At 45.2% G+C, this 71,211-nt stretch overlaps 2 protein-coding genes across 5 annotated transcripts in view; one reads left to right on the forward strand and one right to left on the reverse strand.

Moving 5' to 3' along the window:
• Positions 1-2,730: 2,730 nt before the first annotated feature.
• On the forward strand, positions 2,731-46,555 carry ATP2A2 (ATPase sarcoplasmic/endoplasmic reticulum Ca2+ transporting 2; the record flags this gene model as incomplete). Of its 2 annotated transcripts, XM_084253461.1 has the most annotated exons (20): positions 2,731-2,848; positions 3,365-3,382; positions 3,481-3,563; positions 11,028-11,132; positions 15,026-15,164; positions 27,055-27,135; positions 28,888-28,973; positions 30,552-31,016; positions 35,221-35,309; positions 35,823-35,925; positions 36,737-36,868; positions 40,454-40,576; positions 40,670-40,888; positions 41,578-41,913; positions 43,167-43,387; positions 43,681-43,883; positions 45,046-45,131; positions 45,385-45,518; positions 46,068-46,185; positions 46,286-46,555. In XM_084253461.1, 20 exons carry the CDS (start codon positions 2,731-2,733, stop codon positions 46,553-46,555), a joined length of 3,129 nt encoding a protein of 1,042 aa, XP_084109587.1. The 2 variants fall into 2 exon arrangements, with proteins under 2 accessions (XP_084109587.1, XP_084109588.1); XM_084253462.1 differs by lacking the exon at positions 11,028-11,132.
• A 16,049-nt stretch (positions 46,556-62,604) lies between these two features.
• Positions 62,605-71,211, reverse strand: part of ANAPC7 (anaphase promoting complex subunit 7) — a gene marked incomplete at both ends in the record, with an annotated part of 20,075 nt that continues 11,468 nt past the window's right edge. For 2 of the 3 annotated variants that reach the window (XM_084253596.1, XM_084253595.1), the window contains 6 exons: positions 62,605-62,794; positions 64,400-64,550; positions 65,191-65,415; positions 67,772-67,968; positions 68,514-68,631; positions 70,702-70,844. In XM_084253596.1, the coding sequence (XP_084109722.1) occupies positions 62,605-62,794; positions 64,400-64,550; positions 65,191-65,415; positions 67,772-67,968; positions 68,514-68,631; positions 70,702-70,844 (1,024 nt within the window). The remainder of the gene's footprint in view (positions 62,795-64,399; positions 64,551-65,190; positions 65,416-67,771; positions 67,969-68,513; positions 68,632-70,701; positions 70,845-71,211) is intronic. The other variant, XM_084253594.1, reaches the window with a different exon arrangement.

Raw genomic sequence — 71,211 nt, forward strand, 5'->3', positions numbered from 1 at the left:
TGTTGGGACTCTTTCATTCATTGTATCAGTAGGTGTTCAATAAATGAGTATATCCCGGGGATTGTTCTGCATCCTGAGGATGGACCAGCGAGGCAAACACCTGATCTCAGGGAGTTTGTAACCTAGTAGAGGGGGACAAAGGGCAAAGAGTTATGCAAAAAAGCAATATCTGAGATAAGTGCTGTGAGGAAAATAATCATGTGACAGAAAGGGGACTGGGTAGAACACAAAGTGGTCGGTGAAATCGTCTCCAGGAGGTGGCATGTAAGTTGGGATCTGAATGATAAGGTGGAACTAGGCACGTGGAATTGGGGAAGAGCATTTAGTACAAAAACCAGAAGCTCATCATTTTGCCAGAGGTACTTACAACCCCAAGCAGAGACTGAGCCATTGAACAAAGAGCCAAAGTCAAATGCCCAAGATAATTTCTAAGCTGAGAAAAGTTACAATCCTCCCGCCTACAGTGCTGCTATCTTTGCTGAAAGAGATGTGGTGAGGCAGAAGAAATGGTAAGACCTGGTGCAGGCCTGGTCTCAGAGGGAAAGAGCCTTTTCCTCCTTGGCCACACCCTCACCATGCATCACATGTCCCTCCTGGAAGAGGACAATCCTGTGACCTAACCAGTTTGCACCTTGCCTCCCAGTGCATTGCCATACATTAGAATTTTTTTGTTTGCTTGTTTGGTGTAGGACTTTGTTGGTCCTTTTCCAAGTATCAATCAAAACTTCACGCCAGACTCCACTCCTTGGAAATAATTAAATGAAATGACGTGCCTGATTTTTTCAGCTAGGTAATGCTTTGCATTTGGTGAAGGAATTTATCTTAAGTCCTGAGGCTGAACCATCGAGGACAACTGAGGTGATTTTTGCTTTGCTTTTTTGCTCATGTGGACAGTACACTATTGCCCATCACAAAGGTGGCCTAATAGGTTCAACTTTTTTTTTTAAAGATTTATTTATTTATAGAAGATTGATTGATTGATTTATACAAGCACTGGGTACAATCAGAAGCGCGGGAGGGTGAGAGAATTCACCAGAGCCAGAGCGGGGAGCAGAGCAGGCAGAAGGACCGAAGTACACTGCTGAGGGGAGCAGCGGGCGGCAGGAGAGGTCTGCGCCGCCTTGTGGGACCCTCACCCCCGGCAGGGGATCGAACCGGTGCTGCTGAGGCTGCGGGCAGCTTCGCAGTCCAGCGCTCAACCGCTGCGCCACCGGGGAGGCCCAGGTTCACCTTTTGTTTGTGAATTCAAGGCCAAGGTCCTTTTCCCTGTCAAGTTGTCTAACCAGCTTTATTCTCAGCAACATTCGCTTCATCTTGCAGTTTCCTGGGTTCTGGGCAGGCCTCACGTGTAAATTGTGGTTTAAAAGATTCGGTTAGGGATTGAAGACCGCTTTCTCCTATTGAGGACACGAGAGTCTAGAAAATAACCAGCACCTTCTAGCGCAATGCCCGCTGCCCTGTAGCAGTTACAGGCGCTCGGCCCGCGACCCTGCGCGGACGCGCTATCGGCAGCTTCGGCCGGGACGACGCGGGCCCCCAGCCGCCTCCCCCGGGGGATCTGCGTGCGGGGGAAGTCCTGGCCGCGGGTGCGGATGCGGCGTTCCCGAGGCGAGATGCGGGGCTCGGGTCCGCGGGGAGGTCGCGCGGGCTCCCCCGGAGCCCGAGGCGGGCGGGCGCAGGCGCGTCCGGGAGCCGAGCGCGGCCCTGGCGGCGCGGGCGACGGGTCGGGCCAAGGACACGCCGAGCGCGTGCTCGGGAAGGACACCGGCCCGGCTCGCCGGCCTCGCCCTCCAGCCCGCGCCCCGGCCCGGGCTGACCCCAAGCGCGCCTGGGGCGGCGAGCGGGAGCCCGCGGAGCCCCCAGCCCGCCAGAGCCTGCGGGCCGGGAGCCGGGCGGCCCGGGCTCGCCCCAACGCCCGCCCGCCCGCCCGCGGGCCGCAGCGCGCCCGGCGCGCGCCCGCCTCGATCCGGGCCCCTGGGGGCGGGGCCTGCGCGGCGCGTGGGCGCGGGGCGGGGGGGCGGGGCGGGGCCGCCCGCGCCGCGCTGGGCGCTCTCGGCCAATGAGCGGCGTCCACATGCCGCGGCGGCGGCGAGAGGGGAGGCAGCGGCCGATAAATGCTATTAGAGTCGCCGCCGCCGCGCCGTCCCCGACGCCGCCGCCGCCGCCGCCTGCTCCGCCGCAGCTTCCTCCGCCGCTGTCGGGGTGCGGAGCCCCGGCGCCCGGGTGAGCGCGCCGCCGCCGGCCCGCCGCTCGCCTCCGCGCTCCGCGCCGCCTCGGGGTCCGCCGGGCGCCGCTCGCTCCGGCCGGGGCCGCGAACCCCCCAGCGTGCGGGGCGGGGGCTCGGCGCCGCGGCCTGCGCCCCGGCGGGCGGTTGGGCCCGCGGAGGCCTGACGCGGCCGCCCCTGACGAGGCCGCCCCTGACGCGGCCGCTCCTGACGAGGCTGCCCCTGACGAGGCCGCCCCTGACGCGGCCGCCCCTGACGAGGCCGCGCTCCTGCCGAGGCTGCCCCTGACGAGGCCGCCCCTGACGAGGCCGCGCGGCCCAGCGCCGCGCCCGAGCCCGAGCCCAGCCCAGCCCGAGCCGGGCGGGCGCCCGCGAGGCCGGGGGCCGGAGGGCGGTTGCGGGGCCGGGGGCGCGGGGGCTCGGCGGCCGGAGGCGGGGAGAGCCCCGGGAGGCGCGAGCCCGCGGCCCGAGGGCGAGGCGGCGGCGCGGCGGCCGGGCCCGCAGCCATGGAGAACGCGCACACCAAGACGGTGGAGGAGGTGCTGGGCCACTTCGGCGTCAACGAGAGCACCGGGCTGAGCCTGGAGCAGGTCAAGAAGCTCAAGGAGCGCTGGGGCGCCAACGGTAGGTGCCGGCGGCGCGGCCGCGGGAAGATGGCTGCCCGGCTCCGCCTCGTGGGCTCCGCTCCGCGCGCCGGGGCCGGGTCGGGCCTGCCCGGCTGGAAGAGGGCCGCGCGCCGGCCGGGCCCCCTCGGCCCCGCGCCGCCCCGGCCCCGAGAGCCGCGTAGCTCCCCGCGCGGCTCTCGGCGGAGGGCGGGCCGGGCCTACCGCCCGGCTGAGCCCCGCGAGACGGGCCCGGCCCGGCGGCGCATGGTCGCGAGGGCGCCCCCGACGGCTCCCGGGACATCGCCGAGACGGCTCCGCTTCCCGGGGGTGGCCCAGGGGTGACAGGAAGTACTGCGGGATTTCTTGGGGTGCCATTTCAGCAGGGTTCCCAGTAAAAGAAAAGTGGCTGAATGTTCATGTAGTTAGGTGTGTGTCTTTCAACAGACTGATAATTTCGGTAATTTTTCCCAGAAAGCGTGCTAAATTAATTGTCTCTTCCCCTTCTCTTGACACGTTGCCTGGCGGATTTCTACAGAGTTACCGGCTGAAGAAGGTAAATCTTTGACGTATACTTTTTTACTCCTCTCCCCTCCCCCGTGTGTGTGTGGATGTTGAGATGACAGTGACAACAAATGTGTTTGTTTCTAATAGGAAAAACCTTACTGGAACTTGTGATTGAGCAGTTTGAAGACTTACTAGTTAGAATTTTATTACTGGCAGCGTGTATATCTTTTGTAAGTATAAAGAAATTTATTTTCTTTCTAAAAAGTTGACAATAGTCCATAGATGGAAAGCGAGAAAACAAAGATGTGAGACTATCCTATTTGGAGATTTATGCCATGTCTCCATGCTTGTTTTTTTTTTAAAATATGGGTATTTTAAAATTATAAACAACATATCTGAAGCTATTTGTGTACAGGAAATAAATGGATGCCTGTCCTACATGCAGTTAGAAATTGTTCATGTTTTAGTATCAGAAAATTCATTTAGGAGGACTTTTCTCTTTTGGGGCTTCCCATTACGTGATATACTATAAGATGATGTTAGGCTCTTTGGAGTCTGTAAATAGATCTTACAAAAGGAATATTCCAGTTGCTCTCCCTTGCCTCCCTAATGGCAAGGTGACAGTTGTTTCTGACAGTGACAAGACTGATGACGGCAGTGATGGCACGACTGTTGACCAAATTTGGTCAGTGACCTTTAGGGTGGTACATTTGTCTAAATTGGACCCCTGTCTTGAGTGACTCTTAGCTTGAGAGAACAAGGTTCAGTACAGTTGGTTCTAGATCTTAAAAGATGAAAAAAAAATCACGTTTTCTTATGTATGTGCTTGCCAGCTTGAGTGCTCTGTGGTTGCTAAGAAACTGGTGAAATGCAAAGGACGACAACTGAAGAAAGGTGATGGGGATTGGTGGGGATATTTTCTAGGTTATTAACAGTTTTTATTGTTCATTTTATTGCATTTTTTGTTGGGCAGTGGACTTCGAGGTAGTTTTCCTAAAAATGGTCATGAATAGGACACAGATGTTCCTAATTCTAACAGCATGAGATGGTTTTTGTTCTTAAGTTACAGTGTTTTGTTCTTATAAAAACCATGATGGGAAGTGAAATTCACCCAGTGCAATGCTTTATGCTTCGCAACATTCACACAGCTTCAGGGTTCATTTTTGTATGTGTAGAACTCCAGGCCCCTCAGTCTTGATGACTAAACATACTGTAGAGGACTATTTTGAGAACTAAACAAATGAAGCAGTGGACAATTTTTTTTAGTTTGGTTAAGGGTCTGCCCTGTTCCTGTGTCTTGCCTTGTTAGCCAAGTGATACACAGTCATCGAGTCTTCATGAAGCTTTTCTGAGGTTTTCATTTAATAAACTTAGCATGTCCTAGCAAACCATCCAGCATCCTGATTTAATCACTCATTGTGAAGCTGTGCTGTCTTGACTCTATGACTCTGCTTTACCAATTAAGATAAAGAAGCAGAACCGGTAAAGCTCTTTGATTAACTAGTTTCGATATATAGTCATGGGTCAGAGCAGATGGGAGGGCTATGTTGGTGCTAGTGTGATATTTGTATTTAAGCTGGCTGTGTAATTCTGAGATAGTTTTGGCTTTGAAAGTTAAGTACTACATCCAAAAAGGTAATCAGGCGCATCTTAGAAGTTACAATCAGTTGTATACAAGCTACAGGTAAAATAAATTTTTGTTATTCTGTGTGTGTAACTAATGGCAGTGTTGTACCTCCAGGGCCATTGTTTCCAATAAAAACATGCAGTTGATTTGATATTTTGAAAAAATGGGATGGGGGCCTCCCTGGTGGCACAAGGGGTTAACAGCACCACACTGTGAAACAATCAGCAGCCTCTGCAGCACCAGTTCTGTCCCTGGCTGATCCCTGGCCGATCCCTAGCCAGCTAGGGAGCAGCCCACATGGTAAGGCAGACCTGTCCTGTCTGGTCTGTCTGCCTGTTCTGTTCCCCCCTCTGTCTCTGGTGAATTCTCTCACCCTCCCCACTCAATCTCTGGCCTGAACCCCAGTTCTTGTATTCATAAAAAAATAAATCTTTAAAAAAAATGGGGGATGGTAGCAGAACAAGCTAGTAACTGGGTGGTGTAGGGTTGTTTGAGTGACTTTGTATTATTAACATTTTGAATGGATGTGTGATTTTTTTTTTTTTCTCAAAGTGAAAAGTTTATAATAGTTTCTAGACATTTTTGAATGGATTTTTAATATAAGTGCTTTCACTTTGTTGTAAGGTAAGGTGTTGGGTTGTTTTAATACCTTTGTAGAGCTATGTTTTGGAGTTGAAGTTTGGGTTTTTTGCTCAGGAAATGAACTGTTTAATTTTTATTTCGTGGATTGTGTTTAACAAAAAAGTTTTGGAAGTATTGTTACTGTAGAAATCAATTTACTTTGAGTTAAGTTATAAAACCTGTTTTGTTGATTTTTTGAGTGGCATCAGTGCTGCTGCTACATTGTAGTTGACCTTTTCAGTCCCCATTTCTTTATTTCTTGAAAGAGCACCAGCCTTTTTGTGGCAGTTTATTCCTCTTGGTTTTATAGGAAAGACATGATAGAGTAGTTGTATTATTTTAGAGACGTGAACAGACAGTTCTTACATATGTGATATGTCGTCAGATTCTGCTCAAGGAAAAAATTCCAGGTTTTAGGGTTTGAAATATCAAACTAAGTAGTAAACTGTTAACCATAGTTAATATTTTGCTATGGCAGAAAGTAGGAAACTGCATTACTATTTTACACTTGTGACCTGTAGGGGTAAAGTTTAATTAACTTGTAATATTCGCCAAGAGTTCTGTATTTTTTTTTTTAAAGATTTATTTTTATTTATACAAGCACTGGGTACAGTCAGAAGCGCAGGAGGGTGAGAGAATTCACCAGAGCCAGAGCAGGGAGCAGAGCAGGCAGAAGAACCGAAGTACACTGCTGAGGCAAGAGAGGTCTGCACGCCATGTGGGACCCTCACCCGGTGGCCGGGGATCGAACCGGCGCTGCAGAGGCTGTGGGCAGCTTCGCAACCCAGCGCTCAACCGCTGCGCCACCAGGGAGGCCCAAGAGTTCTGTATTTAAAGGTTACTTGGATTGGAAGGAGTGAACTGTGTATCTCCTGTGGCCTATGGAGTAGCATTAGAAATTCTGTTCTTCTGTCCTTTCATTTTTGTCTCTCTCCTTTTCATTAGCTTTGCCCTCCGTGTAACACATCATACGGTTGCTTCATTGGAATGCCTGCCTATCCTTTCCTGTGGCTGCTTTGTTAGGTATTTATTGAGGACCCAGTGCATGGCACAGGCTCTGGGGATCCAGCATCCAGCAAAATGGACCTAATCCCTAACCTGGAGTTGACATTCTCATGGAGACATAATAAATGATAATTGTTGGATGGTGATAGTGCTGTGGAGAAAAATTAAGTGTGGGGAAGGGTGAGGAAGTAAGGGAGTAGAGGTATGGGTGGAGAGTACAACTTTCAATAGGGCCATTAGGAATGTGACATTTGAGGACAGACCTGAAGGAAGTGAGCATGAGGGCATGTGTATCTGTCTAAATCTTAAAGCCCTCTTTGGTAATGCAATTTGTATAAGTTTTTCTAACCTGTTTCCCCACCTTAGCTCTGTAGGTTGACCCTGCAACCCTACAATGAAATGAAATTTTAGACCAGAATACTTTCCAAATTGTACTTATGTTTGAATCATTTGTCTTTTTTCATTCTGGACCCTTTTTTTTTTTTTTTTTTAAGATTTATCTATTTATACATATAAGAACTGGGGTATAGGTCAGAGGTGCGGGGGGAGGGGGTGGGAGGGAGTGAGAGGATTCACCCAGAGACAGAGTGGGGCAAGCAGATCCACTGAAATACACTGCTGAGGGGAGCAGCTGGGAGACAGGGGAGGTCTGCTGCGCCATGTGGGTATCTCCCTGGCCGGGGATCGAACTTGGGCTGCATTGGCCGCGGATAGCTTCACAGTTTGTATCTCAACCCCAGGGAGGCCCAATATGTGCTTTGGATTTAAGAAATATTTGAGTTTGTGTTGGTAACATTTGTAAAATATGTTAAATCTTTGGTGTTCTCAGAACTATATAATTGGGAAGTTTTGAATACTGAGTTATGTAGTTAAATATTTCTTCAGTGCTTTATTTTAAAAGTGGGGCTGTTAATTAGTTGGTTTGACTAATTATTTAGATCCTTTAAAATGTGGTTTTGAAACTGAAAGTATATGGGTTTGTTTTAAGTTTGTGTTTTTGAGTCTGGAAATGTTGAAGAGTGTTTTCACAACTCTTGTCTAGAGCAAAAGAAGATCTAGCTTCTTTTAGCTTGATAGATGCTTATATATGTGTACATACATACATACATGACTGAAAGAATTTTTCCCACTCCAGGAAATTGCTGAGACATGTACTGGGAATTCTTTTTTCATTCTTGTGAAGTGTCTTGTTATCTTTTGCCGCTTCTAAAAATTTTTTTGATGAAAATTTCATTCATTGAACAAGTCTTTCCAGAGGCATAGCAAATTTTTTTTTTTATTAAGAAAAGGTTTATTTTATTTACTTATGCATTCAAGAACTTACACAAGAGGTTTTCTTTCCAATAGAATAAAACCATGTGTGTGATACAATAGACTATGAACATAACTGACTAGATTGGTTCTTACCAATTAATGAAATATGATCAATCTTTTGAGCTGTAGCTTATAATTCTTTCAGTTATATTGCTTTCGAAATAGATAAAATATACAGGAAAAGTTGGTGGTTGTCAATTTTAAGTATATTTAGCATCATCCTTACACCCTGTGAGAGATTTGCCCACTAGTTTTTCATCACTCAGTAATTGGTGGATCTTCCAAATATCTGAGAGCCTATGTTTTTTAAACATGAGCATTTAGAGTCACAGAAGAAAAGAGTTATTGGACTGTATAGATTATGATTATTACATTGTGGGTGGGTGCCACTTGTGCAAAAGGATCACATGTTTCTTGGAAAGTAGAGGGTTGCTCTGATAGTCTTGTCACTGCTTGCTTCAGTCTTCCTTTCCTCCAGCTGTTCTGGGATCTGACTTTTAAGTTTGTTCCTCAGCCTAGCTGCGAAGATGGAAATTCATACCAGCTTTAACAAGGTGTGAAGCTTATCACAGTTGCTAATGCCTCACTGACCTTTTGAAAAGGTCCTAGTTACTCTTCAAGTTGAGCTATTTTTCTCCTCCATTAGCTAATTAAGTTTCTTATTTCTGATGGGCCCTCCTTGGCAAGCATTTGAAAGACTAGTATCTAAGAGCTGTGATCTTGCATCTATCAAAATTTATAACTTCCTAGAGAAGTTTTCGTTTTGGCATCAGGCCTAGTCTTAACACCAGGAATGCCCTATTGAAAGCTTGCAACAACATTTATATTCATTCTAGTTTTCTGCCTGCCCTGAATTATTCACTGTCAGTGGTGAGTGGCATCCACCAGGACCTGGTCCTGCTTATGTCCTGGGTTTTTTTCCTTGTTTAAATTTATACTATTAAGCTTAGTTTATAATATTCTAAGTACAAATGTAGTCACATGGTTTTGTTATTGTCATAAACTATATCTAACTATTAATATCAGGAACAGTGCTTTTATAGTTACTAAATGATCTTTTTTTAAGAAATATTTCATTGTGAAACTTTTAAAGCAATGCTGAAAAAGCGAAGGCAGATCTTACCTTCCAGCTTGAATTATTAGATATCTCTAAAATTCTGTCTGGATTGGCATGCAAAAATTGTTACACTTTAAACCATTTAGGTGGTTCTGTTGTCATGTTCTTTACTATACAGATAAAAGATTCCTGCTTGCCACCTTAGAGCTGCTTGGTTGTAAAGTATGGTGTGGCTCTCTTAGCTGTAGTTTTTAAATCTTTTTTAAAAAGATGTATTTTTATTTATTTATGCATACAAGAACTAGGGTGTAGACCAGAGACAGAGTGGGGAGCAGAACAGGCAGGTCTACTGAAATAAACTGCTGAGGGGAGCAGCAGGCAAGACAGGAGTGGTCTCCTGTGTCCTGTGGATCAGTTCCCTGGCCAAGGATTGAACTCATGCTGCAGTGGCTGGTCATAGCTTGATAGTGCTCATACTGAACTCCTGGGCCACCAAGGAGGCCCAGCTTTTATATCTTAACCAGCTTGTGCTTGTATGAACCAGGGGTTAATTCTCTGGTCCTTTTTCTTGGGGGTCCTTGTTCTGCATCCATTTGTACTGTTTTTGGGCTTATGTCCCCTCGGAAGTACTGTACTGCTACACATGATGTCATAGAAGGGTGACCTTGAAGATGGCTTTCCATTATGCCCAACAACCTGCAGTAGTGATTTTTTTTTTTTTTAATTCTGTTACTTATATTTGCATAGAAGAACTGGGGTGTAGGCCAGAGGTGGGGGTTGAGAGGATTCACCAGAGACAGAGCGGGGAGCAGAACAGGCAGATCTACTGAAATACATTGCTAAGGGGAGCAGCAGGCAGGACAGGAGTGGTCTGCTGTGCCATGTGGATTAGCTAGCTCCCTGGCCAGGGATGGAACTCAGGGTGTAGCAGCACGCCGTGGTGGTAGTGCCAAGACTTTAACTTGTACGCTTCCAGGGAGGCCCACTCTTTTTTTTTTTTTTTTTTTAAATACAAGCACTGGGTACAGTCAGAAGCATGGGCGGGTGAGAGAATTCACCAGAGCCATAGCAGGGAACAGAACAGACAGACTGATGAAATACACTGCTGAGGGGAGCAGTGGGCGCGACAGGAGAGGACTGCGCGCCATGTGGGACCCTCGCCGGCCGCCAGGGAAGCCCAATCTTGCAGGATTTCTAAAAAGAAAATAAATAGGGCACTAAGAGTTTACATACAGTAAAATTTGAATCAGCGATCAAGTATTTTTTGCTGTTTTGCCACATTGATACTATTATTGACGTGAATAATAACCAATTACAAATTTGTTAATGGTTGCCTTTTATTCAGCAAAATCAAGAATTTAAGTTTCATTTCTTCTGAATATATACATAAAAAATAAGTGGGATTACTTCTGAAAAGTATGTTGTTTGGAATTTTTTTCCTCCCACCCTTACCCCTGTATTTGAAGTTTAAAACAAGTTAGTACATTAAAAAAATAGCACTTAAAGGTATTGCTAAGAAGTTAGGTAATTTTAATTCTCAAGAATTATTGTGAACAAGACATAGCAGGTGTTTGCTTCATTATATTTTGCCACTATTTGTTTCTAGGGACAGTAAGAGGTTTTTATATATTGTTATCAGTAGCTTCTTTTTTTTTTTTTTTTTTTTTTAGAGGCATGCTTTATTTATTTGTTTGCTGGTTGGTTTGTTTGTTTTTGTTTATACATGCACTGGGTACAGTCAGAAGCGCGGGAGGGTGAGAGAATTCACCAGAGCCAGAGCGGGGAGCAGAGCAGGCAGAAGGACCGAAGCACACTGCTGAGGGGAGCAGCGGGCGGCAGGAGAAGTCTGCACGCCATGTGGGACCCTCCTCAGGTGGCCGGGGAGCAGCCGGGGATCGAACCGGCGAACCGGCGCCGCAGAGGTCGCGGGCAGCTTCGCAACCCAGTGCTCAACCGCTGCGCCACCGGGGAGGCCCATCAGTAGCTTCTTTAGTGCCAGCAGCTTTTGTTCTTAAAGTGGCATGAAGCCTAAAAACGCATACCCTTTTAACGCATACATTTCTCTTTCAGGTTTTGGCTTGGTTTGAAGAAGGTGAAGAGACAATTACTGCCTTTGTAGAACCCTTTGTAATTTTACTTATATTAGTAGCCAATGCAATTGTGGGTGTATGGCAGGTAAGCAAAACGTCTGTAATGCTAAATATTAGTGTTTTATGTGCGTGATTTAAGCTGTGTTGATGTTACGTTTTTTGATGTGTTGACTAAAAATATCTTCTGTGGAATAGCTACATGTGTTTTGTCTTTTGTGCATTGATTTATTTAATGGCAAATTTTTCAGAGGTCTCATGCATATACTTTGCTATGAAAATTGCTCATTCTTCATGGTAGGGTGGAGGTAAGAACAACAGGCAAGAAAAGCTACTTACGGAAAACCAAAATGTTTGAGAACCAGTATTTGTTACTGTATTTCTTAGCTGCCTCCTGTGAAATACTTCATAAAATCCATGCTTTCTTAAGCTTCTTGGAACTTGGGGTGGGGTATGGGGTGGCTTAGTTGTAAAAATTGTTTTTTCCCTTCAGATCATGCTCCTAGAATGTTTTACTGTAGTTGCCCAAGCATTTCTTACAGAATAGAAGATAATTTTACTATAGAAATATGATGAACCCCATCACTGTTTACAGAATTGTTCATCTGCAGATAACCTAGTCTGAGAACTTTACTTTGTTGATCTCTTGAATTTTTTTTTTTTTTGACAGATTTTAATAGACTCTGAGACTAATACTTTCTAAGTTTAGATTTTTTGATGTAGTTATCTCTTGAAGATTAAAATATAGTGCATCTATCATTCTTAGCATTAACACCTTATAAACATCTCTGTACTATTGGAATTGTAAACTTCAATCTCATTAATAAATGTGAAGTTTGTTTTTTTGGTTTTTTTTAAAGATTCATTTTTATTTATTTATGCATGCAAGAACTGGGGTCTAGGCCAGAGGTGCGGGTGTTGAGAGGATTCACCAGAGACCGATTGGGGAGCAGAACAGGTGGATTGACTGAATGAAATACACTGCTGAGGGGAGCTGTGGGCGAGACATGGGAGATTTGCTGCACCATGTGGGTTAGCTCCCTGGCTGGGGATCAAACTCATGCCAGAGTGGACTGGCGAGAGCTTGATAGCGTTGAGACTTTAACCCCTGTGCCACCAGGGAGGCCCTAAACATGAAGGTCTTTGTGGTAGACTCATAGAAAGATGGTCTACTTAGAAGAAAAGTAATCCTACATTTCTCTTACATTTTCCCCTAAAAATTTGTTTACATTGGGCCTCCCTGATGGCGCAGGCAGTTGAGCGTAGCGCTTTGAAGCTGTCTGCAGCCTCTGTAGTGCCAGTTTGGTCCCCGCCTGTCGCGGAGATGCCCACATGGAGAGGCAGACCTCTCCTGTCTCACCCGCTGCTCCCCCCAGCAGTGTATTTCAGTTGGTCTGCGTATTCTGTCCTCCGCTCTGTCTCTGGTGAATCCTCTCACCCTCTTGCACATCTGGCCTGTACCACAGCTCTTGTATAAATAAAAAAAAAAGAGTGGTATAAGGTAGTATTAGGAGATGTAGAAGGGGCACACATTTCTGACCAGTGTCATCAAGGAAGACCTCCCTAAAGGAGTCTACACACAAAATTGTGCACAGTTTTGTGGATGGAGGCTTGGGCAAATATTCCAGATATGGACTGGCGTGAGCAGAAGGGTACAAAGTGTTTGAGGGATGACATTTAGACCAATTTGGGATTGAGTAGGAGCTATAACGGGAGGTAGGGAAACTGTAAACTTTTAATACAAAGGCAATCTTGGAAAATTCTCTTTTAAGTTATCTTTTTGTTAGTAGTAGGTTTGGTATATTTGTGTTTCTCCAAGTTGATAGGATTTTGCTGTAACCTATTTGAATCCATAATCATTAGCTTCCTTTTCCACTCCTACATTCCACAAATACTCTTTGATAGTTTGAACTGGGATGAGGGGGAAAGGTTATTTATGTATTTATTTATTTTAAAAGATTTATTTATGCATATACGAACTGGGGTACAAGCCAGGGCTATGGGGGGTGAGATGACTCTGACCAGAGACAGAGTGGGGAACAGAACATGCAGACTGACTGAAATACACTGCTGAGGGGAGCAGCAGGTGAGCCAGGAGGGGTCTGCTGCACCAGGTGGGTAGCTCCCTGGCCTGGGATCAAACTCATGGTGCACTGGCTGCGGATAGCTTCATAGGTTGTGTCTTAACCCGCTGCGCCACCAGGGACATTAATTAATGACATTAATTGCATTTTTAATAATTTAAATGTGTATTTGCTAATTTTAATTGGAGCAAAATAGGGTGTTCCTGGGTTATCTCCTTAACCTTGAGCAATCCAGGTAAACCCCTTGTCATAACCTTCAAGACAGAGAAACAAGTAAAACTGCCACAATTCATAAATTTAGTGGGAAATAATCCTGCAGAAAAATTAGTTTCAAATTTCACCATAGTTAAATAGCAATAGTGCTCAGAATTTTTTTTTTAAGGATTGATTTATTTGTGCATACAAGAAATGGGGTACAGGCCAGAGGTGCGGGGGTTATGAGGATTCATCAGAGACAGAGTGGGGAACAGAACAGGCAAACTGACTGACTGACTGAAATACACTGTTGAGGGGAGTAATTGGTGAGACAGTAGAGGTCTGCTGCACCATGCAATGTTTCTAAAATCCCTGGCAGAGCCGGGGATCGAACTCATGCTGCAAAGGCTGTGGATAGTTTCACAGTGCTGTGCTTTACCCCTTGTCCACCAGTAAGGCCCATAATTTAGTTTTTCTACAATATTAGTGATGTTGAAACTTAATTTGAAGGACCTTTTAGCAGTGACAAATTAGACTTAAATATTCTAGTATTTCTGTTAAGTATAAGGTGGTGCATATCTCCTCTTTTTTTTTTTTTTTCAAAGATTTATGCATACAAGAACTGGGGTACAGGCCAGAGGTGTGGGGGGTGAGAGGACTCTGACCAGAGACAGAGTGGGAACAGAACAGGCAGACTGAATGAAATACACTGTTGAGGGGAGCAGCGGGTGAGTCAGGAGAGGTCTGCCGCGCCATGTGGGTAGCTCCCTGGCCGGGGATCGAACTTGTGCTGCAGAGGCTGCATATCACTTCATAGACGGTATCTAAAACCCTTGCACCACCAGGGAGGCCCTTCTCTTTGACTTGTAATTGCTTATTCTCCAAAAAAGGGACAAATTTGGCACATAGGGGTTTTTTTCTTGTTTTAAATCCCTAAAGTGACTTTCCTGTAGCTTTTTTTTTTTTTTAATGGCAACATGACTTATTTTGAGTCTACTTCTTTCATTTTGAAATTAGAAAGAATAGCTGCATGACTAAGTGTTGATAATGCTCATATATGATATGGTAAGTATGGTATGTGGTAGTGCTCTGATGTGATTATAACATTTAGAGAGCGATTTCTTAGAACTTGATTATCTTAAATTCATCACTCATAGCTTCTGTGTGTACCAAAACACGACCCTAAACATTTGACATATAATTTGTAAATTCTCACCAACCTTAATGAGAGGTAATATTGGTGTCATTGCTTTGTAGGCAGTGAGATTGTGTGTAGTGTAGCTTAACCACAGTCACATAGCTCCTGCGTCGAAAGCCCTGGATTGGACGTAGGCGGTTGAGCCCCCCAGGCCATTACCTTCCATGTGAGACAGGATTTGTGTAAATGGCAATTTGTGACGGGAGTGAGGGCTGTTCTATAGTGTTCTGGGAATAGCTGGTTCTCTTTCTGCTTCTCCCATTGTGACTGTATTCCTTTACCCTTGGGAGGGTGCTCTTCTTTTCATTTGTAATACAGAATCATAAGGGTCCTAGTGTGTATCACCATAAGATGTAAATTGCGTACTACAAATGTCAGTGTGTGTGTGGGGGGGGGGGTGTGTGTGTGTGTTAAGTTTAGATGAGGACGCTAAATTTTGATTCCTCCAAAAACTTGCAGTGGCAAGCATCTGTTTATTACTTTTTCCTCTTTTCTTTTTTACAGGAAAGAAATGCTGAAAATGCCATTGAAGCTCTTAAGGAGTATGAGCCTGAAATGGGCAAAGTGTATCGACAGGACAGAAAGAGTGTACAGCGAATTAAGGCTAAAGACATAGTTCCTGGGGATATTGTAGAAATTGCTGGTGAGTTGGGTTTGTGGCTTTGGTTGTAGTCTACATTGTTTATCTGACTGGTCCTCTTCTCGAGGTTCATAATTATTTTTTTAAAAACTGCTTATATGTATCGTTATATTAACAAATTTTTATACCATCTAGACAGATGTGAGGTTTTTCTGTAAAAATTATTTCAAAGTGTTTTGGCACTTCCATTCATATTGTTGAAAGATGTTTTGTTTTTAAACTGGCTGTTTTAAATTATTGTACCTGTGAACTTTCAGAACGGTAGGAATAGTGATATAAGGAACTTCATCTTGGTTTGACATTTTGTGGTAGTGAGCAGTTGGTTGGAATACTGGTTAATGACGATGCAGTTTTTTGTTTCCGTTCTTGGCACGAATGTTATGTCATACTTGTAGCTGTCTAGATAATGCTGAGCCAGGGGTCTTGAGCCTGAGCTCTGTGGGTGGACTTCAAGTGTTCGTAAGTCCATGGCAAGATCTAGCGGTTTCTCAGATCTCACAGGTCTGTCTCACGACTACATGGTGCCTTGTTTCCCCGCAGCCCAGAACACCCTGGAGCCAGTCAGAACAGTACAGTCTGTTGTTTTTTTGCTGTAGTCATTACATTGGATTATTCAACTCATGGCTTTTCACATTCCCCTGAGCTCAGAATATTTCTTACATGGTTTCTTTTTAGGAATTTTCTCCTAGTAATGCTTTCACACAGACTTGCGGGGATGGCATTCTTTATCTTTGTCTTTAGCTCATTTTAAGGAAGAGTATTCCAAGAGCTACATTTCTTGGCTTGTGCCCTGTCGTTGTGGCTTCTGAAAGGAGATTGCCTTGTCATAAGTGCGCTCTTCGTCCTAATTTTTGTCATTCATTAGAAAAAGAATAGTGCTGTGTGTATACTAATAGAGTGATATTACTCAGGCCTGCAAAATGTACGGCCTAACCTGACAGCTCACCTAAAATAGTGTTAACAACACATGTCAAAATGAAGTGTTTGGGCTATTGGAGTTTTCTTTATTTTGACATAATCTCAGTTAAATGTGGCAAAATGAGCAAGTGAATTCTCATAACCTTTATCCAGATTCCCCAAATATTAACATTTTCTCAAATGGGCATTGTCCTCTTTTTAGTCTATATAACTATGCATTCATGTTTTTGTCTGAACTGCTTGAGAGTAAGTTGGCGCACAATGCCCTGTTACTCCTAAATACTTTAGTATTTATTTTATTGAGGACATTCTCTTACATAACTCCAGTGTAATTATCAAAACCAGGAAATTGATACAATGCTGTTATGTAGAGACATTATTCCATTTTACCATTTGTCACAGTGGTTTACATAACAACAAAAAAATAGGAGTTAGGGCTGGAATTTTGGCAGTGATGTAGAAAATAGGTCAGACTGGAGAATGCTACAGCCAGGGAGGCTATTTTAATATGCTAGGCAAGAGATAATCAGGGCAGTAGCGTTAAGAATAATGAGAAAAGATCTGAGGAGTTAATGAACAGTGGCTCCTAAGCAGGGGTGCACATGCCAGTCATCTGAGGTGACTCTTTAAAAAAGGTTTTTGCCAGTTTTCCACCCCAAAAAGCCATGTCCTAGTAAGACTCTGACTTTGTTGTCCTTCAGTCTGTTCTTCACATGGCAGCAGACTGCTTTCCTACCGGTGACATTGTTTTTCCACCTGCTAAAAAACCCTTTATTGGCTTCCTCACTGCATCTGAAATAAGAAATTCTTTCTTTGACCCAAAAGACCTCATATTGTGTAACTCCAAGATTTCCTCTTCCACCACACAATATGCTCCAGCCATCCATGTTGCTTTTTTCAGTTTTCAATACCACTTTCCTCACTTTCATTTGAAGGAAAGGCAAATTTTATGTAATTTATTAATTTGCCTATGCACACACATCAGAGGCAGAAAATTGTGGTTATGACCTTGATCTGCTTGACTGACTTCTTGCCCATTCTGAAATTCCGTGTGTAGTGTCCTGTCATGTGCTGCAGTTGATAGTTTTCTGGGAAAGAAAAATGATAGTATATGACTTAAAGATTTCCAGTTTATGGGGTATTCCTTCTTTTCACATGGTAAATATATATGTACAGATATGTAGAAATACACACATAAACAGCCATTTTGGCCACTTTTGAGTGTACACGTTTCTGACACTAAGTACATTCACATCGCTGTACAACCATTATCATCACCTTAGGAATTTCTACGTATTAAGTCATGTCATCTGGAAACAGATGTTTCTCTATCTTTCCATCTTGGGTGCCTTTTTTGCTTCTTGTCTAATTGTTCTGGTTAGAATCCTCCAGTACAATGTTGAGTAGAAGTGGCAAGAGGACTTCTCCTGTCTTGTTCTCCCATCTTGATCACAAAGTACGATGCTAACTGTGGGTTTTGTAGATGCATGTTCTAAAAAGCCTGGTCACAAGTTCATTGTCATATGTTCTTGTTTGGCCTGTTTTAGTGACTTCTCATGGTGGTTATATATTATATTGATATTAGAAATGATAGTTTTGATAGCCTCCCAGGTGGTGCAGGGTGTTTAGCTTCAGTACTATGAAGCTATCTGCAGCTACTGCAGCATGAGTTCTACCTCCGGCCAGGGAGCTGACCCACAGGGTGCAGCAGACCTCTTCTGCCTCACCCACTGCTCCCCTCGGCAGTGTATTTCAGTAGATCTGCCTGTTCCTGTTCCCCACTCTATCTCTGGTGAATCCTCTCACCCCCGCATCTCTGGCCTGTACCCCAGTTCTTGTATGCATAAATAAATAAATCTTTTAAAAAAAAGAAAGAAATGATAGCTGTGCTGGATTATTAGAGCCACTGGGTCATGAATTAGGAACACTAATCCTGAGGCATTTTACAGTGAAGAATATGGGCCTTTTGGAAAAACATACTGCGTCTACTTAACCGGCCCAGATAAATAAGTACTTATTAAGACTAGTTGACACTTTTTAACTTCCACCTTTATTTGGATTAGAAATCAGTTGGGGGGCCTCCCCGGTGGTGCAGCGGTAGAGTGCTGGGTTGCGAAGCTGCCTGCATTTGCCCCAACAAATCAGTTCTGTGAAACTAGAATTGAAATTCATTTCTAAAGGTAGATCTAAAATTTCCCTTGTCAACAGAAGTCTAGTACTAGCCTGAAGGAATAAATGGTGTGAATTGTGATTTTGGACTTGGTAACACATACACTTAGGAAATTGAGTGTGAAGAAGAGGGCCTTTCTGTTTAGTTGAAAAACAGGAGAATATTGTGAACTATTTTGAGGATGAAAGCAAGTACAGGGTTGTTCTTTCGCTACTTGCAATAAGAAACAGACCTTTTTGTAGTCATTGTTGGGTGTAAGGATTATCACGTTCTCTTTGCTAACTTTTCCTGGAAGACTTCTGATAGATGTGTCTGCTACACTGGACTGGGTGTTTTTCTGAGGGGGAGGTTAGGGAAATTAAATTTTGGACGTTGCTATGCCAGCTAACTTTCCCAGGGGATATTGTGTAAGCTTGCATAGCAAATGCTTATGTAAACCTCAGAAATATACAGGAGCCAAATAAAATGGATTTGGCTAGTAAAAATATGGGAATGTTTACATGGTGTTCATCTTCTGAAATCACTGTAATGTATTACCTTAATCCAGGGAAATATTTTTCTGGGTAGATGGAAACCCAGAGTAGAGAATTGGGTATCGTTTTATGAGAGATGAATGAACATCAGTGTTTCAAAGCTTTCTGAATTGCCTGCTGATATATATTTTTTAAAGATATATTTATTTATGCATATAAGAGCCTGGGGTACAGGACAGAGGTGTCGGGGGGGGGGGGCGTGAGAGGATTCACCAGAGACAGAGTGGGGAACAGAACAGGCAGATTGACTGAAACACACTGCTGAGGGGAGCAGCAGGCGAGACAGGAGAGGTTTGCTGTGCCATGTGGGTCACCTCCCTGGCCGGGGATTGAACTCATATGCTGCAGCATAGTGCTGACGCTTAACCCCTTGCACCACCAGGGAGGCCCCCACCTGCTGATATTATAAAAGTGAATCAAGCTGTGATAACCATAAAAGTCTTAATGTTAGAATTTGGGGGGGGTTCAGTATATGGGGAGTGGGGTTATTTACCTCAAAAGGCCACTGTTTTCAAGATTGTTTAAAACAAACTTCTTGTCTCTTGGTAACCCATAGTTGGTGAATAGCACAAGGACATAAATATCCTCAGATGACTTCTGTTGTGAAGTGTACTCTGGGGCAAATAATTTTAAGATTATGTAAGTGATAGAAATGACACAATCTTTTAAGATTTTTTTTTTTTTTTTTTTTTGCATAGAACTGGGGTGAAATCCAGAGGTATGGGGGGTGAGAGGATTCACCAGAGACAATGGGGAATAGAACAGGCAGATTGACTAAAATACACTGCTTGAGGGGGAGCAGTGGGAGAGACAAGAGAGGTCTGCTGCGCCCTGTGGGTCAGCTTCCTGGCTGGGGATATAGCTCGTGCTGCAGTGGCTTCAGATAGCTTCATAGTACTGCGTCTTAACCCCCTGCATCACCAGGGAGGCCCCTAATAAAAGAATTTTGAAAAATAAAGCACTCAGAAGAACATAGGATTAAGAGTATAGGGAAACATCAGGAGTATTAGAAGCATACATCTGTAGGAAAATTGTGCTTGTGAGAGTCTGTGCACCAAAAGTAGTCTGAGCGCTCAGACATTCAGCACTGGAGTAGGAAAAACCAGACCACCCAGCTAGCCAAGAAACGCGGGACTGGTACATCTTTTGTTTTCAGCATTTATAGCTGGCTGTGATCAAGCAGGTTAACTTGCTGTGCTTTATTTTCCTCATCTGTAAATTGGGAATGAAGGTACTCACAGCTGCCTTAGAATTGTGAAGATTAAGACTTAGTAACCCATAAGCCCTTACAGCCATGCCTGGTATAGCATCAGCAGTCTCCTGTTTTTAGCAACTGTCAGGGCAATTGTTGGAGAGTGTATACAGCTGAAAAAGGCGGCCTGCAATTTCATTCTAACAAAGTTGTAGTGTTCTGCCCAGAGAAAGGTCTAGAGGATAAATACTGTTGCAGCTCCATGTGTTTGTTGGAGAGGGATGGGTTTTCACCTTCTAAAAGAACACTTGAAAGAAACCTGTCCAAGCGGGCATGCCAGACCCTGGACACTGACCTGTGTCGTGAAGGGTGGGCTGTCCATGCGGCACAGAAGGAATGGCTGCCTCGCCACTCTGGGGATGGGGAGTTTCATGCTTAGGCCAGCTATGTCATTTTTAGTCAGTTTATTTTAAAATACCCTTTGAAGGGCTGAGATACACATGGAGTCTGATTCCCTTTCTGTGATGACTTAATAGTTGACGCTACATTGATTTCCCTTTTAGAACTGGAGGGGAATGTAAACTAAAACTGAGACTTTGTACCTTGTCCAAGATAATATGGCAGTGCAGCATAGAGCTGGGGCTAGACTGTTAGCTGTGTGGTGTGTCCTGGAATGTTTTATTTCCACGTCAGTCTTAGCTCTTTCATTGTTCATGTAATTATTTTTAATGTTTGACCATCTCGGTGGCTCTTTTCAGTGCCCAGACTTGAATGCGCTTACATCAGGTGGAGTCGGGTTAATATTCTGGATGCTTTTGCTCTTGCTGTTACAGCCTTGTTTGGTCCCCTCGATCACCCTGCCAGCTAGAGCCCCAAAGTCTGTTTCACAGGTGCTCTATCCCCTGCCCCTGTCTCTGACCCTCTGGTATACATGCGTCCAAACGGAGAAGCTATTAAATTCGTTGACTCCAGCCTGCCTAAAGTCTCTGGATCCTGATATTTTCACTGGTTCTGTGATAGCCTTCAACTTGATAATTCCATGTCTCTAAGGCTTGTTTATTAAAGAAAGTACTATGTGCACAGGCTCCATCCTGATGCCTCTACGTGCTGCGTGGCATGTGCTACCGCTGCCACTAAAGCTTTTGGCTTTAGTGTGATGTTGGGGAAGACAGGACAGCTCTGGGCATGTGGTCAGTAAGGGAAACCAGCCTAGAGGGGATTCAAGGAAAGTTCTGTTGTTCGGGAGCCTTGGGAGTGGGGAGGCATGTGAAGATTCAGATAGAACTCTAAGGAGCTGAAGGCCTTCTGTATTGGAGCTTAGAGGCAGGGCTGGGAGAGGGAAAGAAGTAAGCAGAGCTGGGTGGTGGAAGGTGTGCATGACCTTGGTGAAGATGCTGAACTGTATCTCAAGTATAGGAGGAGATGCTACAAAGTCTAAACGTGAGAGTGATAATTACATTTGCATCTTTGAAAGTTGTCTCATCATAGGTGATTCTCCCTTTCCCCCCCATAGTATATGTCACAGTTTGTAGTGTTCTTCCTTCTTCACCCTGAGGCCTACAGATAATTTTTTTTTAAAGATTTATTTATTTATGCATCCAAGAGCTGGGGCACAGGCCAGAGGTGTGGGAGATGAGAGGATTTACCAGAGACAGGGGGGGAACAGAACAGACAGATTGACTGAAATACACTGCTGAGGGGAGCAGCAGGCAAAACAGGAGAGGTCTGCTGCGCCATATGTTCAACGCTCCCTGGCCAGGGATCGAACTCTTGCTGCAGAGGCTGCAGACAGCTTCATAGTGCTGTGCTTAAGCCCTTGCACCACCAGAAGGCCCTCTACAGATATTTTTATGTAGGCAAGTCAGGCTTCTCAAGTGAAGAATTTCATTCATTTCGCCTGACTACAAAATTTATGACTCAAATTAGAAACAGTGAAAATGTTTGAGTCATAGTTAAATGTTTAAGTAATTTAGGTTAATTAATTCTATTATGGCATGCTTTCTCTTAGGAAAATACTAAACAATAGTGGTATTTAAAAGGTAATTTCTAATCTTTATATACAGTTTTTCTCAGAAAAGAGTTGACTAGCTCTGGAATTTGCCACAATAAATAAGTTTTTTTCCCTTACATATAACTAATTCATATAAAAGTCTTTTCTGGGTAGTACTGATTATTTTTTTTTTTTAAAGATTTTATTTATTTATACATGCACTGGGTACAGTCAAAAGCGCGGGAGGGTGAGAGAATTCACCAGAGCCAGAGCGGGGAGCAGAACAGGCAGAAGGACCGAAGTACACCGCCGAGGGGAGCAGCGGGCAGCAGGAGAGGTCTGCGCGCCATGTGGGACCCTCACCCAGTGGCCGGGGATCGAACCGGCGCTGCAGAGGCTGCGGGCAGCTTCGCAACCCAGCACTCAACCGCTGCGCCACTGGGGAGGCCCCGGGTAGTACTGATTTTAACCCACTATCAACTGTCAATATTTATTTTTGACATAATGATGTAAATTGTCTTAAATATCATGGCTTATAAATACTCCCCAGTTATAACGTAAAGAGAGCTTATGTTCAGTTTTAAAATGTGGCAGAGTGGGCCTCCCGGTGGCACAGCGGGTTGAGCACAGCGCTGTGAAGCTGTCCGCAGCACGGGTTCCATTCCCAGCTGGCCAAGGAGAAACCCACATGGCTTGGCAGACCTCTCCTGCCTCGCCCGCTGCTCCCCTCAGCAGTGTATTTCATTAGTCTGCCTGTTCTGTTCCCCGCTCTGTCTCTGGTGAATCTGCTCATCCTCCACACCTCTGGCCTGTACCCCAGTCTTGTATGCATAAGTAAATCTTAAAAAAAACAAAAGGTGGCAGAGCAGTCATTTCCTTTAACTCACTTTTATTTGCATTTCGGTAACCTAGCTAAAGGGTACATTGGGGATTTTGTTCAGAGTGGAAATCTCTATTGTGGTAGTAGGTTAAAAGCTTTGGACTTAGAGCCAAGAACTGAACTTAAAAAATGTCAAATCTTAAAACAAAAGGAAGGTAGGTTTTTTTTTTTTTTTTTTTTTTAAGATGATTTATTTATTTACACAAGCACTGGGTACAGTCAGAAGCGCGGGAGGGTGAGAGAATTCACCAGAGCAGGGAACAGAACAGGCAGACTGACGAAATACATTGCTGAGGGGAGCAGCAGGCGCAGCAGGAGGGGTCTGTGCGCATGTGGGACCCTTGCCAGCCAACCAGGGATCAAACTGGCACTGCGGAGGCTGCGGGCAGCTTCGCAGCCCAGGGCTTAACAGCTGCGCCACTGGGGAGGCCTGGAAGGTAGTTTATAAGAGAGTTTATTCTTTTATTGTACTACCTGAACCAAAAAGACAGAGGAAGAAAAAATTGCAGAGCCATCCCCTTGGCAAGAGTAAGAATTTTCCACTACCACTTGCCCTGAGGGCATGGACGTGCCTGTCAGGGAACTGTTACTGGAGTAGTGCTGCCGGCTCCTCGTGCACCAGGCCCTGTCTGAGACACAGGAGCCTGCAAAGGAAGGAAAATCCTATTTCAGTAGGAAAAGTGTTTGTCAAGTATTTTCCTGGCTCTTTTACTTCTTCAGAGAACCTGCTTTTTAGTAGTCAATCGTAAACTGATTTACAAGCAACACGAAGCAAAAGTCACCCTGCCAGTTAGGATGTCTTTACTTCATTGCGCTTCCTCCGGCAAAACTTTTTTTGTTTTTTTGTTTTTTTGTTTTTAAAGAGTCCGGGAGATGTTTTATTCACTTGAAAATGTATACTGAACGACTGGGTATCGGTAAATCTGTGCAAAAGTTTTTAATGTTTTCCAAATGGAAGAATTTTTTTTGTTTGTTTGATTTTTCTTTTTCCTTGTATACATTTTTTGCATCATTTTTCATTTTTGCACAATGTATGCATTTTCATCTTGGTTAGTTCCCATACAATTCCCACCCCCCCTTGTTTTGATCCTATTCCTGCCTCATTCCCCTGTAGTGTGTCTCTGGTTTATAGTTGCTGACTGTTCTTACTACCGAGCTTCAGTTTCTTGTCTGAAATGAAGACGTGGCCTGGTCAAGATGGAAATAAATGTCTCAGGGTCGTCTTGGCCTATAGCTGTCATACTTAGCACAACTAACAAACCCTCCTCAGGGTATTTGACCCATTTTATTGCTTTTGGCTTTTTCTTGCATTGACCTTTTAGTGTATTTGAAGATCTTTTTAAAATAAGGATTCCTGGACCCCACAGCAAATGCATTGAATCACACTCTTTAGGAGTAGGTCCTGAGATTTTGTAGTTTATAAAAGGACCCCCAGATAGCTTTTCCTTTATTTCCTGAATATTTCACTGTCTCCCTATTAGAATGGCTGTTGTTAGATAGTAGAAAAATTGAGAAGAACTTGAGGTTACTTTTTAAGGGCTTCCTGGGTTTTTGTTCCACCAGCATTTAACATGTAGGTCATTACTGAATGATCAACAGTTACATGTATGTTGTTCAGTTTTTGCACGACATAGAAACAGACTTCATATATTTAAAATAGACGTAGGGGAAAGTGGCTGGTTTTCTCAAAATACCAAAGTATATTGTATAAGGCTGCACAGTGCATAGTATTGATCCCAACTAATAGCTAATATATTGACTGCTACCCAGCAAAGAAATTTAACCTTGGTATTGATTTCCTCAAATATGTTTCCATTAATTTCAGACCCTCTGAATTTCCACTGAAACACAAAATAAATGTGAAGATGCTACCTTTGCGTCCTAATGTAGTTTTTCCTCAATCTGAGTATTAGATTTGCTGGCCTTAAACGTGGCGGGCATGTGAGAGCATGAGGGTAGAGTTCATATATGAACTATTTATTTATTTATGTATTTTTAAAAAGATTTATTTATTTATTTATTTATTTATTTATACAAGCACGGGAGGGTGAGAGAATTCACCAGAGCCAGAGCAGGGACCAGAGCAGGCAGAAGGACTGAAGTACACTGCTGAGGGGAGCAGCGGCGGCAGGAGAGGTCTGCGCACCATGTGGGACCCTCACCCAGTGGCCGGGGAGCAGCTGGGGATCCAACTGGCACTGCCGAGGCTGCGGGCAGCTTCGCAACCCAGCGTTCAACCGCTGCACCACTGGGGAGGCCCCATATATGAACTATTTAAATAGAAGACACAACTGTCAGTGTACATGAAATGTTCTATTCTTAGGTTGCTGATGTATGTTCTCTGTTATGTTGCAGAATTGTGATAATGCTTGAAGGTTGTGAGTGCCTCTGCCTCAGGTTAGACAGAAGTGTTCTGCTCTGTGGGATTGTGGCATCAGTTGCCTGAGACAGTAGAGGAACTTTTCCCAAGTAAACTTGTCATCGTTGAACTTGTATTCTTTTCATGTTCCACTGTACACAGAATTGAATTATGACAAATAATAGTTTTTTTTTTAAGTCATTCTTTAATTTTCATATTGGTGAGGCATTTTAGCTGTTGAAGGCCACTAAAATTTAGGATATAGTTACTTTTATTGTACGAGCAGAATTCTGTTAAAAAGAAAGGTTCTAGTTCATTCAGTTTGAATATTGCTGTCCATTGCATAAGCATTTCCAGTAGGAGTTACACCTTTGCTTAATGTGTCCCTGCAGTCAGAAGCAGTGAGGATCTCTGTCTCTTGAGATTATATATTGACAGTCTCGTTCTTTGCTACCCGGTGACTGCATTTCTCTCAGTCGATGGGGTTGTTTCATGAACATAAAGGTTTAAAAAAGCAAAGTCTACTTTCCCTGATTTTAAAAACTCTGAAGAACAGAAAAATCAGAACTAAAGATTTAACCAACGAAATAAATATTTCTCAGACAGAATGCCTATTTTGCCACTTCGTATATAACCAATTCAGTATGGAAAATGAAAATTTGACTTAATACTGTGTACAATTTTAGGAGAGAATGTAGTTATTCTAATTTTTAGATCACCTTGTATAAGACTTTTGAAATCACCTTAGTTGGCTTTCAGAAATTCAGGGACAGCTGTTGTACATTTTCTTTAAGTGGCCAGTCACTTTGGTGTTGGCACTGGTGTCATGCCTGCTGTGTTTGAGTGCATGTGAAACACTGACTTTATCTCCCGGGCTTGCGCTGTGGCCTTTACTTCATAAACATCAAGGAAAGGGGCTAAGATGTGGGTGGGTCCTTTCGGTGCTATTAGAGACTCTTTAGCCTAAAAAAGAGAGCTCAGCTGACTTAAGGATCTCCTAGCGGATATGTAAGAGGTTTTTTCATTTATTTGATAATTCTGATTTCAAAAGGTTCCAAAGGGTACAAGGTGAAAAGTCTCCCTCCGCCTTTTCTACCGGCGTGACCAGCTTGTGGCACCTTTCCTGAGGCATGTCCTTACACCAATAACTCATCTTTCGTGTTTCTGTTTAACACAGTGTATCTTAAAGGAAATAGTCACTTGATTGTGAACATAGTTGCCTCATCTTTCTCCTGCTAATAAAAAGTTGTGCTGTGCTATGGGGCAAAGATAAATGTGTGTATATTATCATCATATTACATATTGCCAAATTGCTATCCAAGTATTTTTTGTAAAAAAATTTTTTTTACTATTCAGTAACATATACAGAGTTGTCACAAAACCTGGGTGCATGGGGGAGTTATTGATACTAAGTGGGCTGCGAATATTACATGGTGTGTTAACTTGTGTTGAGTTTGTCCTTGTTAGCTGTGCACTGACAGTTTAAAGAATTTTCACTGAACTCTGCTCCTGTTGAGTTGTCTCTAGTAATTTTTATCTGATTTTTTTACATTTATTAAAACTAGTTTCTAGACTTTATAGTCACTGTATAAAAATTGCTTTCTGTACTTCTTTGCAAAGTTTGTACATTTTCTCATCTCTTGTTGCTTATCAGTTGGGTAATTTTAAAAGTAGTGTCTTGTGTAGTTTTACTTTCCATTGTCTAATGAGAGAGTAGTTGAGCGTTTATTACATATTTGACCTGTATACAGGTTTTCTTTTAAAAAATTGTGTTTATTTGGAGGCAGATTCATCTTTATGCTACATTGTTGCAAACATTGCTTTAGTTGCCTTTTTTTTCTCCCCAATTAGTTGGTGACAAAGTTCCTGCTGATATAAGATTAACTTCCATCAAATCCACTACTCTAAGAGTTGACCAGTCCATTCTCACAGGTAAATATTGTGTATTGGAAGTGACATTTTGCTTTTGGTCTCAAATCCCATGCTCATGGAGTTACCTCTTGCCCACTTATTCTTTTCTATCGTGTTAAATCTTAATTGTTACCAAGATACTTATTTCCTTATGCTTTATCAATTGGGTTTTTTTTTGTTTGTTTGTTTTTTGGTCAATATGAGGCTTAAAGGAATAATTTAAAAACAAAGCAGATTTGACCATGTCATAAGGTCTTTTAGTTTTATCAAAAATTAGTTTTGATTTAAAAATAATAACCATTGTTTTTAATTTTTAAGAAAGTTACAAATTCCTTCATTAATAGAGGTAGAAATCTTAAGGCCCAAGTGTTAACTTTTGTGGAACGTTAACTAATTTCTTGTTTAGTGTTCTTTTTCCTGGAAAGAAAGGCTCCGAGCTGTAATTTTTTTTTAATTAGAGAAATGCTAATCTGCTATCTCACACACTTTGCAATAATCCCATGTACAGTTAATAAACATTAGCGCCCCCCAAAATGAAGACTTTTACTAACCTAAGTTGCACACTTAGAGTTGGAATTGCTTAGAACAATTTGTTTGATAAAGGCACAGTCTAAGGTGGAGGAATCTTGTTAGCTGGAAGGTAATCAGAAGATAATTTAAGTACAATACTAACCTGAATTAAATAGAGAGTAAATGTAAAACCCAAAGATTATCAGGAGATTTATCTGATTGTCAGTTTTGAAACCCAATTAATGCCATGGAAGTGGTGATGTGAGTGACCTGGGCTCTGTTTTTTGTTTCTTTATTAATAGCTTAGCTACTAAAATTCCCATTATCAGCAACAACTTGAAAGCTGATGAAGACTTAAAATGGTGGGGTATTGATTGGGCTGTATGTTTGAAATTCTCAGAAGTTGTGCCTACAGAAGTAATTACCATTTTAAAACTTTTCAGTTTCTTGAATTTTTTAAAATAACCATTCTATATAGTTTGAGGCTAGATTGAAGAACCAAATTACTTTGTCAAATATTGAGAGTCAAGTATGTTATGTTACTTGACGTTCAAGTTAACTAGAGCCATATTTCACATCACCCAGATTTATCCTGATTGTGTATTTCACAGGTGGTATTAAGGAAAGTTAAAACCATGTTTAGCAAGATATTGTTAAAAGTTTTAAAAAGTAGTTCTTTCACCATGTGATCTTTATAGTGCAGCTGCTGATCTTAAGGTTTGTTTCATTGAACTAAATCATCTGGCAAGAGTGTACAAGTATTTCTAAAACTGTATTTGTCGTCTTTGAAATACTATACAAAAGTAGGTTTCTTGGCAGATGATTAGTCATATATATAACTACATTTATCCATTAAAAGTAAATATACTTTTTTAAAAGCACTGAAATGTGTGTACATAGATAGACGTGTACAACAAATATATAAAAAACTTGTTCAGATTTTTAAAGTATAAAATGATACCTGAAAATAAATTAAATTTGAATAGTTACTATAGAAAATAAAAGTAATTGGGGTTTTACTTTAGAATTAAGCACCTTTGTTTATTTATTTATTTTTTTAGAGTGTATTGATTTTAATCCTGACAGTCTTTGCTCTGAAATTAGTTCTGTTACTAAATTTTACTAGAGCATCTCTTTTGAATGACTTGGGCCTTATGTCCTTCTTTCCTGAGAGCGGTGGAGGCGTGAGCGAGGGTGAGGGTTCCCAGGCTCTGATGTGGCGCACACAGTTCTAACCATCCCTTCTGTCTCACAACCGTGTAGGTGAATCTGTCTCTGTCATTAAGCACACTGACCCTGTCCCTGACCCACGTGCCGTCAACCAAGATAAGAAGAACATGCTCTTTTCCGTAAGCACTTCATCAAATCTGTTTTGATTTGGAGGCATTCTTAGAGTTGTAAGCCTGCAGCATTGTTGTTTGTTCTTTCGTCAGCAGTCAGATTTCAGAAAGTGTTATATTCCAAAGAATAATTATACTTTGTGGTCAGTCTCAATTGTCCGAAAATATTAGTAATAGTGGAATGTGTGATCCTACATATCTTTAGTTTCAATTTGCAAGTTTTTGAGAATTAAGAAAAATCAGGTCATACATTTTAAAACGACCTGTAAAGTGTTGTAGAAAAGGCTTAGTCTATAAAGGCTGTTTTCAAAATGATAATCTCTATATATTTCATGGTAAAATTGAGTGTGTTTAGTAAGAAGGCAGATGTGGCAGATCATTAATAGTTGGTGAGTCTGGTGGAAAGTAAAATGGAGATTCATTGTACTATTTCAGTTTTCCTGTTAACTTTTTTTTTTTAAATGAAGTTGGGAAATTTGTAGATTTTGCTTGTTTGGAAATTATTTATTAAGATTTATATAAGAGCTGACGTACAGGTCAGAGGCACAGGAGGGTGAGAGGATTCACCAGAGACAGAGCAGGGAACAGAACAGGCAGACTGAAGGCACTGCTGAGGGGAGCAGTGGGCGAGACAGGATAGGTCTGCCGTGCCATGTGGGAATCTCCCTGGCTGGCTGGGAATCGAACCTGCGTTGCAGAGGCTGTGGACAGCGTCACAGCGCTGCGCTTAACCCACTGCGCCACTGGGGAGGCCCTTGTTTGGAACTTAAAGTGGTATTTCAAGTGGTAGGCTTTTGTGAGTTAGCGTGGGAGCTTACCCACCTATAATAAAGTACTCTGTAGAGCAGTTAGTTACAATGAAGAAATGAAGTTTGTGTTGTTGGGACACTAGGACTTACATTGTTCTGTTCCCCCCTCTGGCTCTGGTGAATCCTCTCACTCTCCCGCATTTCTGACTGTACCCAGTGCTTGTATAAATAAATAAATCAACAAACAAACAAACAAATCTTTAAAAAAATTCCTTCACCGTATTAGAAATTATCTTCAACTCACACTACACTTACAACCCAATCTGTTTAAGCCCATTGGTTAAACACATTGGTTTCATAGATTTTTCAATGCTTGAGTTGGTCCAAGGTGGCCCATGGATTACTTGCTCTTTTTACGGGTGATGAGAGAGAGAGTGTGTGTGTGTGTGTGTGCGCGCGCGCGCGCGCGTTGGAGGGGTGTCAATCTGTTGGGGCCAGAGGTAGAGAATGCTTGGGGTTGAGGGCTGCATGGCTTTTGAATTACTGGGAACACGGGTTCTAACACTGCTTCAGCCCCAGGCTGGTCTGTGAGCCGGGCTCAAGTGTTGTGAAGAACTCTAGGTGGGTCAGTGTAGAGCTGCTCGGGGCTGAAAATCAGGGCGAGAGGTCCTGTGCTGCCTGTGTGAGGTGTTAATCATCAGAATTGTTGGTTGCCTAAATAGCAACCGCAGAAAAGGCTGAGGAGCATGGATGCCCAGTGGAGTCTGTGCTTACTGTCAGAATTTGAGTTGGGTGTCGTGTTACTGTCATGTTAACCGTTTCTCCCATGTTGTCTTAGGGCACCAACATTGCTGCTGGAAAAGCTATGGGAGTGGTGGTGGCAACGGGAGTTAACACTGAAATTGGCAAGATCCGGGATGAAATGGTGGCGACAGAACAGGAGAGAACACCCCTCCAGCAGAAACTGGATGAGTTTGGGGAACAGCTTTCCAAAGTCATCTCCCTTATTTGCATTGCTGTCTGGATCATAAACATCGGGCATTTCAATGACCCTGTCCACGGAGGCTCCTGGATCAGGGGCGCCATTTACTACTTTAAGATTGCAGTGGCCCTGGCTGTAGCTGCCATTCCTGAAGGCCTGCCTGCTGTCATCACCACCTGCTTGGCTCTCGGAACTCGCAGAATGGCAAAGAAAAATGCCATTGTTCGAAGCCTGCCGTCCGTGGAAACCCTTGGTTGCACCTCTGTTATCTGCTCAGACAAGACGGGTACGCTGACAACGAACCAGATGTCAGTCTGCAGGGTAAGTGGGGGTCATTTCAGAATCTTTCCTGGTAGGTTTATTCATTCTAAGAATATGTCCTTGTCCCTCGGAATCGTTGATTTAAAACTTAATACCTTTTCATGGGCTTAAACAGATTGGGTTGTAAGTGTAGTGTGAGTCGAAGATAATTTCTAATACGGTGAAGGAATTTTTTTAAAGATTTGTTTGTTTGTTTGTTGATTTATTTATTTATACAAGCACTGGGTACAGTCAGAAATGCGGGAGGGTGAGAGGATTCACCAGAGCCAGAGGGGGGAACAGAACAGGCAGACTGACCAAATACACCGCTGAGGGGAGCAGCGAGTGTGGCAGGAAAGGTCTGTCACGCCATGTGGGACCCTCGCTGGCAGCTGGGGATCAAACCGGCATTGCAGAGGCTGCAGGCAGCTACCTTCACAGCCCAGCGCTCAACCACTGCGCCACCAGGGGAGGCCCTGGTGAAGGAATTAATCATTTAAGTCCTGAAACTATTTCTTGAAATAAAGTCCGGCATGGCTGATGTGACTTGCAGTGGGGAAACAGCTGTAGGCTGACTGAAGTGTGGGGTAACTTTTCCCCCTTTTTCCCTGCTCCCCATCTTGACATGTGCAAATGAACAGTCAAGCTTCAGAGGAGGAATTTGTTCCTTAAGTTCTTTCATATAATTCAGTTTCCTGAGGTTTTATTTAAAACAGCTTTGGGGGGTGGGGTGTCAAAGGATAATTTCCCTAAAGGTGTATGACTCATACAGATCCGAGTGGACACATGTCAAAGATTCTCTTTGGCTCATGAATTAATGAAGGCAGTGGTAAGATGGAAAGACCAGTTACAAAAGCATTTTAAGGATGTGCTCAGTATGAGAACAGAATCACTATATGTGAGATGACAAAGGCTGGTTAATGTCCAGCAGGAGGGTAAAATTGTAGGTTATCTTCTGCAGCCTCACATTGTCTGAAGCCCTTCATTAACAGTAAATAGCACAGGGCAGCGGTGTTGGATTTTCTTGGAACACTAAACCTTTGCTGTTAAGTAATGCTTCCTGCGGCATTGTTAGGACGTGCACGCATCTTCTCAGCCTTACCTCAGCCTAGGTTTTGGATAATGGTTTTAGCGTTGGAAATTGTTTTTGTTTTAATACAGTAAAAACTTAAAAATCTTTATTTTTCCAAATGTCAATTTACTATGATTTTTAGATACACATACTCCCAACTCTAACCCAAAGCTAGATTTGGAATGCGTGGACAGGTGTTTTGTCTTTTCAGTGGCTAGTTTGTCTTGGGCTTCACAAATAAATGCACTTGTCGTCTGAGCTGCCTCCCTTCTCATTCCTTGGCACTTACAAAGGTTGGATGAATCCACGAAAAGTCTAGTTATGAATGGAAAGCTGGTTGTTTGAGAAAAGGAATTTCATGTTACCTGTTGAGTTTCCCTGAGAAAACTGCTTATGAATTCTGTTACATTCTTAGTTTAATGAAATTGTTTTGGTTCTTAAATTTTTCCCTTGTTTGATTTAAAATGTTTTCTTCTGTTAAAGAAACAGCCCGCTTCCTTGTGCTGTTCTACCTCAGTGACAGAAAGCTGATGCTAATCAGTATTCCATAGGAGGTTTCTTGCAGTGGTATTGCATAACTGCCCTTGACTTAGAGATATTTTCATCATGCAGTTCCTAAATGGTTTGCTTGCGTGCTATCTAAAGTGTCCTATTGTGTCAGATTTAGATGTTCTGATTGTCTCAGATTATTTTGTACCCTGGTATAGACCCTAAGATTTTTTCACCTTTTATGAAATGCTGTTAAAGAAATGGAATGGTGTCTACTACCAATAATGTCGACTTGCTTAGTGCAGTTCATTTTTCACTTGTGAATTTAGGGAATCCCGTGTAATCCTGCTCAGTGGTAAGTGAGGAAGTGAAAGCCCTGAGACATTACAGTGACGTGCTGGAGGAATCACACGACTTTTAATAAGAGAGAAGCTTGGATTTTCTTAGTGGTTAAACCTGATCCTGTCTCTCCCGTTTAATGATTGTGTAACATTAAGCACGTCCTTTTTAGCCTCACAGTTCTTTATTCTGTGTAATGTTAGACTCCTTTGGAAAGAACCTTTTGGCAACCTTTCTTTTTAAAAAAAGTTGTATCTGTTAAAAAAAAATTAGGGGAATCAATGGTCTTGCTGCATTGGGACCATGGACATGACTCTTCCTTGTGTGACACGCCTTTCATCAGGCATAACCACAGTTTTAAATCCCATTATATATTTGTATTTTTTTAAAAGCCCGTTTTTGTTTTTTTTTTTTTTTTAAGTTACTGTGTCTTACTCCGATTAATTCAGTTCCAAGGTTGCTTTAATTGGTAACTTTTGAAATAAGGCGTTTGGAATTTAGAATTATTAGCTGCATGATAAGTCTTCTGAGCCCAAGAAGTCATTTTAAAATAAAGAAAAGCTGATGTTTTTACGGAATATGAGTTGGAATGCTCTGAAAGGGTGTTTTAAAGCATTACAGGACTCTCTTTACTTGAGTTTAACATTCTTAGATTCCCGATTGCAGCAGTTTGGTCATATGCTCTCTCTCTCTCTCTCTCTCTCTCTCTGTGTGTGTGTTATTTTACTTGGAAACTTTATTTATTTAATTTTAAAGATTTATTTATTTATTTACATAAGCACTGGGGTACAGGCCAGAGGTACGGGAGGGTGAACGAATTCACCAGAGACAGAGCAAGTTGCAGAACAGGCAGAAGGACTGAAGGGACTGCTGAGAGGAGCAACGGGCAAGGCAGGAGAGGTCTGCCGTGCCATGTGGGTTGCTCCAGGGCCGGCGGCAGGAATCAAACTGGCACTGCAGAGGCTGCGGGCAGCTTCGCAGCCCAGTACTCAACTGCTGCACCATCAGGGGAGGCCCTATTTATTTTTTTAAAGATCTATTTATCCATACAAGAACCGGGGTACAGGCCAGATTCGCGGGAGGGTGAGAGGATTCACCAGAGACAGAGTGGGGAACAGAACAGGCAGAGTGACGAAATACACTGCTGAGGGGAGCAGCGGGCATGACAGGAGAGGTCTGCCGTGCCATGTAGGACCCTCGCTGACCGGCCAGGATTGAACCGGTGCTGCAGAGGCTGTGGACAGCTTCACAGCACTGCTCTCAACTGCCTGCACCACCAGGGGAGGCCCAAGAAGCTTTTTTAAAAATATTTATGCATACAGGAGCTGGGGTATAGGCCAGATGTGTAAAGGGTGAGAGGATTCACCAGAGACAGTGGGGAACGGAACAGGCGGGTTGACTGAAGTACTCTGCTGAGGGGAGCAGCGGGAGACATGAGAAGTCTGCTGCACCATGTGGGTAGCTCCCTGGCCGGGGATTGAACTCGTGCTGCAGAGACGGCTGATAGCTTCACAGTGCTGTGCTCAGCCCCTTGCGCCAGCAGGGAGGCCCTGTTCTAATTTTTTTAAAGAAGGTTTTTACAGTTTCAATTTGCAATGAAAACACATACCAAATTTTAAGACTTCCACGCTAGGTTTCTGAATTACAGTTGGAAAGCAAACCAAGGAAAAAACCCTCATCTTTAAGAAGCTCCCTTGTGTTGACTGTATTCTATGAGACTGAGAGTTCTTTCCTTGGCTGCTTCACCAGTTCCCTGAGCAGGGAGCAGCACTGCAGGCTCCTCTCTGTCTCTCTAGTCGCTCAGCTTCATAGAAAATGAGCTATTACCACAGGGAAGTAAGTGAGGAGCAGAGCAGCAGTTTGTCTTGTTTTACCTAGGGAATATTTATGGAGCTCTGAGATGTAAGTTTAATTTTTCCTAGACTTTTAGTCTTGGCTCTGAGACAGGACTACCTCGTGTCACTTTCTCAGCCAACCACTTTGAAATTTGGAATTCTGTACATTCTGAAGAATGCTGTTGCGTCTTTAGAACTGACTGGTCCAGAGTTGCTGTAACTCGGGTTTAATGTGGGTTGTCATTTACATCTTTGGTGTCTCCGCTGCTTACATGTATTCCACACCTCCTGTGGTGGTGCTGCGTCTCTCCCTGTAGATGGCTGGGGTGGCAAATCTAAAACGATAGCATCTAGTTGGAATAAGTTGGGATGATATTTTTGATACTGAGACTCTTAACGTTTTATTAAGTGAGAAAGACGTTTTGGTTTTTCTTTTTCAGTATATTTGTTTATGCATTTAAACACCCCCCCCTTTTTTTTTTCCCTGTAGATGTTCATTCTGGACAAAGTTGATGGTGACACTTGTTCCCTTAATGAGTTCACCATAACTGGATCAACATACGCACCGATTGGAGAAGTGTACGTAGTCCCTCCTGACAGTTGAAAGGTTCCATGGCGGCGGTTTGGTCTTTATATAGATTCAGTGTCTCTAAAAAGTGATGACAGTTTTCTGGTTCATGTGGTTTATGTGATCAGATATTAAAGAAAACCAGTTCTAAGCTAGTTACTTTTTTTCATCTTTAGCTTCCACTTGAAAGCAAAAACAATTTTTGCATTTATAATTTTCCTCTCTTTAAATTTCAAAAAATGGTCCTTGTCATAATTGAGGTTTTTTTCTGAAAGGGAGTTGAAGGGCAGAAGTTGTTACAGACTAATCAAGTTAATTGTGTGTCCTAAGTCTTTTCCTCCTATGATCATTTAGATATTTTTTACTGAATTTTGTAGTTATTAATTCACAAGAGCCATCACTCTAGTTCTTTTGAATACTTGGCCAGTCTATTTTCCCTGAAATGCTATTTATACTATTAAATAATTATATAAAAATCAACAGAGATGAATGACACTGTTCTTAAGACTCTTTTCTTTTGACAGGCATAAAGATGATAAACCAGTGAAATGCCATCAGTATGATGGTCTTGTAGAATTGGCAACAATTTGTGCTCTTTGTAATGACTCTGCTTTGGATTACAATGAGGTAAGGTACTTCATGAATGAAACTATACCTGACTCTCCTGGTGCAAGGGTGGTGGGGTGGGCGGAATGAAAATGAAGCCTTCCTGCCTCCCTTCTGAAAGGTGAGGGTTCCTGATTTTATTTCCTCTTTCCACTCAAGAGCCTATCTGTGTCAGGGCCAGCCAGCGTGACCTACCCACAGAAAGCGGAGAGCCTTTTATGTATCCTCTGTGACTAAGCACTGCAGTTACTTAACTGAGAATTGTGTCCATAGTTGGGTAACTTTAAATGAATAAAAACCCAACATAGAAAATACTTTTTGCTGAAATTACAGGATACAGATTTTGCTTTTTTAAGGTTGGGTAGCATGCCTTTGAAGACAGATAAGGCAAGACTTAAGGGACTGTGCTGATGATTTTAAAAAGATAAAATATAAGCATACTTTTTGCTCCTTTTTTAATTATAAATAATGAGACAGACCCTTTGGTTTCTATCTCAAAGGCAAATCGGTCCCCATCAGAAACAGTGTGATCAATTTAGAATACGTAATGGCATGAAATGATAAGTTCTACTTGAAAACTCTGTTTGAATTTAATAATTAAGGGAAATTTTACAAACCTAATTCTTAGAATAAAATAAAATACACCCCTGGGAATTGAGTGTATTTTTAATTATCTGGATCTTGTGCTCCAGAACAGGATAAAAATGACCCATAGAATAATGGACACAGTAGAGGACAGATTGTCCTTGTGGGAAAAAGTCTGTATTAAAGAGAAATTCACCTGTTTGCTACTTTTCCCTTTTCATACTTTCTGTGTCTCTAACCAATACAGGCTAAAGGTGTGTATGAAAAAGTCGGAGAAGCTACAGAGACTGCTCTCACTTGCCTGGTAGAGAAGATGAATGTATTTGATACCGAATTGAAGGGTCTTTCTAAAATAGAACGAGCAAATGCCTGCAACTCGGTCAGTATTTGAGCTTCATATTACTATGCGTACTGCCAGCGTTCGTGCTATATGTCCTTAGTCCATGCATTCTCTGTCTCAGTGCTTCTATCCTGATTTTGTCAAACTAAATATAGCTCCTTCCCTGTGTTCACTCACAGACCAGGGGAAAGAGGGAAAATGAAACTGTTCCCAACCCATTTGATGAGGCCTACGAAACGCCAGTACTAAAACCTTACATGGGCGTGCTGACCAAAACAGAAGTTACAAACTCACATTTCTCATAATACAATGTGAAGAGTCAGCACATTAACAAATGCAATCTAGTCTCATTAGACTGTAACATGTTATTTTGAAGCAGAATTGCCATAACTACAAGGCTGACTTAATAGTCAAAGGTCAGTCATCGTGGGAGGGCCCAGGCATGCCGCCAGGGGCAAGGACGTGGACAGATCCGCGCCCCTCAGCCCTTCTCTAGCCTCTCAGCCCTGGAGTGTGGGATCCTAGGCTGAGCAAGGTGGCGGGCAGCTGACCTACTTGTTGAGGAGAGCCAAGTGACCAGCCTGCCCAGGTGACTGGTGCCCTCGGTAGCTGTTGAGGTTGTTTTACTCGGCTCTGGCTTCATGGTTGGTTTGCGCCACAGAATCTGATGGGACTATTGTAAAACAAACCTAGCACGGTGGGCTCTTGGGGGGTGGGGGGCATTAGCTCCTCATATTGTGGTCACTGAGGTCAGGTCTGGCTTGTCCTGACCAGCTTACTGTGGAGGCTTCCGCCCTCACTGTTCAACTTAGTTGTGGTAATGCCAGCTGAATGGACCTAAGGATTTTGTCCTCGCCTCGGTGATGAGCAGCTGCTTGGGTGAGAAGCTGGGAGCTGACTGGTAGATCGAGGGGTAGAGAAGAAGCATGAGGCCAGGAAGGCATATTGGTGAAGAGGTGCCATGTGCCCACTGCGGCCAAGCACTGGCAGAAGAGGTCTAAGGACACTAGGCCCCACAAGTCTGCCTCTGGTCCCTCCCCTGACAGTCCCGCCCCAGCACCTCTGCCCTGGGGTGACACCACCTTCATGCAGCCCAGGGAACACACGGCCACATGTCTTCCTGCGAGTCTCTGGATTCCTGGGATCTGCCCCCACCAGCCTTGAAGATTGAATTCTGCTGGCATAACCTCTCCTAGTGTCAGCTGCCACTCTGTTCTCTTCTCAGGACTGTCGTTTGGTACCTGAGGTACCTCTTTGTGGCACTTTGTTCTCAGGGTTCCCTGGTGGAAGAAAGAAAAATGGGAGGTAAAAAAGTGCTCGCTTGCCACTGCGTGCCTCCTTTTGTATATCACACCCTCCCTGTGATTCCTCCCTAGGACAGCCACGGCACCTCGGGAGTGGGGTTTGTTACTGGGGAGCAGGGCAGCCCAAGCCAGGCTTGCACATGCAGCCTACGGTGGGGACACGAGGGCACCTATTTCCTTAAGGAGATCAGCTGCTTAGGACTTGTGACCGCACAACATATCTCGGCTGTGAGAGGAACTGCACGAACAGAACATTCAGGCCAGCCTGACATTTGCAGGTAGCAACACTGAGGTCCCCTTGACTTGTCGTCTCCCAGTGTGAGGCATAACTGGACTCCCACTTGGATGGACACCCTTTGCCTTCATCCTGTCATTGTGCCTCTAGTACTCTCTTGAGAAGACAGAACTCAGACCAGAGCCGAGACTGTCTCAGCGGGATCGTCCGTTTACATTAGACTGCTTCCTAGCATGAGGGTCTTGGGCAGCTTTGAGGCGTCCTGCTTTGACTTCTGTGGCTTGCACAAACGGGAGCAGTCCCAGACCACGGGTCCAGGTTTAGAGCAGTTCACTCTGCCAGTAAGCAGAGGGTCGGGTCCTTGGAAAGCTGTGTCACTGATGACAGTGGTTATCAGTTGATGAAACTAAATACCTTACCATCCTGAAGACAACTTCACTCAGACTGATGTTTAAAATTGCTCAATTGTAGACCTGTAACTAGCAGTGTCGTGGAGCTTAACAGTGGTGTGTATGGGCCTCCCTGGTGGCCTAGGGGTTATGTCCCAGCACTATCACTGCGGTAGCTAGTTCAATTCCTGGCCAGGGAGCTCCTGTCTCACCTGCTGCTCCCCTCAGCAGTGTATTTCAGTGGATCCGCCTGTTCTGCTCCCCACTCTGTCTCTGGTGGGTCCTCTCACCCCCCCATCCCCGTACTTCTGGCCTACACCCCAGTTATATGCAAAAATAAAATCTTTTTTTTTAAAGTGTGTTAACTAACAACCACCACAAATAGGGCAGGACTGTGTTCTCTTACCTACAGATGAGGCATTTTCTTTGCCCCTATAATTTTTTACAGATGAGAGAGGGTCAAGAAAGATAGTCCTGGTGTACACTCACAGGAAACTCCCACATGTGACTCAGGCCAGCCTGCCATCCCTGAGGGAGCAAGAGCCCTTCATAGTCCAGAGGCAGAGGGACGGGCTCAGCATTTTAAAGCTGCGTGGCCCATCCCATTCAGATAGGACTCTGCTCTTCCTGATACTGGAAGATTCCTAGGATCACTGGGACAAATGAGATTAAACACATGAGAAATAGGAGGGACTCAGGATTCACGGGGCGCATTCCTGCCCAAGGCGGCACCAGCCGAGGCCATCCATGTCTGGTCTGCCCAGCCTGGCAGCTCCAGACTCAGTCCGGGCATAAGTGCTTATGGTGATGCTGAGCTTCCTTAAGATTTGTGGTTATCATTAAATATATGTCCAGAGTTTGGGGGCTAAAGCGTGTCAGCTCAGCACATAATTGAATAAAGACAGAAAAGTGTAAGATGCAAAGGAAGTGTCTGGAAAAATTTAATCTGTTTGTAAGAACCCAGCAAACTTGTGTTGTCACACAACCTGCACCAGCAGCATCCTCGATGGTGACAGTTTCCACTCTTAACAGTCTGTGCTGTCTATTGGCAGTTTTAGTCTATAAGATAGGGCAAGAAAAAGAAAGCAAGGAATAAAGTATCTTAACTTTGTGGCTAACGTCATTGGACATAAGATTCCAACAGAGTAGAAGAACCTCTCTGGGTACACTAGCCCCTTTGCCAGGACTCCGGAATGCCAGCAGCGTGACAGCGCTGCTCAGACACTGCTGTCACGCCAGAATCTTTCAACTGACTCTTAACCCCCAGAGCTTAAAGTCCTCCACTGTCTTCCCATGTCATCCGCTAGGCAAGGCAGGCGCCTTACAGTGACTCTCAGGAGAGCAGCCTGCCTCTGCACCCTGCCTTCATCCTGTCGCCGACTCTGTCCCGTCTGCTCACGGGTACACGGGCTTGCGTTTGTTCAGTGTTGCCTTCTGACCACTTCAGGGAAAACTGCAGTTTATACGTACACCATTTTCCTACTCCTCTCCCCAGCCTGAAGTTTCTTTTCTCCATAGCACAGGATGCCTTTGGCAAATTTTGTGAGGGCAGGAACTCGTCCGTTGGTGGTTTTGTTTTTTTTTTCCCCTAGCGTCTGCCGCATGGTAATACTTAGTGAGTTTTTTTGTTGTTGTTGAACAAGTGAAAAATATACAGAAACCATCATCCAGTAGTATCGTGGTGTTCTCTTCATAGGTGATTAAACAATTGATGAAAAAAGAATTTACTCTGGAGTTCTCACGTGATAGAAAATCAATGTCGGTTTACTGTACACCAAACAAGCCCAGCCGCACATCCATGAGCAAGATGTTCGTGAAGGTGAGTGCAGCGAGCTGCAGTCGAGAGATTTTTACCAGGACTAGGATTCTGGACGAGCCCGTTAATAATGGATCTAAATCTTAATATTTCCAGGGCGCTCCTGAAGGTGTTATTGACAGGTGTACCCACATTCGAGTTGGAAGTACTAAAGTCCCCATGACCCCTGGAATCAAACAGAAGATCATGTCTGTCATTCGGGAATGGGGTAGTGGCAGCGACACGCTGCGGTGCCTGGCCCTGGCCACTCACGACAGCCCGCTGAAAAGAGAAGAAATGAACCTTGAGGACTCTGCCAACTTCATTAAATACGAGGTTAGCTAGCGAGAAATGTGTTCCCTCGCACCCTTGCGCCGCCCCCATTGTGTTGACACCGTCCTTCAGTAAAAGGTCAGGCGAACCTTGCTTTTGCCAAGGAGGAGGTGTGGTCACCTAACTTTTCTGCACCGTTACAATTTTCTGTGCTGCTTTGAACAGTTGACAATTTAATGCAAGTCTGTTATTTTCAAAGTTAGAATAATAAAGATCTAAGCGACACTTCGCAGCTGGTAAAATTTTAAAAAGACATTTGTTGTTGAAGTTCAGATTACTAAGGTAGACTTCCCACTCTGATGCTCATAAAATTCTTTAACCTCTCCCATGCCTTCCTGTGAGGCATTGCCTACAAGGAGCCAAGTGCCTGTCGGCGCCATGGGCCGCCAGAGTAAGCAGCATCAGCGTGCTCCAGTTTCTCAGTTATTTCCCTCATTTTCAGTGCGCACTGTCAGAGTGAAAGGAGGACTTGGAGGATAAGAAGAATGGTTAGTTTCCAGTTAATTGGCACTGGACACTATTCCGTTGGATTTATATATAACAGTGTGAATATTAACCTCACAGTCAGAGTTACAGACTTTATCATAATAAGATGTGGGAACTTTTGCTTTTAATGTACAACTGACCTTTGAGCGCACTAGGGGAGAAACCAGACTTTCTTGTTGTAACATAAGGCGATTGTTCCGCTGTAGACCAACCTGACCTTCGTGGGCTGTGTGGGCATGCTGGACCCTCCAAGGATTGAAGTGGCCTCCTCAGTGAAGCTGTGCCGTCAAGCAGGCATCCGGGTCATCATGATTACGGGGGACAACAAGGGCACTGCGGTGGCCATCTGTCGCCGCATTGGCATCTTCGGGCAGGATGAGGATGTGACGTCAAAGGCTTTTACAGGTCGGGAGTTCGACGAGCTCAATCCTTCTGCGCAAAGAGATGCCTGCTTGAATGCCCGCTGCTTCGCTCGGGTTGAACCCTCCCACAAGTCTAAAATTGTAGAATTTCTTCAGTCTTTTGATGAGATTACAGCTATGGTGAGTTACCTTTGGGCGTATACATGTGACTCAAACATAGATTCTCATTTTGACCAATTTTTTAGGAGCTCCCAGATTTGCAGTGTCTTGAACTTGTTCATCTTCTGGCTGTTTCCCTAGGACTCCATTGGCGGGTGTGCACGTGGCATATTGCGTGGCCAGGGACCGTTCCATAGCGCCTTCTCAGTCTGTCACGGGGGAAATGTTTGGTGCTCTCTGGTCTTTGTCTTGGGTTAATGTTTATGTGCTTATGTATCAAGTTTGCTAAGATGTGATTTAAGGTATGGCTGATGACAGGTACTCTCACCAAATCTTTGGATAATTCTTTTCAAGATTTATTTATATCTATGCATATAAGAACCTGGGATGTAGGTCAGAAGTGCGGGGGTGAGAGGATTCACCAGAGTAGGGAACAGAACAGGCAGATCTACTGAAATACACTGCTGAGGGGAGCAGCAGGGAGACAGGAGAGGTCTGCTGCGCCATGTGGGTCAGCTCCCTGGCCGGGGATCGAACTTAGGCCATCGTAGTGATAGCTCTGAGACTTAACTCCTAGGCCACCAGGGAGGCCCCCAGTCTTTGGATAATTCTACCTGAAATTAAATGTACTAATTAGGCATTGTGGTTCAGAGCTACCTGTTGAAACATTTTCAGTATTCCTCCCCTTGTGTTTTTTCATTTAGACACTTTAACATTGTATTTGCCTTGTTTGTGTATACAATTTAAGAGGAGACACATAGGTTTCATTTGAAAGCAGGTATTTTAGGTCTATTTCTCCATCCTTTCCTCTCTCTGAGGGACCCAGCGTTGGTCGTTCATGAAAAGTGTAGAAACATACAGGGAAGTGACAGTTTTGTGTTTGTGGACATGTTTTTGCACATGATAAATGGCATGTCACAGGTCACATAGTAGTGTGGTCTGCTCCTTTTCTGCCTGACATTTGTTCCTATGGATACAAGCACTTCGTCTTGCCCTCCATATGTGTTGTTTTGGGGTGGGGGGGCAGGGGAATGTGGGTTAAAAGTAACACAGGTGACTCTGAAGTCTCCTTCATTCTCCTTCCTGCTGTATTTTCTTGGGAAGCTCATTTGGCAGTTGTCTATTTCCCAGGTAAAATCTCCCTGGTGCTACTCACTGATAAAAACAGAACCCTCCCGCTGTTTGCCCTGGGACCCGTGGTTCCCTTTCAGCCACTGTCGGCGGTCTCTGTTGGGTGCAGGAGTGTGTAGACCAACCATCGGATTCCCTTTCAGACAGGGGACGGTGTGAATGATGCTCCCGCACTGAAGAAGGCCGAGATTGGCATTGCCATGGGCTCTGGCACCGCGGTGGCTAAAACTGCCTCTGAGATGGTCCTGGCGGACGACAACTTCTCCACCATCGTGGCCGCTGTGGAGGAGGGGCGGGCCATCTACAACAACATGAAGCAGTTCATCCGCTACCTCATCTCCTCCAACGTGGGGGAAGTTGTCTGGTGGGTGTTCCTTGACGGAAAGTCCGGGTTTGCCCTTCCTGCCACAGTAGCCGCCTTCTTGGTGCACACATCGGGAGGGAGGGCCGGGGAGGTTCCACCCCAGGGGCCTGTCTGCCACCACCTCCAGGGCAGAAGCTGCTCTTCAACATGGAACCCAGTTTAGATGGATGATAAAAATGAGCTGTTTTCACCCTCAAAATGAACTTGAAATTCGGAGGAGGGGGGAATGTTACTTACATGGTAGCCAAAAATATAACTTGGGGTCTTTCTCTTCTTTCTTTGGGTGGAAATAGCATTTTCCTGACAGCAGCCCTTGGGTTTCCTGAGGCTTTAATTCCTGTGCAGCTGCTCTGGGTCAACCTGGTGACAGACGGCTTGCCTGCCACCGCGCTGGGCTTCAACCCGCCCGATCTCGACATCATGAATAAGCCGCCCCGGAACCCAAAGGAGCCGCTGATTAGCGGGTGGCTCTTCTTCCGTTACCTGGCCATCGGCTGTGAGTACTGTGCTGTGGTTACTTTGTAAACAACATGTATGTCAACCACAATTGGCCCGTGCATCCCTTAGAAGCATATATTTCTTCTGTCCATGTTTATTCGGGTACCAAAAAATCGAGCCCCCCGCCCCCCTCTTGTGCTTCAGTGAACGGGCCTCCCCGCTTACAGTGACGTCAGTCTGTGGTGGGCGCTCCCTTGTCCTTAGCTGGGCTTTTGTGATGGTCCGCCTTCACCCGCTGACACAGGGACATGGGGCTGACGGGCACGGTGCTGCCATGAGAGCTGGGAGGTGATGCCAGGGTCCGGCGCTAAATCCTCCCGACAAGAGGAGAGGGTCTGTGGGTGCTCCAGCAGTGGCCGGTAAACTGACACCCTGGTCCAGGGGCGGGGTCTTCTGTGTGTGCCGCCACCCCATTTCATGGATGAAGAAAGTGAGGTTCAGAAAGGTTAAGTGACTTTCCTGGGGGCCCAGTAAGGCATGTAGTAGTCACGTGACTTCATGTTCACCAGGCTTCCCGTGGGAAGTGAAAGGCTCGTGGCCCTTCAGTTTCCCTCCAGCATTGTGTGGATATTTTACGTATTTTCAGCGACAGCTTATGTGCGGACATGCTTATGTGCGGAGCCTTTTTCTGTTTCTCCGTTTGTCGTGTAATTCCACGCAGTAGTGGTTCAGCTGCCTCCGCCCTATACACCCGCTACTTTGGGGTCCGTTGTAATAATCGCTGCGCCAGAGGATTGTGCCCTTACACCTGCTGGGGGACGGCGTCACATCAGGACGTCTCCTCCAGGGTGTGTCTTGGCGATCCCCTCTTGCTTCTCAGCGACAAACTGCCGGAGCTCAAAAGTCACTGGCCCCTGAACGCCTGCAGCTGTCACATCCCAGCTGCTGGGCAGAGGTCACAGCTGGGGTGAAAGTACTGATTCTGGTCAGCACTTCTCTCAGATTGTGGAGAAGGTGCTTGGTTCTGGTGTCCTCCGGACCACCCTGCTCCTGGCAGAAACCCTCAGCCTGGCTGTGTTGACTGATGCGAGTACGCGGTCGGTAGCGGCGGCACAGGCTCCAGTGACTGTTGACGAGCGTATCTTTCATCATCGTCCTGAGAACTGGCCCCTGAGGTTAGTGTCGGCCCCACGTGTCAGCGCGATGATGTCTGTTCCCAGGTTACGTTGGCGCTGCTACCGTGGGTGCTGCTGCGTGGTGGTTCATTGCTGCCGACGGTGGTCCCCGAGTGTCCTTCTACCAGCTGGTACGTCACCGCCTTTCTGGCGCGCCTTTAGATGCAAGTGTTGAGCGTCCTCACGAGCAAGGTTCTCCTTAGAACTTCCTGGGGTTGGGGTGTTTTAAGGCTCAAGCAGTAGCCCTTGCACTTTAGATTCTCCTTGAAGGACCAGGGCTTCTCTGGGAAATGGGGTGGTCTCGCGTGGGTCTGTGTTCTGGGTTTGGTGGGAAGCTGGTGTGGACCCGGGCTGACCAGGAACTTAATTGGGCTTTTGTTCCAGAGTCATTTCCTGCAGTGTAAGGAGGACAATCCAGACTTTGAAGGAGTGGATTGTGCAATCTTTGAATCCCCGTACCCGATGACAATGGCGCTCTCTGTTCTAGTAACCATAGAGATGTGCAACGCCCTCAACAGGTCAGTGAGTCTTCTCTGCAAGCTGGAGCAAGAACTCTGACAACCAGGAGCCGGGGGGTTGTGGGTCACGGTTGAGGCTCACAGGAAAGTTCTTCAACGCCAGTTTGAAGTCACCCTCTCCTCCAGGCAGTACAGGGGACTCAGCTGCGTGCTCTGCCACAACAGAGGCCCAAAATAGGGCCTGCACTGCCCCGTGGATACCAGCACCCACAGGGGCAGGGCCTTGCCCTGTAGCGTTGAGAGAATGGTATCCAATTAAACCAGTGACAAAAATGGAAATGTCTAAATAGCTGAATTGTCAAGGGCACTCGAGTGCGGCTTTGCGCCCGCTGAAATGGAATCTGCTGCGCCAAGACCTAGATTTTAAAATTGGAAGTTTGTCCTACATCTGACGTTCTTCCTTAACGTTGCCCCAGAAGAAACTTCAGTCAGTAGAATTAGGTCACAGGACAAAGCCCAGTCAGGGGTCTTCCGAGCGGTCTCTCCCTTGTGCCAGGGCGCCTCTGCGTTTGGGCGGGCCCATTTCAAGCCCCCCTCCTTGCTCCGCAGCTTGTCTGAAAACCAGTCCCTGCTAAGGATGCCTCCTTGGGAGAACATCTGGCTGGTGGGCTCCATCTGCCTGTCCATGTCTCTCCACTTCCTCATCCTCTATGTGGAACCCCTGCCGGTAAGGGGCGTGAGGACCTGGGGGGGAGTGGGGGGGGGCGGGTCTTGGCCACCCCCTCTCCGGCAAGTCTGGAAACTTGATGAGGCCGTTCGCGTGTCAGCTTATCTTCCAGATCACACCGCTGAATTTGACCCAGTGGCTGATGGTGCTCAAAATTTCCTTGCCTGTGATCCTAATGGACGAGACACTCAAGTTTGTGGCCCGCAAGTACCTGGAGCCTGGTAAAGAGTGTGTGCAGCCTGCCACCAAATCCTGCTCGTTCTCGGCATGCACCGATGGGATTTCCTGGCCGTTCGTGCTGCTCATAATGCCCCTGGTGGTCTGGGTGTATAGCACAGACACTAACTTTAGTGATATGTTCTGGTCTTGACTGACAGTTTTACATAAAGAAGATGTTTAACTTAATCAATTAATTTTTTTATTGTTTAAAGCAACTGTCTATTTCTGCTGAATTTTCACATGAACATATTGGCTGGTGAAGGAGGTTTCATACTCTAGATTTTGTTTTGCTTTTTCTGACTCCAGTGGGGCGAGATTTTTCCTTTTTTATACACATAATTAAAGTGTCCATTGACATGTACAGAGAACTAACACTATTTTATGCAAATATTTTTTTGTAGATGAAAAAGCATGTACAGTGTTCTGTTTAATACTCATCCTTGTATAAAAAAAAAAAATAGTTGAGCCAGCAGACATTGTCAGCAAATTAATTGGCAGCAGATTTTAGGAAATGAATGTGTGTGGTTTTTTCTAAAACTAAATAGCATGTATTGTCTCTTGCATGATCATCTGGGTTTAATCTGAGATCACAGTCTAATTTTTATTCATAAGCCAATTTTTCTGCACTGAGCAGAGTCCTGCTACCTCAGTCAGTATTTTTTGGTTTGCCGCTCCCTCACCCTTCTCAGCCCGATTCACCTCCACCCACACCCCGAAACCCCCGCTCGGCTGCTTCTCCTGTAGGGTTCCGATGGTTCTGTTTACACCCGTCTCCACCCGAGGTATGCCTGTTCTCGCTTGTGCAGAAAACATTGTTCCAGATTCAATCAAATGGGTTCATGTCCCCTCAAGTAGTTTTTAAGGTTATTTATTTAAATGTCTAATGTATTTTATTGTACCAGACATTGTTTTGCCAACATTGCCTATTTCAGTGGCACTTAACGATCTAGTTTTCAAAAGAAAAATAAAACATTTTAAATGGACAGAGAAAAATAACGGTCTTTTTTTAACTCCTAAGTGGCTTAGCTTCAACTCTCAACAGATGTGTCCACTTTTTCCTCAAGTTCTTAGAACTTTAGTTTTGCTGTGCTCACGGGGAAGAAGGATCCTGTTCTGCTGCATAGGTAGTTGTAGGAGTGTTTTTTTAATGTCTAGGCACTAATTGTCATCCATGATACATTTTATGCAGACCTGTTTTAGCCTGGTGTAGAGGACATAAGGGCAAGTGTGTGTGCGTGTATGTGTTTTGTAAAATCTGTAAATAGCACATGACCAAATGAACATATTGTATAGAACTATTTTTATTTGACTGTGGTACTAACCGCCACCATCATTACTACGGTAAATGTTTGCGCATGTTTGAGATCAGTCTTACCAACAGTGTATGTCATTAACAGTCCTAACCGTGGTGTTTTTCTCCAATGCCTTCCAACATCCATCACCTAACGTGAGTATTCTCTTCCCTGGAATTGGGGCGATGCTTTACCCTAAAGGGGACCGCCACCCGCTGAGCTGCCTGTAAGATACTAAGTGGCAGGCGTAGGCGGCACAGCACCACGCACAAAGGGCAGGTGAACTGACCTGGGATGTGGTGCCTCTTGGCACACAGGCAGATGGCAGAAGAGAAGCTGGTTCTGTTTTGGTCAGACTGACAGGTTAAAGGAGCGAGATGAGGGAGGAGGGTTCACAAAAACCGGTGGTTATTTTGAGCTTTGTTGGCTGCAAGGACTCATTCCAGAACCTTTTGCTGCCTGTTCAGTAAAAAAGCAATTAACTAATGACCGGCCGCAAGTACAGCCGAACCAGTGAGCCCACAGCCGTAGGTTTTCTTGAATAGTCTTTTCTCACCTTCTGGGGCATCACATCCTCTGCAGCTGAAACCTGTCTTCCCTCCAGGGTGTGGTAGCAGGGTTACTAGGGCACGACTCCTTTTCGCCGGCAGTCAGGCAGTGCTGTGTCTTCGTAGGCTGGCAGCCCCCCAGGGTCCCTTTAACTGGTTACCGGGCCAGTCAGAAGATGTGATAGAAATGCTTGGGGTTTGGGGACAAATGAATGGGCATCAAGCAGGACAGAGGGATGCTGCCACGTGCAGGGCTCCAAGGTGTGGGAGATGGAAGTGGAATGTGGAGACTGACTCTCTGCCCAGCCCTGGCCTGGTTTATTGCGACCTCAGAGAGGATGGCAGTTTGGCTTGGCAGAGTGCAGGGGGGCTAGATTTTAACACTGGAGCATCATGAGGCACAAAAAGGGAGCAAATTGAGCGGATTCTATGCAAGGAAAGTATCTTGACTGCAGACAAACGCGGGATGTTGAGTTTTTTTGGGTGGAGCATTGGTGGATGGAAACCAAATTTAGTTCCTGAGTCAATTCCTTGATTCAGTGGCCTTTACAAAATAAGTTGAATGGCATGGGCTGCTGAGAGATGGGCACCCTCCTGGGTGGCCCTGGACCAGCTGTCACCCCGTAGGCTCTCAGCTTCAGGCCTGTCCAGCTTACAGGGGTGGGAGGGTGGTTAGTGGGGAAGACCCACCTACCTTCCGCCAGAGTCCCTTCGTCCATTCCACCGCAGGTATTGCCAGCCGAAGACACGTACGTCAGTGTTGCTCCTCAGCTTTTGTGCTGCGCTGGGCACATCCCTGCAGGAAGGGGTTGCCAACCTGTTTTGTGTCAATTCACTGGACAGGGCAGCACCGCCTCGGACCCAGCCTGTAAGCGCTGCTCGCAGCACTCACTCAAAACTTACTGTAGTTTCTTTGCTGAGAGACAGGTGGGCCTTTGGCCCACCCCACCAGAGGCTTCGGCTTTGGGCTGCTCCAGGCCTTGCCCTTGGCCGTGCAGATGGCGCTCTAGCAGCTCAACATCCGCACAATGCTGCACCTGTTCTGTAGCTCCCCAACAGCAGCTGCCAGCCTCCCTGGCAAGCAGCTGCTGTCACATCATCCTCACACTGTGGCCCGAGCCCCCTGAACATCCTGCGGAGGGCGGACCACAAGCCTTAGCCTGGGATCTGACGAGCACCCACCCACCGTCCAGAGCCCGCCGCATCTGCGGTGTCCTGAGCACATCAGCCGTCGCCACCTTCACTACCACGTTCTGCAAAACCAACACCTTGTAGTAATAATGAGGGTAAATCTCTACCCTTCTCTGAACTAGATGGTCAAGCAGTGCCACCGCTGTTCCCCTTGTAGGCGTGGGCAGGGCTGGACCCCAGGAAAGGGCGGGGTGGGATGTAGTACAGAGAAAGGGAAGGTTCTGTGCTAACTGCCACACTGCTCACTTGTGTGTCGTCCTTACTCCACACTGCTAATTGAGAACTTTCCTTTTCTTGCCCATCCTACGTCTGCTGCGCCTGTCTGGTGGGCCTCTCCCGTGAGTCGGGAGAGCGGGGTCTGTAGCCAGCACGTCTAGACGCTACCCAGCACAGGCAGCGCCTCAGGGCCAGTTAATCAGATGTGCCGGTCTTGAAATCTCGAAAGATCAAAGTGCATATTCCTTTTCATCTGTCACTGTTAATCTTATTAGTCTTAGTTACTCTAACATTTCCTCCCCATGTTTCATAAAGCTGATTTCCTCTCTCTTTCCTTTTCAGCGATACTGGAGTAACCGCTTCCTAAACCATTTTGCAGAAATATAAGGGTGTTCGGTTGCGTGCATGTGCGTTTTTAGCAACACATCTACCAGCCCTCTGCATGATAGAGGTTGGGGGAAAAAGAAAGTAGAAAAAAGTCCCCAACTCATTGTGTGTTATGTGGAGGAAACGTGTATTGCCAGTGGGGTTTTTAGCTTTTAAATCAGAATTACAAATGTACAATTTAGTTGAATCAGAGCCTCTCCAGAGAATTTTGGTTTCTTTGCTGCAAGAAGAATAAGGTTCTGAAACCTTATCCAAGAACTTAGAAGCCATCATCAGCCAAGGCTCCATATTTCTCTGTGCAAAATGTCATAGCTTATATAAATGTTCAATATTCAGTTGTAATGCATGCCTTCAATTGTAAGTAGCCAGATTTCTCTACACTGTCAATGAAAAATGCTACTTTTTAATTGGCCCTGTACAGTTTGCTTATTTATAAATTTAATGAAAACACTACAGGTGTTCAATGGTTAAAATGTAGGCCTCCAGTTCATAACTTCAGTTATTTTTTGAGTGTGCAAACAGCTATTTTGCACTGTATTAAATGTAACTTATTTAATGAAATCAGAAGCAGTAGACAGATGTTGGTGCAATACGACTTGTGATGCATTTATCTTAATAAAATGCTAAACGTCAATATCACAACGCATGTTTGACTTTAGATTGTACATAGAGATCAACTGTTATTTCTGTGCTGGTAAGAAGCGCGGCACAGACATGGTTTCAGGTAAATAAATCTATTCTATGATAAGCTGCAATGTGGTGTTGATTGTCTGGGGGGGACGGAGTTTGAGGTGCACTCAGTCTCCATTCCTGTGCCCTCAGCAGTGGAGGAAAGGCATGTGGGAAGGGAAAACAATGGGCTTTTTTAAGATATGATCCAAAAAGTTGTCAGCATGCTGGGAGGGAGGATGTAGCAACAAAGCGTGTTCTAATGTTCAGAAGGAAGATGTAAAATCCTGCACTTACCAATAGATGAAGAGGGGCCTCCTGGTGGCGCAGGGGTTAAAGAACACTATCAAGCAATCGGAGATTGCGACCCACATGGCGCAGCAGACCTGTCCTGTCACGCCCGCTGTTCCCCTCAGCAGTGTTTCGTCAGTCTGCCTGTTCTGCTCCCCGAGGGCCTGTACCCCAGTTCTTGTATAAAAAATAAATAGGTGAAGAAAAGAACTGAAATATAATGGAAACAGGTACTAGATTTCATCCATTTAGTGGTTTTTTAGTGCTTTTCTCCCAGGAAGGGTGAGAAGGTTTGGGTGAGGCTTTTTTCCTTTTCTAAGTTCCTAAGATGGTTCTTTAATCACTTAAATCATGGATGCAAGGATAGCTGGATGGTTATAAATTGATTTCTACAAACTATTAGATATGGTGCAAATATTTGATAATGAAAAACAAGTGCTGAAACACTAGAATTGTATTCACCACTTGTGCTGCAGCTGGTGGTCACGTGGATCCGCAGAAACATCTGCTCTTAGGAAGCTTATGCAGGGAAAAGTGACCGCTCCAGTGAATGATCCATTACACCTACAGTAGGGAAAAGTTGGATGACTCATTTTATGGGGTGGTCATCTTGAAAAACTGGATGCTTGATCAGTTGCAAATGGATCAAAAGACTTGGAAAATGAAACGACACTCTCAGAAATGCAAACAAGAAAACTTGAGTAGCTTATAAATGCTAAAAGACGTTTCATTTCACCTGCACATTAAAACCACAGTAATACACCACATTGCGCCCCCCCAGCTGACTAAATACTCTCTTGACTAAATACTCTCTTGACCAAGGATGTGCGAATGGGCCCACAGCGCAGAAGTTAGGTGTTACCTGGGAACTCTCAGATGCTCTGAACACACAACCTAGCAGGCCTGCTCGGCCCACCTTAGCCTACATGCCAGAGCCAGGGTTTTTGTAAAGGAAAACTGCTGGGGCAACTCACTTCCCTGTCTGCCTTCCCTTCCCTGCCTTATAAAGGTGTCTCTTTTCCTTTCCCGTTTTCCAAAACCAAAGACCAACAAGAGGAAAGTGGCTATGGATACATTTGCTGCTCGTTTAAATCAGCAGCAGCAGTGAGGAGCTGAAACTAGGTTTCCGCAGATACATCTCCCTGCGCAGTGAAATGAAGTGCAACATACTTAACATGAGTATCCAGTTCAAAATACGCCAAACAATGACCATATAGCCTGCATGTGTGCCAGAATGTAACACAGCTGCCTTTATGAGAAAGTTTTCAGAAAAAGTAGCTAAACTGGACCACCTTTAAATGGATTTACATTCAGGTACAAGCTCAGCTCTGCAGCCTCACAGCAAACATCGCTAACACAGTTGCCCACACCAGCCACGGGGACAGGAAACTGCAATTCTAGTTCTGGGAAGAGGAGGGCAGGCAGAGGCTGGCTTCTATCGGTACTATTTGGGTGGTGTGTGTGTAGGTGTCAGTGCCTTTGTGCAAACCATAAAAGTACCAGGAGAAAGCAGAAGGTAAAAGACCTTTCTAAGTATAATGAGATCGTGGATTGATAGCCTGGCTGCCTACAATGTAAGCATCTCAGATTGAACATGCCTCACTAGAGCAATGAAAACATCTGCTGTGTCTGTGATAGAGGAAGACACCTTTACACATGAGCAGCAGAGATCAAAGCTGAATTCTGATCTTGGCTGCTGGTATTTGGAAACAAACACTGGGGGTGAGGATATACTTTGGCCCAGTCTCTTCACTTTGGTGAAATCCCCCTGAAGAACATATCATAGCTTGTAATTCAGTCTTCGAAAAGATTCTGTGTGGACCAGAAAGGAATGACGTCTAATACTGTCGTCTCCCCAGTGAGACCTTCTAGTGCAGAACAGTGTGTACGTTTCACCAGTCACTGTGAGCAAGATGACACAAGCAACCGTCATCACTGGAAACAAGAACTGAATGCTGTGACGGGGGATCCACGTGGCCGCAAGTTGGAAAACAGGATGAGCTCAGGAGAGCTCATGGAGGTGCCACATGGAACTGTTTCTAGCTATTTGTAGATACACGGATTTTTCTGCACTATCAAGCAAGGGCTGAGAAGCAAGTGTGCTGGGGTAGTGATGAGAAACTGAATTGCCCATTTTAGGTCTCTAGGAACTTTCTGTAATAGGAATCAAGGCTCCTTTGGCAGAAGAGCTGGTTTTAGGGCTGGAACAGTAACTGTACAACACAGGCCTTGTGGGGCCAGAAAGTAACTGAGCAAGCTGAATGGCCAAAGTTGGAACAACTTGAGCGACATAATTAATGAAGTAATATTGGATTACAATCCAAAGTGAAATACCAGTGAATCTTGGTGATCTAAATAAATTGGCACGACTAGAAGACTCCCATGCAGAATTACAAGTAATCTCTGGGCACCTTGCCCTCAAGAAGGTAAAGCACAACCCCTCACCCCTAAGTGTCAGCTGCACACGGTGGATTCCTTCCAAAGTAAACAGTGTGGACGAGAAAAGTAGGAAAAACCCGACAGACTCAACCTGTCAGGTGATGTCATCTTGAGAGCATGACCCCTGATACAAAATGATGAGAATCACTTTTTTCCTGTGGTCTTGCTTCCTAAAACATCACCTCAGACTAGCCAAAGGGAAAACATCTGACAAATTGCAAAAGATGGACATTAAGCAAAATACCTGACTGGTACTCCTTAAGGTCGCCGACGTCATCAAAAGCTTTGACAGTCCGAGGTGCTTTCACAGCCAGAGAAGGGCCTGAGGAGACACGATGTGATACTGTCTTGGGTGGGGATCTGGAACGAAGAGAGGTAAAAATGAAGGAAATCTGAATAAACTAGGAGTATCAGTTAATAGTGTATAAATATTGCTTCACTGTGACAAACATACCACACTGTTGGGAGGGCATATGGGAACCCTGTACTATCTGCTCATTTTTTCTATGAGTCTAAAAATATTCTAAAACAAAGTTTATTTCAAAGTGCTGGTATAAATTTTTTTTTTTTTTTTGATTCTCATAGAAGCACCAAAGGACTACAAGACAGCACAGAATTTCTAGGCCAAAATCTAAGAGGAAGTGAGAAAATCAACACGCCAGGTCACTATTCCTACGTGGCATCTACCTGTCCTACCCAAACCATGGAAACGAACAGGCACTTGGAGGTCTCAATGTGAAAAAGGCAAAGTCAACATCCAGGGCCCATCAAATGGGAAACCCCACAGACATGAGCTGTCCAGGGCTAAGGCCTGGGTCAAGACAAACCCAAAGGACATCCCCCCTTGCCCCATCTCCCATACTCAAAGGGACGTGGGCAGCACTACTTTGGTGCTGAGCAGAACAGAAGGCCATGTCCATCCACCCTAGTGGGAGTGTGAAAACTGACTGGACCTGCAGCCCACACCGCACCCGAGGGGGTCTATGGAACCTCAACCCATGAACCCAGTTAGTGGCAAGACCCTAAGCACCAGGCAGGAGTAGAAGCTCCCAGAAGAGAGACAGCTTCCTTTCAGGTCTCAGGAGATCCACAAAATCATTTTTCAAAGCAGCACACAGTAGGGGGCCTCCCCGGTGGCGCAGCGGTTGAGCGCTGGGTTACAAAGCTGCCCACAGTCTGCAGTGCTGGTTCGATCCCCAGCTGCTCCCCGGCCACCGGAGGAGGGTCCCACATGGCACACAGACCTCTCCTACCGCCCGCTGCTCCCCTCAGCAGTGTATTTCGTCAGTCTGCCTGTTCTGTTCCCTGCTCTGGCTCTGGTGAATCCTCTCACCCTCCCGCGCTTCTGACTGTACCCAGTGCTTGTATAAATAAATAAATAAATAAATAAATCCTTTAAAAAAAAAAAAAAAAAAAAAGAAGGCAGCACACAGTACAAGACAACCAAGCATCAAGAAAACCTGGCACCATGAGTGAGAGGCAGCAGCAGTGAACACACAGCTCCATCCAGAACCCAGACATCAGGCACATTAAATACAGCTCATAAAATATCCATGCTTATACTATGTTTAAAGCAAATGGATATGGCAAATATGGATATTAAATAGAATCCTAGAAATGAAAATTACAATCACCAAAATTAACAATTTGATGGATGGGTGCCTCACTGGCGGCAAAGAGGTTAAGTCTCTGTGCTAGCAAGCTATCAGCAGCCGTAGCCACTGCGGCCTGAGTTCAAGCCCGGCAAGGGAGCTACCCACATGGTGCAGCAGACCCCTCTTATCTCCCCACTGCTCCCCTCAGCAGTGTATTTCTGTAGATCCACCTGTTCTGCCCCCCACTCTGTCTCTGGTGAATCCTCTCACACCCCCACCTCTGGCCTGCACCCCAGTTCTTGTATGCATAAATAAAGCTTCAAAAACGATATGGCATCAGAGTGGACATAGCAGAATAATGAGGTGGAAAACACAAAAGAAGAAATTATCCAGAAGGCAGCAGAAAGAAATAGTTTGAAAATGTGGAAAAGGTTAAAATACCTAGAAGACAGAAAAGTGACAAAGTCAAATATTTTACCATAGTTTCAGGAAACAAGAATATGAGGGGTCTTACTTGTAGAGCAAATGGCTGGGAAATTTCTAGAACTGATCAGTGATCTACAAATTGAAGAGTCCCAACAAACAGATTTAAGAAACAAAAATCCAGTCCTACATATAGTATAATAAATGGCAGAAGACCAAAGACTAAGGCAATCTTAAAAGCAGCAGAGGGGGGAGAAAAGACATTCCTTTTAAAGGAGTGACAGGCCACGGCTGACTTCATACCAGAAACCACAATGCTTCATGAGCTGCAAGAAATTACTGGCAACCTAAACCTAGAATTCTAAACCTAGAGAAAACACACAAACACATAAAATGGTATTTAAAGAACCAAGGTGAAGGAAGGTATTTCCAAAGAGACAAAAACAAGACTCCACAGCTGACGCACACAAAGGGAACTTAGAGGATGGGGCTGATGAGGACCCATCACCTGGGGGTTGGTGAAGATACTGGTCAACTTAAGACGTAGATGCACCGGGAGTACGTTGCTCCTCCTAGGAAAACACTCAAAGAACAGAAACAGAGGCAAGGTTAAGAAATCACAGAAGAGGGCCTCCCCGGTGGCGCAGCGGTTGAGCGCTGGGTTGCGAAGCTGCCCACAGCCTCTGCAGCACCGGTTCAATCCCCGGCTGCTCCCCGGCCACCGGAGGAGGGTCCCACATGGCGCGCAGACCTCTCCTGCCGCCCGCTGCTCCCCTCAGCAGTGTACTTCGGTCCTTCTGCCTGCTCTGCTCCCTGCTCTGGCTCTGGTGAATTCTCTCACCCTCCTACGCTTCTGACTGTACCCAGTGCTTGTATAAATAAATAAATAAATAAATAAATAAATAAATAAATAAATAAATAAATAAAAGAAATCACAGAAGAAAAAAATGAAGGCAATCAAAAGAGATGAACTAGAAAGGACATAATTATTTCCCTCTATTTTGCTAAGTAAGATCAAGTGTAAAATCTGTTCAGAAGAGTGGTTTCATCCCTGGCCTGGGGTAGCAGAGGGTGAAGGGGGTTAGGGGAAGTGTTGTGATCTGGTTTGAGCACAAAGGGGTTTCTGGAATAAAGGGAATGTTCTATTTCATGTTTGTTTGGTTTTTTGTGGGACCCTCGCCAGTGGCCGGGGAACGAACCGGCGCTGCAGAGGCTGCCCGCAGCCTCGTAGCCCAGAGCTCAATTTCTGCGCCACCAGGGGAGGCCCTATTCCATGTTCTTGATGAAGTGTAAACAAGTTTTATCTGGGGTTCTTGAAACATTACATGTTTCATATGCTTCTTCACATATGCTGTATTTTACAAATTTTGCATTGTTTTATTTAAAAATAAAAGATGTGTCAATCCCTGGGCAAGCTCTGGGCCCTGGCACCCTGGCAGAACTGTTCCACATGGGAGGCTGCTCTCCTGGATCTGCCTAGGGGTCTTGACCCTAGAGATGGTTCCCCCTAACCGCCCCTAAGCTACCTCCCCTAGGCTAGCATGAACACATGCCCTCCATTCTGGAGAAAGCTGGGATGGGAGCTGTGCACAGGAGTCCCCTGTGCTGAGCTCAGCCCAGCAGCAGCAGCAGGCACAGCAGTGGGTCTGCGGGGACGTCAGGGTAGCTTTTCAGTCTGTCAAGGGTAGGGCTTCAGTTTGGCCACTGAAGGTTTGGGGATGCTTTCAGAACAGACCCTCCTTGCTCCTGTTTTCACTCAATTAATGGACAAAATTCCCACTGCTCCAGGAGTGGAGAGGGGGCCGAGTAGACTGAAGACGGGTAAGAGATGATTCAAAAATTGAAAAATAACTTCCTTGAGCTACAGGCCCATGCAGGGCTAGACCTGGAATGGAGAGGGCTCAGGGAATGAGGTGCCAAGGGGGGCCAGGCTGACACTCAGGGGGATGCAAGGGACCCTGGGAGACGGCTACCTTCCCACCCCCACCTCAGGACCGAGTGTGGCTATTCCAGCCACACTCCCCACCCCCTGCACCTGACAACAGGAAGGGGCCCTGACGCTCCGAGAACGTGGAAGTGCTTCAAGGGAACATGGGAGCAGAGGGGCTAAAGGAGCTGCCCACAGTCACAGTGACCGGCCACCAGCCTGAGCCTTCCGCCTCCTTCTGAGAGGCTCAGGCCTTCCTAGTTGGGAGGGGTGGGGGGAGGCCCCTCAGGGAGGACACAAGCAGACAGCAACCACTCCCTCACCATGCCCACAAGCCTTGTCAGGCACACAACTCTCGGCCCTAAAGCAGGTGGGGTGTGACCTCAGTCCAGGAAATGCTTCCCAACCAGAGCCAAGCAAGAGCTGCCTGTGGGGAGAGCAGCCCCACGTCCTGCCCAGCACTGCCTCAGCAGCCTCCCCAGCGCCCACCACAAGCCCCAGCAGGAGCAAGGGGAAGTTAGGTGAGTTTCACAGGCTGGGGAGGTGCCGGCTCACCCGTAGTCTGAAGACAATGAACAGGGTCCTGGGGTGGGAGAGGCCACAGGGCCAGCCTTGGCTTACCGCTAGCCAGTGAGCCTCTTCAAGATTTCCAGAAAAGACCATTTCTATCCTTTCTCTCTGAAATCCCCCTCTTGGGAATTTGCCCAAAGAAGGAAAAGGCTGTGAGCACAAAGGTCACCTAAAGGTTGTTTATAGAGACAGATACTGCAAGGTTTACATGGCCAGGGGCTGTGTTGTGACAGTGCTGCCCTTGTCAGACGTTTGGCAGCCTTTAAGCCCTGCAAGGTGGAGGCCCACAGACAGATGGGAGGAGCGCTAGGGCCGGTCCACTGTTCTTGAACAAACTGTAAAAGTGTCAAGATCACGGTTAGGAGCTACTGAAGCTTCAGAGTGAGCAGCCCTGCGTGGATGCAGACAACCACGGCCCCTCTAAACCTCACCTGCTCGTCTATGAAATGGTGCTAATTCCACCCACACCTCAGGGGTGCGGGCTAAGAGTTGGTAATAGACCCAAAGGGCTCGGCCACTCAAGAGAAAGCAGTCAAAGCCAATCAAAATGTAGTGTTTACCACATCAAGGACTGGTGAAAACCTAAAAGGCTTGGTGACGCCTCGGTCAGTGGTGGGGAGGGCGCAGCCCCACCCTGGTGGGGGAGAAATCCGCCAGCCTCCCTGCATCTGAAATGCACGACTGAGACCCAGAAATGCGCTAGAAGAATCGGACCTCGGCGCGCCCTCAGGACGGCAGCTGCAAGGTTCCGGGCAGAGCAGACTGGGGTGACTGCGTTTAAACCAGAGCAAATGTCCACCAACAGAAGGGCCACCGGAAAGGCTCGTCCACAGAATCGGATTCTGCAGCACTATGGCCCCAGCCACGGCCTCTGGCGAGCAGCATGCCGCTAGGTAAAAGCAAAGGTATTTTCCAGGATCAACTTATTTTGTGCAGAGACATTGGAATTCAATAAATTGGCAAATTTTTAGACCTTTCTCTTTGATTTTTTTTTGATCACTTTTCTGTACCACAGATAATTCCGCAATACGTTTTATAGAAGTTGTGTTAACAGGGTTTTCTGGAGGGTGGGGTTACAGACCTCTTCTTTACGTCTGTAGAATATGTGGCTGACCTGAGGATTTCCTTCCAGGCCCGAGGTTTTGTGCCCAATGCTGCGGCCTTATCTGCATCCAGCAAGAACAAGGGCTCCCGCCACCTTTGGGCTACTGATAATGACCATGCCATGGACCGGGTGTGTATGTATCTGTTTGCAGACCCTGCTTCAGGGGTGGGGGTGGGGTGATCTATATCCAAAAGGGGCATCGCTGGGTCATAAGGTGCTTGTTTAAACTTTTGAAGAACCGCCAGACTATTTTCCAAATGATTTTTAGGTCATTTTACATTCCCACCAGCAAGGTAGGCAGATACTCTGTTCTTTTCCAGTTGTTTCCTCTTGGTGCCTGCTGAGGTGGCGGCTCTGCCTTATCCTGGTGGTGCTGGTAGTGTGTGGTTAGTGAAATACGTGATGTGCCCACAAATGACATTTTCCACAGCAATCTGGAAAAAACCCAAACACTCTGGCCCTACTTAGCCGTGCCCTGGGTGCAGCTGGGGCCCTCTCCTGTTGCCCCAGGGCAGGGAGGCTCCTGAGGGAAGTGGAAAATCTTAGTAAGGCACTTACCTCAACAGACCCTCCCTGTGCCAAGGATTCCTGGCTGTGGCTGCTGTCCCTGGAGGCCTCAGTGAGGTGCATGTTGAGTCAGGTCTCACTGTCCGTCGTCAGCAGAGAATGTGGTTGCTGTGCACAGGTGATGCCTGTGGCCTCGGGACCAGCAGAGCAGGTCTGGACATGGAAACTGCTCATAGGAACGGCGCCCAACTACCAGGAGGTGCAGTGGGGTTCTACTCTGAGGTCAGACTGCAGCTACAGGGACCCCTTAACACCTGTCTGCTGAGTCTTTCAATATTTGGTCCAAAGAATACCTGTATCAGAATAGGAAGTTTGGGGGGAGGAGGGTGTTAAATGCAGACTCGTAGGCCCAGGCCCTGGGCTTAGATTAGGTCTGCTGCAAGGCCTTGGAACCTGCATCAAGCATATTCAAGTTTGAGAATTCTAGATTTGGGGAAAGGCTTGCCTCATTCTGAGAATTGAGAGGCAGGACTGTGAGACCCCCCGCCAAAACACTCCTGACATCAGCTCTATAAGGGTCACATCTGTCAGGACTGGCAACAACAGGGGTTCAGAAGAAGAATGTGGAGGGCCAAGCTGAAAGGTAGAGAGCACCCTTTTTTTGGATGCTGCCTCCCTCCTCAGCTGAGGCTCCCCAAAAAGTTTCAGTGATACCACCAGTCCCCAGCCCCTCCAGGGGCCAACTGGCAGTTTTGGTATTTTCCCTGGTGACAACACGCGCAAGGGTACCATGTGAACTCCTCACAGCCTCACTCAGTCTTCAGCCCAGATGCAGATGAGACCAGGCTACGGAGGCTACATGCCACCCCTAGCCTACAGCTGAACGGATAAGCCGCAGCTTTTAGAACACAGCCAAGCACAGGTTTGATCTAATCTGTGCTATGAATAACCTGAAAGTGAGGGGAAATGACAGGACTCCCCTAAAATATCCTCAGATGGCCTCTGTGAACTCAACACTAGAATGTACCTGTGGTGACTGTGGGCACCTGGGAGGTCATCCTATGTCAGGTTGCTTATTCTCCAGGTAGGTGGCTCAAGGTGACAGCCACAGAACTGGGGCTCCCTGCCCTCATGAGGCCTTTTTCCTTGGTGAGAGCAAGTGACTGTGGCAATGCCAGGTGAGATCTTCAGTATCTTCCAAGTCAAAGACCTCCCATTCTTTGATACGGACCAGGAGTGTTTTCGATCCTGTCAGATGCTCTAACAATGTAGGTCCTCAGCTGCTTCTTCTAGCCGGTTGTCACCCCAAACCTGTCAGGGTGGAAATGCTGGAGCTGCAGGTCGAAGGGGGAGGATCCAGCCTGGTGTTGCTGAGATGGAGGGCCCTGGAATGGATGAGCCAGGCTGACCCAGGTGCCAGGAGAGCCGGGGGCCTGCCCAGGAAAGGGGAGGGATGGTGAGGGAGAGGGTGCTACTGGAAGGTGATGACACACGGGGCCTAGCCTCCAACTTCCTGACACCGTGGGACTCTCGGGTCATGGGAGAAGCCTGACAATGCAAAAACAAGCTCGGCGTGGGGTGGGCTTCCTCCCCTGTAGGGAGAGTGGTGAAGTTTTACTTTTTCTCTAGAAGGAGTACTGGGGCCAAGGAGAAGAGTCTTCTCTGGGCCACACATTAAATAGAGTCGCTCACACCCGGGACCCAACTGCCCTCTGGGTTTTTAGAAACTGCCCACAAGTGACACTGCCCAAGCATTGGTTCACATACTGAGACTCTTAAACAGTGACTTTTTACCCATTTTAAGCAGCAGTTAAATATTCTGGGCTCTAGTACACTATTGTTTCTATACTTTAAGATAAGTCTTTCTGTTTATGTGAAATTCACGTTCAGCACCAGCTTTGAAATCAATAAAAATTTGGGGTCAGCTGTGCCATCCCCTCACCTTAACTTCCAAGTTAACTGTATAGTGAAAAGCATTGAATCTTAACAAAGGGGGTGGGGGGGAAGGTAGGTGAAGTCCCCCAGTCCCAGAGCCCAGGGAAGTAGCCCCCAGGCTGACCCCATGACAGAGTGCTGGAGACGGGCGCTGACGCAGCATCCCTGACAGAGCCAGGCTGAATCAGTGAAAAATCTGGTCAGAGACTCTTCTCCCCAGAGAATTTACCACCACAAAATATAAAGGGATGAACCAGCTCAGTGTTACCTGAGGTTCCCAATCCTCCAGGCTTCAGACACTCTGGGAAAGAGGGGAGTATATTTATGGCAAGTAATTCTGGAACAGAATCAATGCATTGTGAATAAAAGACCAAAAAAATAAGAGTCTATAAAGGGCTTCCATTCCGATCAACCCAACACCGTTACTGTACAAAAAACAGTTTTATTAGTTAATTACCCCAGATGCACCTCTATTCATGCTCTCAGTCACACCTGCTTCTCAGATCTGGCCCAGGCTCATAGGCAAGTTACCAGATTCGCAAATAGAAAATTGTTCTGCAAAATAGCTACTGTCAGCTTAAGGCATTACTAACATTGCAGAAGGAAGCAAGGTTACTCAGGGAAGTCTGGACAGCTCAGGATTATTTCTGGGAACAGGAAACCTCCTCTGAAAGGGTGGGCATATACTGCTGTCCAACTTGGGAGATGACTCTCCCCCTCTAAATGACAGGTCACTCCTTTAAACCCATCCACAACATCACAGACAACACACTGTCTATTCCTCGAGCTTTCAGATATAGAAATCAGTTATATAGAAAAAGCACTCGGTCCCAGAAGCCCTGGCATGTCCACAGACCTCCAGAGTGCTCACTGAGTCTTCCCTGGCTGGAGCAGGGGAGGACAGAGATATATAGAAGGTTGGTCAGGCTCAGTTTTTAAAAATGAAGTCATTACTAGAAATACGGAGCAAGGGGCAGAAACCCCTGCTGCAATCACATGCTGAAATCATTGTCCTCCCAGAGAGCGGGCTCCTACAGGTTCCTTGAGTCCATGGGAAGTGCTCAGAGCAGGGCTGGCCAGTGTGGCCACGGAGCTGCCACCTGCCTCACTGCATGCCGAACCACTGCTCCTGGTCAGCCCACTGAGCCGCCTCACTGTCGCTGCCCTCCAGGTCCCCTTCTTCCCCACTCCCTTCCATGTCGTCCACATCCTCCTCCTGAGTGGCATCCGTGGGACTCTCCTCCTTCTCCATCTTCTGCATCCCCTCTAGAGACTTCTGGTCATTGGGGTCCAAACTAGGGGACAACAAAACAAAGGAGAGGCCTGAATCTCTGCCTTGCTTCTCGCTGGCTGATGTGTCATCTCCCTGGCACAGCAGTGAAATGACCACCCAGGCACAGAGACACTGCTAACGCCTGGCCCTCCAAACCAGTCCAGGTCGACAAGCTGGTTGAGGGAGTGCACAGCTAGAAGTGAAAAAAAGATGTCTTTTCCTAACAGAGTTCAGTTTGAGTTTTCTCTATGTATTTCTTAAACCTTTTCATACTTATTACCTCCAGCATTCTGCAAGAGGCAGCAACTAGATGACACAAATTCAAATGTAATTTCCTATAGTACTGGGTCTTCAAATTATAAGATTACTAAAAAATACCTATTTTCTGTGACTAAAACTCTTCCATGTTCTTGTGATATAATCAAACACAAAGCATTTCAGTAGTCAGCCAAAAATATTAGGCCATGGGCAGACTGTCAACCTCTAGGTTAGACCCAAGGACCCAAGGTTACTCCTGCCTAGGTATTTAGCAGCTAAGAGTCATTACATGTGCCGAAATTTCCACAGTTCAGAGGCTCCAGGACAATTTATTTACTTGGCTCCTAAGCAATCTTTCCCTTTGCCTTTGTGATCATCACCTAGGCCAGCAGAGGTCCAATCTCTAGGAAATTCCACCTCTGATGAAAGCTTGGTACTTTATTTTTTCACTTGCTTGTGGGCTTCCAAAAAGCAGGTAAGCGTGTTGAATCCTATTCCTACTTACATAACTGCAGATTGATTTATAACTTCTCTGAAATGTTCCAAACAGTTCTCACCCAAACCCAGGACTCCCGCCCTCTGCACTCCCACCTTGCCTTCTAGAGATGGCTATGAAAGTACTTTGCACATCTGATACTGAGCGCTCCCAGAGCTGCAGCATCCCCAGTGGTCCCTGAGATGCCAGGCACATGCGTGGGGCTCAACTGCTGAGTAAGTAATGGATGTGATCACACTCGATTAAAGACAGGCCTTCACCATAACCTTACAGACACACAGACAACCCTCAAAGAAATCACTTCTGTAATAAGCAGGAAGAATACCACTATTTATTCAGTATTTACTATGTATCAGGCACAGTGCTAAGAGCTTTACATGGAATAATCATTTTAATCCTCATTTAATACCTAATAAGGTAGATATAGACAAGAAAATTTGTTAGTAACTAGCCCAAGAGAACAGGTGGTGAAGGTAGTATTCAGATTTCAGATCTCAAGTTCTTAACTACTACAGTAAGTAGAAACATGGGAAAGTACTTACAATACTTTGATTTGAAAAAGCAGAATATAAAATATATACTACATATAACCCTATAAAAATATGTATATGTGTGGGCAAGGCCAGGAAGATGATCTGCACAAATGAAAACATGTTATAGTGGTGTAGGCTGGTTATGAGCGAAACCGTTCTTTAATATTAATATACTTAAAAAATTGTAGAAGTCATGAATTCACAAATAACTCTTCTACCAATACTACTATTACTCTGTTTTCAACCATGGGCACAGAGTGTGTGTCAAACATCCTCTGCGTAATTCCCTGCCTCCTCTTCCCCTCATTAACCTTCCCCCCATGGGAGGCTAAATGCCTACCTTAGTGCTATACTATACTGGTCCATTGCTTCCTGATACTCATTGACAGCTACAAGGAAATCTCCTAGGATCCGATGCAGGACACAGTCACTCTGATTAGCTAGTGCATTCCTCAGCAAAGCAATTCCATCTTCATATTTCTGTTCTCTGCCTGAAAAGAAAAAGACCCTTGTTTTCCTACTTACACAATACCTCAAGCCATAGACACAAGACCACAATAATAATCACAACCCAACAATCTATCTGTAGATATCTTCAAGACAGTGGTGTGGCAGGACATGAGATCAAATTCATCTGAATTCCTGTCCCATCAGGGAATCTTGTAGTTTGAGTTGTGATTTTTTTTACAGGTACTCTTAATCTAAGTTCAAACGAAAAGTCAATATGCATTTTATGTGCCTTACTAGTCCAAACCCAAGAGTTCATCATCAATTTGAACTAAAAAAGTACTTAGGCCATAAGGAAGTCCTAAGAAAATCCATCCAAATGGGTAAAAACAATTCAAACTGGCTAACCCCAGACTATTCTGGACAACTAAACCTACACTGAAATGAGTGTTAATAGGTACCAACTGAGTATAGCTGGTTTAAATCGGTCACTGCAAATCCAAACAGGTCTAAGCCAGTTTACAAGTGGTTATGCTAAATACAAACCAATTCTACAGGCTCGGACCTTCTGCAAAAGGCACACACCTGTCTGGTCACCTGTAACCAGCTGGGACAGGAGAATCCAACCGAGATCAGATTTAAACAATTCAACAATCAGCAGGTAAATAAATAAGATACACTTACTAAGTAGTTCTGCTTTTTTCACCACAGCCTTAATGTAATCCGGCCTTTGGGTCAAGGCTTTATCTAATAAAGTTTTGGCTTTCTCCTGTGTCACTGGGTCTTCCAGACAAACAGTGGCTAAAAGGGTAAGGGTCTGTGCATTTGCTCCTAGAGTTTTATAAACGTTGTTAGCCATTACCATTGCTTCACGAATACTGTTGGAAGCTAAGTAACATTCGATGAGACCTGGGGGGGAAAAAAAAAAAAAACAACCACAGAAAGTTCAACCACATTACCACTCCGAACCGTTCTTCCCCTCCGACAGCCTTCAAATCACAAACCTTCACAGTTTCAGACAAAGGGCAGGTTGGGGAAAACTCCGATGGTGAGATTAGACTAAAGGACATGCTGACGGAACAGCTACAGAGTGCTTCTCCCCAGAGCACTTGGCGCATGTGGAAAGAGCCTACACTGCAAAAGCGCCTTTAGTTAGTGAAGGAAACAAACATGCATAAGTACACTGAGCACGGAGGCAGCCCCACTGAATGTTAGAGGAACAAATGTGACACTAATCATTAGTTGAAACAGTTGAAGATATTTCCAACAAAAGGTTTCACTGCCTCTTAACAAGATGGTGCCCCATGGGGACACTTCAAGTAGAGTCAACTCTTCACTCCAAGAAGTTGAGAACAGAGGAAGTACTTTTGGCACAAAGCACTCATCAAAACAGAAAAACAGCTTAAACCCCAAACCCACACAATCCCTGGCAGATTTTCTCTGCATACTCCTCCACCCTAGCAGCATTTATAACATTTGTGCACATTATACCACACATTATGGTTACTTAACCAGAAATTACCTAACTTTTAGGGGCAACGTGTTGGGTTAAGAACAGGGTAGTTTGGGGCCTCCCCTGGTGGCACAGCGGTTAAGCGCTGGGCTGCAAGGCTGCCCGCAGCCTCTGCAGCGCCGGTTTGTTCCCCAGCCACTGGCAAGGGCCCCACAAAGAAGGGGAAAAAAAAAAAAGAACAGGGTAGACTGCAATCATTTACTAAGTTGTTTTACTTCCCTGTTAAAGTCCCACTGGAACTTCAGCAGGAAATAGAAAGAATGTACCAGACTAATTCAGGGTCTCCACTAAGAAAGGGAGCTCTGCTGGAGGTTGCAAAAAGCACCACAGGGCATAAACAGTCACCCTGATCAAAATTTCCAAGGAGTAGTATGCGTGAAGGCAGCCCATCAAGAGTCAGTGGCCAGGTGGAGAACATCCTCTGTCCCCAGCAACTCTAACCATCCTGTCATGCAAGCACTACGGTAAAGGAGCTCTTTAACCAGCACTCCTGGGCACCCCTGAAGACAGGGACACAGCAGAATGGAATTAGAGTGATAAAAGCAGCTGAGAGGATAGAGGTTTGTTTTAGGATCATGAATTTAATCTGTAGGGCCTCCCTGGTGGTGCAAGGGGCTAAGCACTGCACTATGAAGCCATCCGCAGCCTCTGCAGCACGATTTCGATACCTGGCCTCCCAAGGAGCTACCACAAGGTGCAGCAGACCTCTCCTGTCTCCCCGCTGCTCCCCTCAGCAGTGTATTTCAGTCAGTCTGCCTGATCTGTTCCCTACTGCATCTGGAGAATCCTCTCACCCCGCCCAAACCTCTGGCCTATACCCCAGTTCTTGTATGCATAAATAAATCTTAAAAAAAAAAAAAAAGAATTTAATCTGTAACCAAAGAGTTTGGCTTGCTGGGGTTTCTTTAAGAACAAAATCATAAGCACAATTCTCTGGCTATTTAAGCATATTTGTTCTTTATCCCAACTTCCAAATTTTATTTCTCAATTTTGAACTCATCTTCCTGTTAAGAGCAAATCATTCCTAGACTCCTGGGTTTATTTTTAAATTCTTATAAAAATATGCTTTGGAGGAACTGCATCTTTTGAGATCTATTTTAATGTCTGTGACTGAGTCACCAAATGTTGTCAAAGCCCACATAACTCCTCTGAACTCCTAGGGTCAGTTCACACGAACTTGAAATATTACGTAACAAAACAAAAGTTTGACCCTAATCATGCCCAATCTGGAGGTCAGAATGAACTAACCAGTTCCCACAATCAACACTGTCGGGTGACTATAAAGTTACTTTGTGAGTATTATCTCTGGCCCAAGGTGAAGACAACTGTGAAGAACAGACACAACCAAGCTATCACATACAGTGCTGGCACAGCACTCACATTAACGAGTGGGCCACTTCTGAGAAACAAACAGGAAAAGGGCAAAAGCACTAACCCAACTACTCCCTTACCCCCCCCCCAAATAAAAAATGAGAAAAATGGATTTTGAAGGTATGGGTGAAAATTTCAGCAAAAGCTCTAAATGAATCTCAAAGGACTATTGCCATGGCTCTCAAATGTGTTTGCACACCGCCACTCCCTGGAATCTTAAATCTTGTGCATATCTCCCTACCCCATATATTCTGATGTAAACAGCACTGGAGTGATGTGGCATCAGGATTTTTAGAAGTCCCCCCAGGGGAGTTTCACATACAACAATGTGTGAGAACCGTGTTGTCACCCACATAGGTCCACGCTATTTTTTTATCTTACCTTCATAACAATCTAAGCGACAAGGGGCAAGCCGAATAGCCTCCCGAAAGTGGATTATTGCTTCTTGAACTCTGCCCATGTTCCTAAGTGCGGCTCCCTTGAGCAGCAAAGCCTGAACACTATTACTGTTCAGCTGAATGGCCTTGGCTCCTAAATAGAGCGCCCGGGAGTAGCGTTTGCTATAGAAACTATGACACCTGGAGGAAAAATAAAAAATAACCAAAAGTTATGTGAGGAAACGCTAAAGAAAACTTAATCAAAAAATCAAAGGCCCTCTATATGATCTTTACTACAAACCACACTAACACCTTTAGCCTAAGAAATGAGTAGGGAAAAAAAAAAACCTAAATATTTATTTTTATGGGGGGAAATCTTGATATGGGAGGGAAAATTATAGATGAGAACCTGATCATCTGGGAATGCTGTCAGATGACAGACATTGAGAGAATTTGGAAAGTCGGGTCGATAACCAGCAGCATATCTGGTTTCCCAGCAGCAGGTCCAGTGAGGAATGTAATAGTCACTATCTCAGTTAATATTCACCCCAAGAGGCAAGGATAGTATCCTCATTTTCCAAATGAGAAAAACAAAACAGAGAGGTAAATAATGATGTTTCCAAGTCAAAGGCCACGATTTGAGTCCAGGTGTGATTATCTTGTGAACCTGTACTTTCACTCCACAGTCTCTTCAGGAGACACCACAAGCTCCTGAAGAACCAGAGAGAGAGAACGCTCACGCATACCCAGAGACCACCCAGGGTTCTGCGTGCTGATCAGAAATGTTGAAGAGGCGGCAGCCGAGGTTCTCCACATCCTCCAGCCGCCCTTCTCGGGCTAGGAGGTAGCCATATACGTCCATTCCTAGAAAGAAAGAGGTTTCTGAAACAAAGCAGCAGGGGTCCTTTACAAAAGGGCACAACCGCTGCCAGAGCCCACACAGAGACCCCAGCTCCCACATGGTGTCAGCCCTTTCCGCCAGAATCCCCAGCTTCCTGAAAAATGACCACTAAAAAGACAAAACAAGTACAAAAATTTAAAAGGCAAAGGAGTCAAAGGACCTACCTCATAAAATGAAAGCCTGTTATTTTCAGGAACTGTTTGTCCCTACATCCTCTGGCATGAGATACAGCTGTCCAAACTCTTAACCAGAAAAGGCCCAAAAAAGGCATCAAATAAGTTCTCTTCTAAGCAATCTAGGCAGTCAGGAGTACTCACTTAATATACCAGTCAGTCTCAGAAAATGTTGGCCGACTCCAGAAAAAGCACCTATTTCTCTCTGGAATCTAGTTCATTTTTAAGCTCGCTCACTTGCTCGCTTGCTCTCACTCCACAAATCTTTATTCTCATCCCTGCTCTATAAAAAGGGCCCGATGCTTGCTGTCACCCATCTCCTATCACCATTTCCCCTCCACCCTTTGTTATCCCTTCACCCCATGATTCCCAGGAAAAGGGCTCTCAAGCCAAGATTACTGCAACATTCCCTGTTGGCCCCTGCGCAGGTCTGAGCTTCCAACTTCAAGTAGCCAACTGCTATTCTATCAGTATTTCTAAAACACCTTTTTCATCATGAACATGGAGAGCTAGGAAAGAGAAATAAACATGGGGCAGGAGGGAGACCTTGGGCAAATAAATTCATCTTTCTGGATCTCACTCATCCACATGCTTGCAAAGAATGCTCCCTCCCACTCTGTCTTTCTTATGGCTGAATGAGTCTGTAAAACTATTTATTGTCACAAGGCCCTATTTTTCTGGTAGTCTTTTTTGGGCCTTTATAAGCAGATGTTAGCCTATCTGGCCTTATTTCCCACTATTTCTGAGCACGTTTTTCACTCACTGTCAGTTGCCCAACAGTCAGCCTTTGAAAGTACCTATGGTATATCCCTTCAGCTGCAATCTTCTTTCCAACCAGATGATTTTCCCCCTAATTACTTCTTTTGATCACTTATTCCTTCCTTAAACTCTGCTCACTTACTTCCTTTTAACTATACTAAGTCACAGTAAAATTAAATCCCTTAAAAGGATGCAATGTTTCTGGGAATGCCATTAAAATTTTCAGTCAGGGGCTCCCCCAGTGGCGCAGGAGGTTGAGCGCAGCACTGTAAAGCTGTCCGCAGCCTCTGCAGTATGAGTTCGATCCCCACCGGCCGGCGAGATACCTACATGGTGTGGCAAACCTCTCCTGTCTCCCCCACTGCTCCCCTCAGCAGAGTATTTTAGTCAGTCTGTCTGTTCTGTTCCCTGCTCTGTCTCTGATGAATCCTCTCACCCTCCTGCACATCTGGCCTATACCCCGGTTCTTGTATGCATAAATAAATAAATATTTAAAAAAAAATTTTTTCAGCCAGGCTTGTAAATTTATCAATCATAAGGAAAGGCTATGACTGCTCTTAAAAGAAGCCAAATAATGATCTGTGGAGAGATGACACTTCAAGTAAAAACAACTGCTCAAAATGGAATTGCCCAAGTGTTACAGACAGGTGTCAGAACTTACAAAAAGGTAAAAGACTACTCTTACAAATTTTATAAATATTTCACTTAAAAAAAAAAAAAAAAAAAGGTTATCTGGGCCTCCCTAGTGGCACAAGGGGTTAAGCACCACACTATGAAGCTATTTGCAGCCTCTGCAGCACAAGTTGAATCCCTGGGCCGGCCAAGGAGCTACCCACATGGCATAGCAGACCTCTCCTGTCTCACCTGCTGCTCCCCTCAGCAGTGTGTTTCAATCAATCTGCCTGTTCTGTTGCCCACTCTGTCTCTGGTGAGTCCTCTCACCCCCCCCCACATCTTTGGCCTATACCCCAGCTCTTGTATACATAAATAATCTTAAAAAACAAAAACAAAAACAAGGGTTTCAGAGGATTATGCTACCTTTTCTATCTTCTCTGATCAGCCCTCTTCAGCCACTTCCACCCTACCCCAAGGATGACTTACCTTTTATCAGATAAGGATCCAACATCTGTGCCTGTTCAAACTTCAATACAGAGTTTTTACTGTCTCCAGCTCTGAAGTACAGATCTGCTAAACTTCCCAGTAGATCCACATTATCTCGCAATAAGGACTTTTTCTCTAGTGAACTTTAAAATATTAAACATTGAAACTTACAATCTATTATAAATCTTCTTAGTTGTTGAATCTAGGTGTCGGGTATATAGGTATTTTCTTTTGTGTATTTATACAACTTTTATAATAAAAAAGCGAAATGTGCACACTAGATTTCATTTTCTAAGCTTATTAAAGGGTTATCTAGAATAGAATAGCAAATGTATAGAATAAAGCAGAAATCTCTCTTATTACATGGAAAGAGCTTTCTGGTGGCAGTCTTTCAGAGGACAACACACTCTCATATGATGTTAAAAGTTACCTCATTCACAAAAAGCAGCTACTGAACCAAATGACTCTGCATAACAAAAGCCCCAGTCTCTTGTCTTTGGAAGATGCCTG

The sequence above is a fragment of the Talpa europaea genome (genome assembly GCF_964194135.1).
Source record: "Talpa europaea genome assembly, chromosome: 14".
Taxonomy (NCBI): Eukaryota; Metazoa; Chordata; class Mammalia; order Eulipotyphla; family Talpidae; genus Talpa; species Talpa europaea.